This window comes from Ictidomys tridecemlineatus, unplaced genomic scaffold (assembly GCF_052094955.1).
Source record: "Ictidomys tridecemlineatus isolate mIctTri1 unplaced genomic scaffold, mIctTri1.hap1 Scaffold_719, whole genome shotgun sequence".
In the NCBI taxonomy this organism is placed as follows: Eukaryota; Metazoa; Chordata; class Mammalia; order Rodentia; family Sciuridae; genus Ictidomys; species Ictidomys tridecemlineatus.
In genome coordinates, this window is record NW_027525163.1 from 57,395 (window position 1) to 129,483 (window position 72,089).

Below are 72,089 nucleotides of genomic sequence, written 5' to 3' on the forward strand. Positions count from 1 at the left end.
AGGTAGAAGCAAAAGAAGAAGGTTTTTTATATATATATATATATATATATATATATATATATATATATTTATATTATTTATATATATAATGCTAACTACTATAACATTATATTTTAAAACATTAAAGTCAGCAGCCTCAGCAACTTAGTGAAGCTGTAAGAAAATCAACAAAACCCTTTTTCTTTATAGAATATTTTATTAAAGACTGAGAGTGTTTCTTAGCAAAAAAGCATATCTGATTTCAATTTGTAATATGAGAGAGATCTTACAAAAATAAAAAAAATAATCAGTGACACTCTTAGTGTCAAGTATGTAAATAATTTAAAAGTAATAGTGAGCTAGTTGGAAAACACATCTAGGTTGTTAACTGATGCTTTGGAAAGATAGTCTGTTCTCCAACATATAAAAGTGAGAGAGAAATTCTTTATTAGGGTGTGTATAAGAAAAAAGGGGAGTTTTGACACAGCTTTTAGTTGACCCATACTGGGTCAACTTTAGTGGGTCATTAGGGTTCTGCCAAGATGATAAATTCTTGATTTATTTGAAATATTGTGATTTTATCTAGTATTCATAAACAAAAATTGAGATCTAATATAAATCAGGCTTGGCTAAGAAAAAAACATTTTAATGAAAAGTAAATGTATGAATAAACACATAAAACAATATTTAACAAAAAGTTAACATTCAGAATATTTATGCAATTATGTAATGACGAGTAATGTAAGAACAATGACAACTAAAGAAAAAGTGAATAAAAAAACAAATAAATAATGTAATGGATTAATTAATTAATTAATAACAAGTACAAAGATGTAATGTGACTGGAATTGTCAAAGTCAGCTCGTAGCCATGAAAAAGTGTAAAGGTACATAGAAATAGTGTTTTACTACTTACTGAGACATACCCTATGAACTATAAATTCCACTCCTAGGTGGGAAGAGTTGAACACAGAACCCATTCACCTGGCTCTCTCACTTGGGAACTGTGCAAAAAAATTACTGTTTTCTTTCCCCTCAAATTTTATTGCTGCTTCCAAGAACATTACCCTCTATATTCACGCTATCATTGTAGACTTGTAGCATCTGAATCCCTCTACTGTTCAAGTTTTTCTTCTCTTTTTTCATTGCTCTTTTTCTCCCTACCCCCATATCATCCACCAATACTTCTTTTGTATAGCAAAATCTACATACTCAGCAATCACCAGTCTTATGTCTTACTATATCCATTTCCTACCTTGTGTATAACCACTTTGAGATCCCCTCCATCAAAACATCAATAGTCCATATTTTATATTTTTATTTATAAAAAGTGTTTATGGGTTCTGTAGTCTTTTTTTTTTCACAGTCTTTTTTTTCTTGAATATTTTTTGTTGTAGATGGACACAATACCATTAGTAGTTTTTTTGTTGGTTGGCTTTTTAATGTGATGCTGGGTGTTCAACCCAGTACCTCACGCATGGTAGGGAAGCACTCTACCACAGATCCATAACCCTAGTCCCCAAAGTTCTTAATTTATTTTTTTGGAGGGAGTGTGTGCTTGTAGTGCAGGGGATTGAATCCATGGCCTTATACAAGCAAAGCAAGCACTCTACTGACTAAGCTATATCCTCAGCCCTGATCTTGAGTCTTTAAAAAAAATTTAAAAAGCGAGAGAGAATTTCTGCAGACATAGAACCTTTGCTTGTATGTGGTTGTGAGGATTGAACCTGGGCCGCACTCATGCCAGGCGAGCAAGATACCCCTTGAGCCACACCCCCAGCCCCAGATGTGTAGTCTTTATACAGTGACAATGGAGCAGCCTGTCATTCAGACTTTGATTGTGTGCCCACTTGGCTCAGGTTGGAGGCAGGGCCTGAAGCCTTGACCAATCAATCACTTAGGTGAGAACTGTCCAATCCTCACGCAGCCGGTGATGAGGGGGCGGGCTTCCACAATCTTCCTTTCCCTTTGCGTATGGAGCCCGCCATTTTTTCAATCTTTTTGTAGGCTTCTGTCCTGGATCCGGAGCCCAGGTGTCTGTGCTGTGCAGAATCTGAAAACAAACCACAGGGAGAATGCTGAGAACCCTGAGAGCCAGGAAATGGTAAGTGCCTTGTTATATTGAGACTGTGTAGGAAGGTGGCTTAAGGCTGACAGGAGTAGCAATAGTGGAAACTGGGAGTCATGGCTAGGGACTCCTCCTGGTCCTCTCCAGAATCTTGTGGCCAGAGGGTCTCTCTGTGGTAGCTTAGCCTTCACCTCCCTCTGACTAGTCTAGTGAGGCTTAGATCAGCAGTTGAAAACCTGGGCATTTTGTTACATAACTGTATGGTGTTTTCAGCTTCTTTCTAAAGCCCTTTGTGGGCTTCCATGTGCCATGAGTCCAGCATGTCTCCAGATTGCATAGTGAAGACTGAGATAATTACCAGGAGAGAACTACAAATCCATTTATTGTATTCATGCATGAGAGAGGCTGCTGATTTTAGGGCTTGTTACTCATGAGGGTTTTGTTTGTTTATTTATTTATTTTGTGTGTGTCAGTGTGTGTCTCTCTCTGTGTGTGTGTGTGTGTGTGTGTGTGTGTTGTTTTCTTCTTGGTACCAGAAATTCAACCCAGAGGTGTTCATCCACTGATTGACATTCCCACCCCCTTTTTTAGAAATATTTTTATTTAGAGACAGGGTCCTTTTGAATTTGATGATTCTGGCTTTTAACTCATTCTCTTCATGAGTCCTGAGATTTTTTAAATGTAGCAGAAGCAGTATGTCAAATCCAGAACAAAAGTCTGAAATCCAGAACTTCAGCTCAGCTCTCCATAGGTCTCAGAATAAACCCCTAGTTTTCTAGCTCTCTGTTCACATATCCAAAACTAGGGTTCTCTGTTCACAGAGAATGAGTATAAAATAGAATTGATGATATAATGACCACGTAATTGGAATAATGGGCCTCATTCAAACACACCTGGTGGCTAACTGAAAGATATGTTAATGAGCACCATTAAGGCCTATTTGAAATGTAAAAGACCTTGAAGCCCACTTGTGGGAACACCTTCTACAAAGTCCTTAGTCCCTGTGGTGATTCCTGATTGAATTTGAAAAAAAAAAAGATGGGTCACAGAAAGAATAAAAGTGAACCCATATGGTAGTCAGGATGCCTTTTCCAAAGCCTATTCTAAATGCATTATGCTCCTTGTTCTGCCCAAAACCATCAGTAAACTTCTAAGATGGCACACAAAAATAATTTTTTTTCTGGTATCATTCCTCATACCACATGGTAGTCATTCTATTTCTTCTTGCTTAAATAGATTTTTTTCTTCAAAATTTATGAGACAAGCACACAGATTCAATTGGCAAACTGAGAAATTTTGGTTCATCTCAAAACTGCACTTTCAGCATTATTAATCATTATTTTCCCATGTTTTATTTCAAATGTATGCATCATTTACAATGTTTTTCTTCAAGAACTGGAGGGCATTTTTAAAAGATTTTAATTTATCATCTGAGATTTTCACATGAGAAAAAAGCAGAATAAAATTAGGTGACATTAAAAAAGAATGAATCCTAAATGAGGTTTATGTGTCCCATTTAAGGATTTTTAAAAATGTAATGGGTCATCAATTGAGGATTTATTCATTTATTAATTAATTTGTTTATTTACTTATTTATGGTCAGATCATTTCATTAAAATAACCCACAGAAGGGGCTGAGGTTGTGGCTCAGTGACAGAGCACTCACCTAGCATGTGCAAGGTCCTGGGTTCGATCCTCAGCATCACATAAAAATAAGTAAATAATAAATAAGTTAATAAATAACCAACAGAAACGTTCCAAACATTTCAGGAAATTCTTTTATTCTGGTGTGGCAGGAAAAAATAAAAGTGGGACTAACTTGAATTTAAATTACATGCAAGTTAAATCAATCTCTCTCTCTCTCTCTCTCTCTCTCTCTCTCTCTCTCTCTCTCTCTCTCTCTCTCTCTCAGTACTGGGGATTGACCCCAGGGCCTCATGCTTAGAAAGCAAGCACTCTACAAGCTGAGCTATTTACTCAGCCCCTTTTATTTTTTGGGGGGGAGACCACAGATTGAATTCAGGGGCACTCTACCATTGAGCCATATCCCTACCCCTATTTTGTATTTTACTTAGAGACAGGGTTTCACTGAGTTGCTTAGTGCCTCACCATTGATGAGACTGGTTTTGAATTCATGATCCTTAATGTCTCAGTCTTGTAAACAGCTGATATTACAAGCATGCACCACCATGCCTGGCCAACTTTAATCTTAAGGGCTAAAGTACATAGCAAATTAGATCAAAGTCCATGTCAATATCTTAGTACTATATATAAAAGTTGTTGATAGACCTTATATTTCATTTACTTATATGTGGAGCTGAGAATTGATTCCAGTGCCTCACATGTGCCAGACAATTGAGCTCCACTGAGCTCCAGCCCTAGCCCCCTGGTACTTTTTTTATGGGGAATATTGGAGATTGAACTCACAAACACTTGACTACTAAGACAAATCCCCAGGATTTTTTTTAACTTTATTTAGAGACAGGATCTCACTGAGTTTCTTAGCACCTCGCTTCTGCTAAGGCTGGCTTTGAACTTTTGATACTTCTTCCTCAGCCTCTTCAGCAACTGGGATTACAGGCTTGCACCAACACACCCAGCCCCTGGTATATTTAATACTGTTTTATGTAGATTTTAACCAGTAGCTTTAACTTTTTTCTAATATATATTTGATTTGAATCCATAACCCAGAAATCAGTGAAACAGAATCTATTTTTTATCTCCAACACTGCTTTTGGTTATGACAGTGTCTGAGTTCAGATTCCCCATTAAAGAGTTTACTGTGTGTTGTGTTCTCATTCTGACCCCCCATATGACCTAGTTCTGAGTTTTAGAATATCTGAAACAAGGTTCCCAGAGATTCCAAATTTTTTGGAGTATTTAGAAAACACCACTCTCTGAGTCTTGCCTTCTAGGGACCAGTTTGAATTTTAAGTGTGTAGCTTCTGAAGCGATAGAGTAATTAGATGCTTTGCAGTTGGAAGGCATTTTCTGATATACTTTCTATCTAAAAGGTACTTCATTTGTTTTCTTTAATTAGATACTGTGAATAAAGGTACAATAAAAATAGACGTGTGGCAATATTTAGCAAAAGGATTCCAAATTTTTTACATATATACCCAGAGTTATTATTACTGGATTGTATGGCATTTTTTAACCAAGAATTATTATTTATATCTTTTTATTTATTTAAATAACGGAAATTAACCCCATGGCACTTTACCAGTGTGCTACATACCCAGTCTCCAAAACTTTTATTTATTTATTTATTTTTGAGAGAAAGTTTTACTGAGTTTTTTAGGACCTTGCCAAGTTCTTGAGGCTTGTCTTTAATTTGAGAATAAACCTCTAGTTATCTACCTCTCATCCTCCTAAGCCACTGGGAGTACAGGCATGTACAACCTTGCACTGCTACCCCAAATTATTACTAGTGGATTATGTGGCATTTTTATTTCGGGCTTTTAAAGAACCTTAACCCTTTTATAAAATATATTTATTAAATTTATTTAAAATATATTTATTAAATTTATTTAAAAATGTCACCAACATTTTTACATATTTGTGTACCCTGGAATTCCTATTAATATGAGACATTTGCTTGGTTTTGTATGGTTTGGTGCTGAGTATTGAACCCAGGGGTGCATACCACTGAGATACATCCACATTCTTTTTTATGTTATATTTTGAGATAGGCTCTCATTAAGTTGTTTGTAGCTTTGTTATGTTAATGAGGCTGTCTTTGAACTAACAATTCTCCTGTGTCATTTTCCATAGCTTCTAGAATTTCAGGCATCTGCCACCATACATGACAATTTTATATTTTTATAATAGCTATTCCAACAGCACTGCATAGGCTGAAGAATATCTATTTGATTACTGCATTAAATCCTTGAGGCAGTTTATGTGAAGTAGCCAGTGTAGGAGTGTTGAGTAAAGATTAGCAAGGATTGTGGAATGTGATAGACATTATTATCTAAAGTACATGTATGGGGCCGGGGATGTGGCTCAAGTGGTAGTGTGCTCGCCTGGCATGCGTGCGGCTGGGGTTTGATCCTCAGCACCACACACAAACAAAGATGTTGTGTCCGCCGAACACTAAAAAATAAAAATATTAAAATTCTCTCTCTCTCTCTCTCTCTCTCTCTCTCTCTCTCTCTCTCTTTAAAAAAATAAAGTACATTTATGAAGACAGGAATTGATGTGAACATACTTTATATACAAACAGAGGTATGAAAAATTGTTCTATATGTGTAATAAGAATTGTGATGCATTCTGCTGTCATTTATTTAAAAAATAAAAAAATCTTTATATGTATTGCTGAGAATCAAACTCAGTGCTTTGCACATGCTAGCAAAGTAGTCTACCACTGAGACACAACTCTAGCTCATGTACCCAGCTTTTTATACTCTCTTTGTAGTAATCAGAAACAACTTTAAAAATTAAAATCGCATTTATATCACTTTTCCTAGTAGAGTAATGTATTACTATCTAAACTTATTCTTAGTATTTTTTTAAAATAATCTAATGGATGACTGTTATTTTTTCCAGAGATTATTTTATCACTTCTTTAGAGCTTGGTGAAGAGTCTTTTCTTTTTTTCAGAATTTAGATGTCTTCTATTATCAAATGTGCTAAGTGTGTTGAAAATAGTGATTCTAAAAGTTTGCACAATCCACACATTTTCAAGACTATAGGGGAAAGGAAAAGACAATATTCACAACCAAGAAACCATTTCCCATGGAAGCATAGTATCAGTGTCCAACCTGGAGTGTAATCTAGATCTTTCAGTGGTAAGGTTGTTTAAGAACCACAACCATAGGTTTTTGGGATCCTCTAAAGTACACTGAATGGCTAAAAATGACTTACTCTTCTTAAAAATAAAATTTCTGCTACCTACTTAAAAAATAAAGCACTATGAATGAGAAAGGTGAATGAGACTTAAGTTCTGTGGAGGTACTGAGGTTGACATTTAATTATAAGAAGGGACTTAGAGTTGTCTCATCTTTTCCAACGCATGATATGGAATACTTAGATGAACTGACATGAAATAATGAAAATGCATTTCAGGGAAATGATATCACAGAAATTTTCAGGGTAGAATCTTGGAAATGTATGAAAAATATATTCATATTCATATTCATTTCTATAGAAAAAAATAAGTGATAAGTACATGAGCAGGGTAAATTCAGTGTGCCTCATGTATTGTAGGTTGAAGGTAATGAGAAAGTAGAACTGAGGAGATCCAGAACTCTATAATTGTGGGAGACATTAATAGCAATTTAGAAAAAGAAAATATAGTTAAATTCCTTTAGATTTGCCTCTGTCCTCTGTTCCTCTTATGAATTTGATTTTGTCAAACGAAATTATATGGGTATGGTTCTCTCTGAATTTATGTTTTCTTTTGTTTTTAGGATTTTGTCAAGTATGTCATGTAAAGCCCTGTCTAAACTCACTTTGGGGGCTCTTTTACCTCCTGTTCTTGACTGCAGAGCAGAGACCCACCTCACTCATTCTGTGCAATGAATTGACTTTTGTCAATCTTTGCGAACAATGGTTGGAAGAACAAGCATATTTGAGGGTCTTTCATATCCTATAATATGGTTGTCAGACCCTGTGGGTTAAAGGGTAGTTACTTGCTATGCTAAAAACATCTTCCCTATGAGAAGGGCTTATATATATATATATTTGTTGTTTTGGAAGCCCCATAAACACAAAAGGAAAGCATTTATGCTCACAAACAAAGGAATGCCAGAAGCCATTAGATGTGAAAAAATACAAAAAATAAAATCTTCTCTTAGTGCTTTCAGAGGTAAAAAGTTTATTTCTGTTTTCTGTAAGAAAACTTAAATTTCTCTTTGGCCTGACAATATTTTGATGTTTTAAACTTGCTTGAAATTTCTACCTGTGTTTTGAATTCACCTATGCCTGGGTATCCCTTACCAGATAACAACCCTCTCTAAAACCTTACTGGTGCCTCATTAATCCTGGCTCCTGCTTACCAAATAACAAATCTCTAAATCTCAGTGGCAACTTATAAATTCTAATGTCTGGAGCTGAATTTATTCTTTCCCCTGAAATGTTAGCCATGTAGATCCTTAACCTGCTATCTGCCTTTGTATTATGATTGTCAAAATCTTGTTAGCTGTAAGTACCCTATACACCTACCTCCTTTGTAACTTTTTGTGCTTTAAAAACTTTTTCCTGAAGATCAGCAGGATGATCTCTAGCATGGAATCTTGTAAGAGACAGTCCTGGCCAGCTTTTGTGTACACAATACAATCTTGATTTAATTTGATTTAAAATTGGAGTTGGTGGTCTTTTCTTTGTGATTTGGTTTAAAATTAACCTTTTTTTAAACTTCAATGTAAATAAAACCAAAGAACACAACAAAACTCCTGTAAATGAGCCAGGTACATAAAAATAGTCATTATTTACTGAAAGCACAGTATTCATTATACAAATGATATAAGCTTAAAAATTAAAAGATAGCTCAAATATCAAGGTAGTTTAGGAGTTAGAATATTTTTCTTTCAGAATATAGGTAGTAAAATAGGACAAAAGAGAAAATGTGAAGCTATTATATTAAGTAATATGCAAAAAAATCACCAAAATATTTATTATAAAAAATCATCCACAGAAATGGTTCAAAAGAAGCAGTCTTTTTGTCAGGAATAAACATTTGGGCAGGAATGGAAGTTTTGGTTCTCTCTTTAAGTAGTTTTACTCATGGTGAATAATTTTACACTATTTCTGCATTTTACTGGTTGGGATTAAATGTAATTCATATATCTGCAAAGAAGGTACTAAATGCAGAAAATATTATCTCTATATTAGCAGCAACTGAGTTATAAAATTTGCTATGATAACTTGTCTCTTCATGTACTTAAAGACTATGAATTTGCTGCTTAGCACTGGTATAATTCTCTATGGTGTTCTCTAGTTATTTATGTCTCTATGTTTTATACCAAGCTCTTAGTATGTGCCTTAATTACTCTGTGTAGCAATGTAGGATTTATGTCTTATTTGTGACACTTTGTTCCCAGAACTGTTTCTAAAGGGAAATATTAACAAAATGATTATCTCTAATATTATATTTTATTTTATATTTATTTATATATTTATGTATACATATTTTATAATTTAGAAACACATTTTGGTCTGAAACTACAATGATACTAGTGTATTTTAGCTTGAATTGGTTGTGAGAAACAAACTAAAAAGACTTTTCTCTGTGTTGGTTGGTGATTTCTGCAACCTCAGGAACCTAGTGAATAATGGCAGAAATAAATAAGTAACTCTCTAGTGTGAGGCAGAACCACCAAACTAGATGATGTTTTGCTTCTACTTTCTATATTGATCATTAGAAACATACCTTTAAATTTACATGGAACACTTTTGGAATTCTATTCTGTTAGTTCTTCTAAAAAAATCAGTGAAAGTGAAAAATAATGCAGGAAAGATAAATAATTAATTTCAAACAATTCATTTCTTAAAATAAAAAATTTTTTCAAATCACCAAAAATTCTGAAAAGTTAGAAAAGTTGAAAGCTTTAGAAATAGCCTAAGGCAATTTCTCTTCTCTCAGGACAGTAGACTATGTCTCCAACTCATTCCTCTCTAGAATTGGACTGTGTGCAAATATGAAAAAAAAAGTGCTAAGATGCCCCACATGGCTTAGAAGTTTAAAATCCTGACAGGATCTCAAATCTGCCATTTTTCTGACTTTACAGAATACAAAATCTTAAATTTGTATACTTAACAAACATTTGCAGAAGTGTAATTCAAAATGACCCAAAAAAATGAAAAAATCATTGAAGGACTGACACTCTGAACATGAGGGACTTATAATATTGAATCTCTTATATTAAATGTCTTTTTATCATTGTCAAAATTTTCCATATTTATATTGTCAATATATTAATCAAAATTTTTATGCATTTAATAACAAATACCTAATTTCCTATTTAATTCAGTCTTTTAAAAAATTAGTAGTAATTAATATTAATAATTTAATTCTCATGCTTGTTAAAGTATAAAACATACACTTTAAAATCTATGGTTATAGCAAGTGAAAAATCCAGCCTAATTTCCTTTTAAGATTGGAAGCCATCTCATCACAAAGGCATGAAAACTTAATTTCTGCTTCATTATAAATTACTGTGATTTGTAACCTTGTTTGCAATGCCTTCCAGTGCCTTGAACTCACCCATGTGTGGTTTTCCCTGACCAAATGACAACTCACTCTGAAACTTTAGTGGTGCATCATAAATTCTGATGTTGTGATCTAAGTTTACTCCCTAAGTGCTGAACCATTTAGACCATTAACCTACTACCTGCCTTTGTATTATGCTTGTGAAAATCCTTATTCGTGTAAGTTCTCAAGACACCCCCCTTTTGCACCGTTTTGTGCTATAAAACTACAGTCCTAGAGAATTGGAGTGCTGTCTTCTTTTCCCATGGGTTTCAGGAGAGACTGTTATGCTCAAATGTGGGACCCCTGAAAGACCACCAGAGACCAAGATCGATGTAATCACCAAAGAGGTGATTATTGCAAGCTAGCTCAGTCCTCCACACACACAGCAACTGGTGGCTTAGAAGCCTTGAGCCCGGGGTTTTCAGCAGTTTTGTACACTCTTTGTGGAAGGCTGGTACCCCACATACATCATAGCATCTCTTAGCAAATCATCACACACCTTGGGAAAATCATAAACAACTCTAAAACATGATTAGCACATTCACTGGTGGGAACAAGTTGGGTAAGCATGATTGGTTAGTACAACATGGGAATTCATTTGAACAGATTGGCTTAGGCCATGAGGGGAATATATTCTGAACTATATGGTTTCCCAAAATGTTATCAACCACCATAAACTACTGAAAGGGTCATTTGAAATCCCAGGAATTTTCCCTGTCTCATGCTGATTGGTGGTTGCTAGGGGGTTGCTATGGATCCCTACCTAGCCTGACTGAGTCTGGGACACCAGGCTCAGCAGTTCTGTTATTTGTAGATAAACAACTCAGCAGGGTGGGTATGAGCCTAGGAGTGCTCTGTGTGTCTTTCCAAGGACAAGAGTCATGCCCCCTTCCTTGGACAGTCTTTGCTCTGAGGTAGAGGCTGGTTTCTCACCTTATACTTTGTTTTTTTTATGTATTTTTTTAGCTGTAGCTGGACACAATACCTTTATTTCACTTATTTATTTTTATGTGGTACTGAGGATTGAACCCAGGATCTTGCACATGGGAGGTGAGCACTGTACTGGTGAGCCACAATCCCAGCCCCTTATGTGTTGTTTTTTTGGGCATTTTTACTTCCCAGTTCAAAATTTAATCTGTCACCTAAAAAGAACAGAGATCAATAAATAAATAAATAAGTTTTGTTAATAATTGTCATTATTTTATATTAATTCCTGAATAATATACAAGCATATATAATCCATAAACTGAAATGATTTTATATGTAAGTTTAAATGAAAATGTTCTGCTGGTTGGGTTAGTTCCCACTTATGGGAAAACAACCTTGCCTTAAAATAACAGCAGCCTGAGACTCTGGGCTAAATTTCTCAGATTAAAAACAAACAAACAAACAAACAACAACAACAACAACAACAACAAAAAACAGCACTCAACGACCTGAGATTCTAGCTCTTATTCATGTCTGGATTGGATAATATTCCCTGTCACTCAAAAAAAGGGCTCACTTCTCTCAGATTCAATGTTCATGATCTGAAGCCCCTTCTAATCAAGAGTATTTTGTGGGAACCGTCCAATCATGTGTGTCATCAGGAAGTAGAAGGGTGGGCTTTCACTTCTTATCTCCCGAGTCCTCCATTTTTGCCATCTGTAGTCTCACACTTCAGAGTCACAGGTTGTTCTTCTGTGCAGGAACTGAGGATCCCAAGTAGCCCTACTCCTGAGAACCAGGCAATGGTGAGTGTGCATTGGCCTATCAAGGAGGCTGGGGGAGGAAGACTATTGGAACAACAAGACTGGCTGTGTTGAAAACAGGAGCTAGCAGATTCGGACTCTGGGCAGTCTCTGGAGTCTGCAGGCTTAAGTCCTCCACTGGGCCACTATGTACTAAGTTGCCAACTAGGTGGGGGACATGTCAGTGGCAGAGACTCTTTGCTGCCTTCCTTAAGCTCAAAGGGCATTCTCAGAATCTGCATAAAATACTACGTGGCAGGTGTGTTCCTGCAGCCCAGTGTCTTACCAGTGGCTGGAGATTAACAAGTGGAATAATTAATCAAAATCAAATCTCCAAGGTCCATTTACCTGCAGGAGAGGAGCTGTCATTTTGTCATTGTGGTACCTAATTTCCTTTTGAGCTAGCTAATTTTCATTTTGACATTCTTTTATTTTTACTTTCTTCATTATTTTTATTTTGCTAAAGTTAGGTGAACTCAGGGATACTGTACTACTTAGCCATATCCATGGTAATGAAGCCAGATTTACAGATAGGTAGGGATTACAGGTGTATGAGATCATGATATCAACACAATTCATCTTCATTTCAAGTCCACTTTCTTAAGGGGCTTTCATCCAAGGAAGCAAAAGAAAATGTTATAGACAGGCCATTGGGTCTAAGGCCATGTGGTAAAATAAGGAATATACCATTAATCAATTTAAATAATAGACTCAAATCTTTGGATCTGGAGAAAAACATATATATATATTACACACACACACACACACACACACACACACACACACACACACACACCATACACTTACTTTCTGGTTAAATCTTCTTGCCCTGGCTCAGGGCAGTTTCCCTCTAGTTTTTTATATGTCAGGAGAAATATTCTTAAAAAAGTAAATGTATCTTTCACCTGTAGCATAAAAAGAAGTGATCATGTCCTTCATCTTCCTGAACTCAGGACAAGCATAACTCTCAAGTATGGTTCTGTGAACTTAGATTTTCTGGAGTCTTGACATAGTTTTGAGGGTTCTGTTCCAAAAAAACATATACTTTATTAGTAATATTTTAAATACATAATGGTAATTTTCACATAGTGGAAATTAAGGGTTATACTATAAAATTTAATTTTACTATTTTTATATAAATTCTAAAAAAAATAATTATCTTTCCACCTCATATAATTTTAATGTTCAATCTGTTTCCATACAAGAGAAGTTAATTGAAATTTTACAGGATTGTCACTGTATTATTTCCATCCATAAATAATATATTAACATATATAATCTACAAATTCAAAATGCCTCATATACAAGTTTAAATGCAAATGTTTTTCTGGGTTGGCTGGATTTTACTTCTCCAAGGATACCTTGCCTTAATTTCGCTGCAGCCTGAGGATCTGGATTTCAATTCCTAGATCCTCAAAAGAAAATAAATAAATGTACAGACAAGACCCTACAATTGTGACATCATTTATTTTTGGATTTGAGGTTATCTCCTGACTCTCAAAAATCTCACTGAGGTTCAGATTGAGCATATGAAGACACAAGTTGTGTCCAATCAGGACCCCTCATATAAGCATTGTCCAATCTACACATATTCAGTAAAGAGAAGCAAGTTTTGACCATCTGGTGTGAAGTCTGCCCGAGTGGGTATCCACTTCTAGGCTTCCTCACTTATGTTCAGTGAACCTGATTTTTTTCTCCTGTATAGGTACTTTCTGATTTATAGAGAGGACACATGGTTCCTAAAAATAGAGTAAATGAGAATGCGCTCATATACATTCCACAAAAGGAAATCTGAGCATAAAGACACTCTGACAGGTTGTCTGCCTTTGGAAACACAAAGGAAGTATAGAAACACATGATTTTTCCAAGGTCATGTGATTCTTCTTTATTTTTCAATCATGTAAAATGCTCATAAACAACAACAACAAAAATTTTGCTTTTGATTTTTTCTATAGTATTGGGGATTTGAAACAGCAGCATGTTAATTCTGGGTTACACACCCAGCCATGTTTTAAAATTTTGAGACAGGTTTTTCTAATTGTCTAATTAGTCTACCTAAGTTCCTGATGTTTACCTTGAAATTGCAATCTTACTGACATAGCCACTTGAGTCTCTGGAATTAATATGCATGTATCATCGCACCCAGAGAGAAAAAACTACTTTAAAGTCTCATTCAGTTTTTGGTATAACAATTGAAAATATCATGTTTATTTGAAATATAATATGGGTAAAGTAACTGATAATACTGCAAAAATGTAACTGATAATACTGGGAAAGGGGGAAGTTGTCATTGAACAGGAAGCTAAAATTTTATATATAAATTTCAGCAACTCTCTGAAGATAAAAAAATAATAAAGTGCCAGGTAAGTAGCTAAGTGGAACAGTACCTCTGGCTCAATCCACAATACCACAATCTACAAAAAGAAGGAGAATGAATTCAGGAGGAAAGGAAAAACTGAGATACCTATAGAGTATCTCATCCCCCTCCTGGCGGAAAAAACACATGGAGTTGTGATTATGATGATCTCCTCACTCCAGAATCCACAACACAATCTGAGAAGATTCAGAAATATTGCCACAAATGTTCTCACATAGAATTTAAGGTAGGGGCTGAAAATATTCTATAGGATACTATAGGACTTTCAGTGTCTACTGTTAATATATGGTCCAGTTGACTGGCCAGTGGAAATTCATGGCTGACCTTTCTCAGAAGAAGACACAGGACTGCAGAAAACAAAGATTACACCAGGGATTCTAGCCCACCATTGCCAGTTCCCACCATAGTTAGTGCAGCCAGTTTCAACCAGACTCAGAATTTCACTGCACACCCCACTCTTGTATTTTCCTGGAACTGTGTTTCAGAACTATGTAATATGAGGATCCCACAACTGGCACATCTAATGCCTCTCATAAGTCCAGACAAGTACTTGGGGCTTTTCTTGTTCAAGAGCAGTATGAATGTAGAGAGCTTAGTTTCTCAAATAAATAACTGAGAGAACTCTCAGCTTCCATTTTTTTAAATGTCTTCACTAATTTTATAGTCAAGCACAGTGTTTCTTTCTTCCATATTCATATAATTGGAGTACTACTTACTATTCCACTTTTTGAGAGTAGCCATTCTAACAGCTGTGCTCATGCAGAAGATCTTATAGTTGGATGGTGCAATAAAATTCTGATGCAAGCTTTTCAGAATCCAGGGTGCCTTATGCTCACTGGAAAAAAAAAATGATGTGCACCTATTTTAGAAATGAAGAGGGATTTGTGATTGTAGCCATTTTTCTTCACTAATATTCGAGATTTTAGCTCATTACAATGTTTGCACACCAATGTGAAAACTCTCCTTTTTGTTCTAGGTAGATTTGCATGTGCACATTTACCAGTGCTTTCAATGCTTTGAAAAGATGTGTCAAATGTAGACCATTGAATGGAAAAAGTAAATATCAGGACAAATTACTTACAGAAAGAATTGGTTAGGTCTGGTGTTATTAGTAAAGTGATCTGGGTGAGAGAGCTCAGGAAGTGCTAAATTGCCACTTTGGCTTTCAGTGGTGGTCTGTATTTCCCTGTTAATTTTTTTGGTACTGTCTAGATAAAAGTTCAACTGTCAGCAACAGCTATTTGCATTTTTAGAGAATGTTGGCAAATCCCTCTAAGGGATTAAGGAGTTACCTTAAGATTTAACACCTCTTCCACTCTGGTCTAATGGAATAAAGCCCATGGATTTTGCATGGCCATATAAAACCACTTATTTTCCCACCTGGAGTAAATACTCATGTATATCTTATTCCTTCCTCTGTGTGTACAGATAAATTAGCATTTGAACTACAGGCAAATTAGAGTAAAATAATATATTTCAAACCCAAATCAATCTTCCTTTATTTATATTAACACTGGATTTGGGCATTTTGTTCCAGTAATTTTGCATATTGCTCAAATCAGGAAAATCTTCAAGTGCATTCTACTTATCTCTTGGTCAATATTTTTTTTTTCAGTTTTCCAATTTGTGTGCCTCTAATTCTTTACAGTTTTTAGAAGGACTCAAAACAGGATGATATATTTATTTGGTGTATCCATAAATGGAGGGAGGCTTATAATCTGCTTTTATTTATTTTTATTTTATTTTTTAAAATTATCTCTCTTTATATCTGCTGTTTGGTGGATGCTTGTGTATAATCCCAGTGTCACACACATTCTGCACACCAGTCGCTTTTGTAATCTATGTCTTTTATTCTAACATCTACCTTGAGGTTGTATTGTAGCATTAACTCACATTAAATATTTTATTGATATGTTTTGATTTATATACTTACAATAATTAACAATAAAAAGATATTTACATACATATGAATTGTCCTATGTAGTTTTCTGTATTGTGATTTCTTTATCTTAAAATTACTACCCTGTTGTAATATTATAACATGCATTAGTGTCAGGTAATAATCACTAGTATATTTGCTCTTATATATGAGAGAGTTCTTGTCTAATTTTATATACTTTCAACTTTCCAGGAAAATTTTAGTAGTTTTTGCTTTGATTTCTTCTTTAACAAAAAGTAAATAATGATAAAATTATGACCAGTTATTATTAAAGGGTACCTTGGGAAAAATGATCATTTTTATAATAGTTTTATTCTTTGTAATTATGTTGAATATTTGAGTCTTTTGTGTTCTTTTCTGTACTTTTATTTTTTTCAAATACTGCATATTCTTTTTGTAAACATACTTGCATATGAAATGCAAAATTCATCTGACATCAGCATAAAACATACATGGTATTTTATAGTATTTGTCAAACTGGATATGATACATTAACAAAAATTCTAGCTCCTAGAATTTACATTTTACAAAATTTAATAATTATTTCTTCCTCTTTAGCCATGCCCCTTGGTTTCAACTCTGGAAGAATGTGGCTGTATTCTCATGTACAGTTGCTGTAATTTTAGTCTCTGTTTCCTGTGTGGGTGTATCATATACATATGATTACAAAACAGTTTCTACAAATGGATAATAAAAGCTTAAATTATTATTTTCCTTTTTTTGTGAATGCATTTATTTCACATATTCATCAATACTATTTAATTCATCTATATGATGTGATTTTTTCAATGTTACCTAATTTCTAAAGATTTTGAGTTTTATGATTATTGAACACTTAGATATATCATTTTTAAAGTGACTCTTCAAATTTTTTTTTGTTTTTCTTTTGTAATATGTTGTATTTATTCTTCTTATAAGCATTTGATTATATGTGAGGAAAGTAGGGTTTTTTTTTACCTTGTCAGTTTTTCAGCGTTTAATGCAATAATTTGATGAATAGATTTTTTGTATTAATATTTTGTAATTCATAAGTTTAAGTCTACTATATTGTATAATTTTGAAAACAAAACCAAAAAAACTATTTTTTTTCTTTTGTGATATTAGCAATTCAACCAAAGTGTCTTAATGCTGAGCATATTCTCAGCTCTGTTTTAAATTTTATTTCCAGATGGGGTTTGCTCAATTTCTTTAGTTGGCCTTAAATTTTGAACTTCATGCCTTAGACTCCAGAATAGTGGATATTTTAGGTGTGCACCACCATATGAACCCTATCTTTTGTATGTAAACTTTTGATCTTTGTACTTTCTTATATATTTCAGTATTATTTATTAATAATTTATATTCAGCATTTAATGTGTCAAAATATGTTGTTATGTTTTATGAGTGAAGGGATAAAATAGCATTTTATTATCACACTCTTTTCCCAATATCCTAGCATGTTTTAAGTTTTGTTGTTGGTGTTTTCTGTAGTTCCACCATTTATTTTATTATGAGTTTTACCCTGATTGATTTTACTTCATAACATCAATCATGTGGCATCATGGTATTTTGGTCTACAGTAGACTTATGTACAACCATGGATCTAGCAAATATTGTAGCCATGTACTAGACTATACCGTCTAGATTCTGTCATTGCACTCAGAGAATTAGAAAATTACAGAAAATTTTTAGGATAAATTTTCCAGAGTGTATTTCCATAAAGTGAGAAATCATTATATATGCCTATATTTGCTATTACATACTGTATAATTGATATAATTTTTATTTGTTGAATTTTCAAATTTGCTAGTGCTTTTTCAATTGTATCTCCTTTTTTATTTGTACTGAAGATTGAACCTAGGGGTGCTTAACAATAAAGCCACATCCTCAGTCCTTTTTTTTGTATTTTATTTAGAGGCAGTGTATTGCTATGTTGCTAAATGCCTCACTAAGTTGCTCAATACAATATATATATAAGACAATATTATATATAATATAGTTTTAGAATTTATGATCCTTTTTTCTAATCCTCCTCAGTCACTGGAACTAGAGTTGTCGATCGCTAGAATGGGCTCATTTGCTTTTTAAAAGCACCAACATTGATACTGGTAACTCTGTGTTATGTTTATTCTTAATAGCTTCTAATTTTGCTCTTTTGCTTAAGACTTTCTTTACTTTTAGTTTTTAAATATTACTTTTTATTGGGATGGATAATTTGATAATAAATTCTAGTCATTTTATGGCTTACTAATTTTTTGTATGTTTTATTTTCACCTCAGGTATAGATGAATTCCAATTTTTCCAGCTATATGGAGGTCTAAGTGAAACATAATAACCTGTATAAATATTGTTAAAGAATTGGAACCACAATTTTACCCAGTTTTTGACTGCAGTGTATATGCCCAAACGACATAAAATCAGCATACTACATTGACACAGCCACATTAATATTTATAGCAGCACAATTCACAATAGCTAAGCTGTGAAACCAACCATTCAATGATGAATGGGTCCATTCAATGATGGCAGGATAAAAAACTGTTGCTTATGTACACAATAAACTATAAATCGAACATAAAGAAGAATGACTTTATGACATTTGCCAGGAAATGGATGAATCTGGAGATTTTATGCTAAGTAAAACAATCAATTTCTTTAAAACCAAAAGTTGAAAGTTATTGCTGATATGTAAAATCTAAAGCTCATAAAGTGGGGAAGGGTCAGAAAAGAGGATCAGTAGATTGCACAATGGTAAACATAAATAAATAAATGAATAAAGAAAGAAAGAAAAGGGACAAGGATAGAAATATAAAAGATAAATATTTGTAAGTGAATCCTACCATCGTAGCCACCAAAAGAACAGGATTTTAATTAGGATAAAATATATCCCATGCTTGCATAATACCATAAAAATCAATTTTACTGTCAGGTAGAACTAGAAAGAACAAATAAAATAAAATAAAAAACAAATTATATTTGTTTGAAGAGCTATATGTATATTCTATTATAAATATCATACAATATAAACATCAATCAAAGTTTGTATATATATATATGTATATATATATATATAATGTTAAAATTATAAAAAGGAAAATTCAAACAGGATTGTTGTTGCTATTTTTTATATTAATAACATACATAAAAACCATAAAATGTTTGAACTTAAATAAACTGTTAAATATTTCCTTTAAGTGGTCTGTCTACCTTGTTACATTTCAAAATTCCTCTTATACCATTGATGTTGGAATTACTAGAGATCTCACTACACATTCAGAATAGCCAGCTCTATCAGAGAAATAACAAATAAGATTCTACACATTAGTAAATCTCTGATTAGTGGTTGTACAATTAAAATTTGAGGATTCCCTTTCTTAATTACCATGATTTTCTCATCTGAAAGATATGTATAATTTAGATCAAGATATACAAAATTACAAAATATATTTTTTGTGATAATGCCTGAGTTTTATATTGTGTTTCATAAATGTGGAGTATGTATACTTTTTTGAACTTCAATCACTTTTTTCTGCAGAAGTAGATAATAGTATCACTGTGTTCCAAAACACTACCTACATGATAGTTTACTAACTCTCATTTCAACTTTAATTACATTACAGACTGTGTAAATGTTCATGTGGTCAATGTGTTATTCATTTACCTATTCTTATTTTAGGAACTGTTAACATTTATGGATATAGCCATTGATTTTACTGAAGAGGAGTGGGAATGCCTTCAGCCTGCTCAGAAAAATTTATATAGAGATGCGATGCTAGAGAATTATAGAAACTTTGCCTTTCTGGGTAAGTTTAATTTCCCTTTAAATTATTAAGTACTAATTATTATTTAATTTACTTTTGGTGCAGAGTATCTTCTGGGAACTTCTCTATAAGAATGAGTTTCAGATTTTTGTTTCAAAGAAAAAGGGCATTTTTAGTACAGATATTTCTCTTTCTCTCTCTCTCTCTCTCTCTCTCTCTCTCTCTCTCTCTCTCTCTCTATATATATATATATATATATATATATATATATATATAATTTTACTCTTTAATCTGTCTCTTGCTTTGTGTGGTACACATCCTTCACTTTAGATAAGTAGTACCTATTATAATTTAGTGATGTAAACTATTGTAGACTACACATAGACTACAAATAGCAGGGGACAGAGTTGAGTCATTAAAATGTCAAGGAGAAAACCAAACTGAAAAATGTTGAAAGAGTAGTTATCCAGGAGAAGAAATTTTCAGAAGCTTAGGTTTATTTATTTTGATTATAATTATTGAACACATATTGCCCTATATTTATCACATTTTCAAATTCCTTGTTTTTCTCTGTTTTCTTCTTTAGTGATGTCCAGATTAACCATCAAAACTTACCTTTTGTTGTGAGGGCCAGCATGATCTGTTTCAAATCTTCTTGTGAGGAAACCTTTAAAGAAGCAAACAGAAGACAGAGAGACACACACAGTGAAAAGGAAAAAAGAAAAAAAATAATTGGCCACCCCTCTTAACAGCTGCACATATAATACTCCAAAATTACATACCTTCTGATACCATGACTACAATCTAACCTAGTGTTTCTTTAACCCCAAGTGCTAGCTAACCAAGATTAGGTACAGTTAATACAAATAGAGAGCCCCTTTTCCCTAAGGACATTATCACAGAAACTAGATAGTGCACCTGTAGAGTTGTCTTAATAGCTTCAGGAAGAAACCCCAGGCATTACAATTTTGGGACTCGGGGTGCCAGTTACAATCACTCGCACACTTTCCTGTCAATTCCAAGGTCAGAATACCTAATACCTCCCCTCTTTTTAAAGGCCTTTTGAATAAATAATATTACTTATCTCCGTAATGCTTGTGTGGGCAGAAAATCGGGCAGGCATAGACAACAGCAAGTTCCAACATCAGTAAAGATCCACCTATGAATATTTTTTACGCAGATGAAATTGAGTAAATATGAAGTTAACCAATCCAACAAGTCCAAAATCCATCATCTTGTTCAACCTTATTAATAATATCTTTAAGGCAATCTAAGTCTTTTGAAATAAAATTATTATTATAACTTAAATTGAAGGAACACATGTTATTAAACTTCTGATATCCTTTATGATGTAATAATAACAGACAATCAATTGCAGCAAGTATGGCTTGACAATGGAGATTTTGTTCTTCATTAAACATATTTACGTTCATGGATGCATGACTAATACTGTTTATGATAGCTTAGGCAAGTTTCGTAGAAGTTTTATAAGCTTGTAAAGCTAGTCCAGGTAAACCCACTAAGGAGAATGTCAAAGCATTAAATTTTGCCTTAGAGAGAAGCTTCACTGAATCATCACAGTTTTTATCAAGAGGAATAGACCTTTTATGAATAAATTGCACAGGATGGTGACCTATTAAATACTATGTGGATGGTAAGGATACATTAATATGCTAAGACAACAATGAATACCATGAGACTTTTTTGCAGGTATATAACAATTTTATGCAAATGAGTCAAGATATTGTAATGGGTTCTAGAATTCCAGGATCTGACAGTACTGAATTTCCCAGAGCTGGTGTACAGAAACAGAGCAAAATTGTTATTAAGACCAAAGCATTTACAGAGTTTTGTGTGAGTTTAGCAATCAAAGCAGTAACAAAGTTATCTAGAGTACATTCTAACCCCATTTTAGCCAACAACTGTTTAGCTGAGGCTGTTAATGGTTTTATATCCCCCCCCCCAGTAACTAGAATTCATGTATCTTGGGGTCGTATTTTAATGATTCTCCTCTTTTGAGGAGAATGATTATTCTCTTGTTTGGATGAACTCTTATCTTCCAGGGTTAAATGAAACTTAGAAATCAGCTTGTGAAGTCCTTGATGTACATTTATAATTGCTATTTTTCATGCATGAAGCTAGAGTCCAAACAGGATATGTTGGCATAAGTGTAGCAGTCTACGCTTTTCCCCATGTGAGCAAAAGCATAGGATCTTGTCATGCTGGTCAGGTGGAACCTCATATATTACATTATTTTTTTGGTAATGGCTGTTTGATAATAAAATGTCTATTCAATGCAGAAGACCAATTATGAGTATTAACTTTATGTTGTATATTGAGCACAGTAACTGTAAATAAAACAATATATAATGCATATTAACATAAGAGAGGCTAGATCTTTTTTTGTTTCTGTTTTAAAAGGAACGTATTAGGATACAATTTGCTCACTCAACAAAAGCTCGTCCAAAAGAATTATGAGAAATTTTATGATTTAAGACTATATCTTATTGATTGAAAATTGTGCAAAAGGATAAGATGTAAAGGCAGGAGCATTATCCATCTTTAAACAAATAGGGCCTCTAGAAGCAGATCATGCTTGGTTTCTTTCCATGCTCTCTGCTGGAACTGACTTGACATTTTCCTTTTATAGATTCAATTCTGTTAGTAAATATTTTTCTTTCGTTTTGTGTTTTGCAATAATGCATTGGTAATCATAAATATTTTGAAGTGAATAAATCATTATATTTCTACTTTGTAATTTTTTATATTTTTTTAATTTTTTAAAATTTTGATTAGTGATTTAATTTCTGGATCATTGTTTTTTATTGTGGTATGCTTGGATTCTTTTCACACTATATATATATATATATATGAAATGTGAAAATATATATGGAGTCTTTGACTATAATATCAACCCTACACAAAACACTGTGTGTGTGTGTGTGTGTGTGTGTGTATCCCACTTCTCTTTATATATCCTATAGATTTTTAATTTTTACAATATTTTACAAGTTGCTTAGACTTGTCTTCAACTTGGTACTGCTTGATAAGCCTCTCCCATATTGGTAGAATTTCAGATTTGCACACTAGGAATGCCCCTCTCATTTTTTCTTAAAGAATTATTCACATAGGGGGCTGGGAATGTGGCTCAGGTGGTAGCGCGCTCACCTGGCATGCGTGCGGCCCAGGTTTGATCCTCAGCACCACATACCAACAAAGATGTTGTGTCCGTCGAGAACTAAGAAATAAATATTAAAAATTCCCTCTCTCTCTCTCTCTTTCTCTCCTCTCACTCTCTCTTAAAAAAAGAATTATTCACATAAACATTGTGCTCATTCATGTTAATATTTTTCAATTTCACTCTCTAAACTTTTTTAAAAATAGTTATTTAGTGTTCTTTGAGTAATTCATAACTCTCCGTATTCTTATGTTAAATTCTTAATGTTTTTTTTTTTCCTTTTTTTGTCACTTGGATTTAGCCATGCTTATCTTTGTTTACATTTTCTGTACTACTTTTTATTGGTTCATTAAAGGAGCCATCAGTAGATTATATAGTCCATTTTCAGGAAAAAAGTATAAAAACTTTAAATAAATAAAAATAGGCAAGAACAGTGCTGCATTCTTGTAATATTTGCTAATTGGGAGGCCATTAAAAAGTACTTCATTTGAGAGAAGTCACAGAAATTTACAAATAACATTGCTCAAACAATTTTAAAAAGACTTGTGTTGTAGTTGTTTATATAGAATTTTTGAGGTAATCTCAAGCATTATACATGAAACATTAAAATTGGATGACCTAAAGATTCAGAACTGCCAGTACTAAATATGTATCCATGAACAATTAAATCAGAAAATTGAAGAGATACTTCTGCTTTTGTGCTTAGTGCAAACATTTTTCTCAGTATTAAAGCTAGGGACTCAATGTGTGTGCCCATCAAAGTCAAATGTGTAAAAATATGTACTTATATACTATTATTATTTAGTTACAAAATATTTTGTCTCTTAAAGTTTTATTAGAAATATATGCAGGACTTTGAATTAAGTGAAATGTGGCAGGCAGATATTAAGTTGTAGGAGCATTTGATTTACATGTGGAAGTCAGAAATTTAGTGAGCAAAATTTTGCTCACCAGGCACTGTGTTTTGTGTAGGGTTGATATTATAGTCAAAGTCTCCATATTTTTATTTTATAGTTGGGTCAAGAGTTTTATTTTACCACATAGTGAGTGTATTATGTTCTTCATAAATACTAGTAGAAGGAATAGAATACCATCTAAGTTAAAAATTGATAATTATATGAAATAATGATTGTATTAATTCATTCTAATTAGCCCTTTTACCTTGAATATATAGTATAAAATACCATGATATATTTATAAATAAACAAAGTTGTATTTGAAAATAAAGGAGATTCTCATATCACATGAATGTAAAAATATAAAAATCAATTTATTATATTTGACTGTCATGTGTTGAATTCATCCAAGTATTATGGCCATAGGCTATGCATGGTTTTTATAGTCTTTTAAAAAATGTTTTTATGATAAATTTTATAGACATATATGTGTATATTACTTAGTAAATTTTTTGTTCATATTTCTTTTTTAAGAGTCCATTGCCTCTTTACACTTGGTGAATATTTATGGTGTTATCACGCAAAATCTACTAGTTATTTTCATGTCTCTATGTATTGTTAGACAAAAAACATTTTTTGGACACTCTTTGAAAAAGCCAGAAATGTTTGTATATGTTTTACATTTCTCTTATTCTACTGACAGTGCAGGTAGCTGGCAGATATTTCCTAAATACACAATACTATTTTATGAAGGACAAAAGGCTGTTAATGATACTTTTCTATACTTTATTATATTACTCTTCTTAATGATGTACTCCTCTGGGATACTGTGGTCTCTACAAGAATTTTGGTAATATTCTCAAAGTAATTTTGTCTGTACATTTTTATTCAACTAATATGTTTTTTGGATTTATGGTGACTTTGGACTTACTAATCTGCTACACTCCTGATGTACTTATTTTACCTTAATTTCATGTTATGTATGCAAAATATATTTATCCCAGTCTAATAGGTATTTTTTTGTTTGAATATTCTTGGGTATGTCCTAATCATACCCAAGAATATTCACCAGAAAAGGACCTAAAACATATATTTCATGAAGTGATAAGTGCAAAATATAGAAGTTGTGATCTTGACTATTTACCACAAAAGAAAATATGAAAAACTACAAGTGAGAGTGAACACCAGAAATCATATAAAAAATCAGGCCTTGTTCACCACCAGAGAATTTACACTGGAGAGAAGACCTACAAATATAAAGAATGTTGCAAAGCTTTTAGTAAAAAAGGGTCTTATTTACCACAGAGGAAAACACAGTGGAGAAAAGCCGTACAAATATAAAAAATGTGGAAAAGCTTTTGGTCAAAAATCAAACCTCATTCGCCACAGGAGAACTCACACTGGAGAGAAGCCCTACAAATGTAAAGATTGTGGCAAAGCTTTTGGTCGAAAATCAGACCTTATTTACCACAGCAGAACTCACACTGGAGAGAAGCCCTACAAACGTAAAGATTGTGGCAAAGCTTTTGGTGTCAAATCAAACCTTATTTACCACAGCAGAACTCACACTGGAGAGAAGCCCTACAAATGTAAAGATTGTGGCAAAGCTTTTGGTCGAAAATCAGACCTTATTTACCACAGCAGAACTCACACTGAAGAGAAGCCCTACAAAAGCAAATAATGTGGCAAAGATTTTGGTCTAAAATCAAACCTTATTTGCCACAGGAGACCTCACACTGGAGAGAAGCCCTACAAATGTAAAGAATGTGGCAAAGCTTTTACACAAAAACAGGCTTTATTTGTCACAGAAAACTCACACTATAGAGAAGCCTTACAAATGTAAAGAATGCAGAAAGCATTCAGTCAAAAATCACACCTTATTTCCCCCACAGAAGTCACACTGGAGAGAAGTCTCACAAATGCAAAGTATGTGACAAAGTTTTTACTCAAATATTACACCTTATTTGCAACAGAAGAATTTACACTGGAGAGAATCCTTACAAACATAAGGAATGTGCCAAAGCTTTTAGCAATAAAACAGGCCTTATTTGCCACAATAGAACTCACACTGGAGAAATAGCCCTACAAATGTGAATAATGTGGAAAAGCTTTTAATAAAAAATAAAATGTTATTCACCACAGGAGAAGACATTCTGGTGAATGTGAAATGTAAATAAAGTTATAATACTTTTAAAGAAAGACTAAACCTTGGGGCTGGGATTGTGGTTCAGTGATAGAGTGCTAGCCTCGTGTATGTGAGACCCTGGGTTTGATCCTCAGCACCACATAAAAATAAATAAGTGAAATAAAAGTATTGTGTCCAACTACAACTAAAAAATAAACATTAAAAAAGAAAGACTAAACCTTATTAACAACAAAATTTATACAGAAAAGAATCTGTACAAATTGAAACAATGTAGAAAGCTTTTAATAATTAATTAATTATTTTCACCACTAGGCTACTTATTCTGGAAAGAAGACATATAAATGTAGAGAATGTAGAAACATTTTAAATTATATATCATATATTACTAGACATCAGAGAAAACACACTGGAGAGAAGCTCTACAAATGAGACCATTGTACCATTATTCTAAGAAAGGGACAACATTTAATCCTCACCACAATAGCATAGTATTGAGAAAGTTTTGAAATGTGAAAATTGACAATGTGACAATGTCTCCAAAATTTATTCACCAATACTAAGAACCTGTGGATAAATACTGGTTAGAGAAAATACAAATGGAAAAAAAAAATTGTAGCTACATGTTTCTTAAACACTGCTTATTTTTGGAGAATTCATTGTGATCAGAAACTCTATTAAATAATATATCCAAAATGTATTTAAATTTTAAATTCATTGAACATCTGAAAACTTATACTAGTAGTGAAAATTGAATGGATTTTGTCCAAAATATATGCCTTATATAATAATGAAACATTTATAATAAATGTGAGAGTATAGTAAAGTTATTATCTATATATATTACAATTTGATGTATATGAGGATCAGTAAAATACAGAACTCATTTAAGTTTAAAAAGCAAGTAGTTGTCTTTAACTTTTGCTTAAATTTATTAAGCGTTATCAAGTTATTTTATAGAAATATCAGTCATAAATATCATACATGCATAGTGAAGAAACCTCATTTTTGAAATAATATAATTGTTTTTCTAAATCAAAAATTACTATTTTCACTTTTGAATACTGAGAAAAGAATTATATGAAATCTATTTTTGATGTTTAACATTGAAGTGTAATATTTTAAACTTTAAGGTTTTTTTTTTGTATTTCAGTTTATGTTAAGGTATTTTTATACACTGAGCCATATTCTTAAGCCCTCTCTCCACTTTTTCAAATTTTGAGACTGTCTTGCTAAGTTGCTTGAAACCACACTAAGTTGCTGAGGCTGAATTTAAACTTCTGAAACTACTCAGCTTCCCAATTTGCTTGGATTACAAGCATGGACCATCATGCCAGGTTTACAGTGCATTTTTTTACCTATATTTACCTTATGTATGCAAAATGTCTTTATAACTGAATATTTGTTTATATGTTAACACTCATGTATTGCATCCTGTTGTTAAATGACAGACATAAAAGTGTTCCACTTGACTAAATGTTCTATGTAACAGTAAAACATACTGTTGAGTAAATAATACTTTAGCATCTGTTAATACTTTTACACATTTTAATCAAACTTAATGTGGAATACAATTTGCATAAGTCAGATCATTATTTTTTTTTTCTGTTTGTATTTATGGTGAAATTAAGAGTTATAAGAAGGATATAGATATAGGAAAATAAGCCCCAGATTTTCATATGTTGATTTATAAATTTTAAAATTTTAACTTTTTAACATTTCCTAGTGATTTTAATAGCCTGAATTTCCATAAACTTAAAGGTAGCTCTTACAGGAGAGAAGAGCTTTATCTTTCTTGTGTGCATAATGGCCTTTCTAGACTTCATCCTCATTGGAGACATTTCACTTTTCTGTGAATGAGGTCAATGATCAATGTTTTCATGTACATTAGTAAATTCTGACATCCTTGTTATTCTATAGGTAGTGTTAATTCAGGGCAGAAATTAGAGAAATGGATGTAGAGTCAAGGTTGAGTGAGGCCTTATACTTATGACAAAATAATCAATGAGTATGTTTTATAGTCTCATTTTCTGAGGACCAAGTAGTAAGAGGTAAACTGAGAAGGTTGTATGTAAAGATTACGTTACTTATCATAAAATGTTGGCTTTTCAGCTACAATAGGGTAAAAGCTTCTTATACACAGAATCCATACAAAAATCATATTGAATATCATTCACAATTTTATTACATAGAATTCATGAAGAACTGAGTTTACAGCAACATATGCCTAAGAACAAGTCTGGGGACATTGTACACTTCCAATATAGACATATTTATACCAATTTAATTATACCTGAAACTACAATAAATGAGAAGAAAAATCAATTGAATAAACACAACAATATAGAAATAAAAACTTGTAAAGACTTAAGCAAGAGATCAATAGTGGATGAAGTGCAGTTTAGGGGGAAAATGGACATATAATCAGTTAACGGTAATTGAAGAAAGATAAGTTACTCACTTGGAGCTACAACAGCATTTGAAAGAAAAAGAGTCACAAAGTAAGCAAAGATTATTCACTTCCATTTTTATGCTTTGTAATATTTTCCCAAAGTTTTCTGCATATTTTATTGCAGTCAAATTGGGAAACAATCCAGAAAGTTTAAAAAGGAAAGTATTGCTCCTCTGGTTTTAAAAGCAAGAAAAGAAATAGAGATTTATTGAGCTAGAAAAATTTACTATTTAGAGTTTAAAAAAAAGAACTGAGATTGCCAGAGTCTAAGTATAATGTATTTCAGCCATCCCTGGCTTCACAGATCATTTTTGCTTAACAAAGAATTTGTTCACGTATGTATGCTTAAAGAACATTGCTGTTTTTAGTCAGTCTTTTTCATTAATAACAATGATGTACCTTTCCACAGTATCCAGCCACAAAAACACATAATTTCAGAAATCTTCTCATTCATCCTCATATTTTTCCACAATATTCACCAGGACAAGATAATATAAACCTTTTGGCAGCCCCATCAAGGCATTCACTTCTATTAATTTTAATGCCAAACATATACTGCTTAGAAAAGTATGATACATGGAACAACAAAATATTACTTAGTAAAAATAATTTTTTTCATAAAAAATATATCCCAACACTTTTTCTTGGGATTACATTATAAAAATATGAGGTAATGATACTGTGTATTATGACCTTAGGCTATGAACCTTAAAATTACCTTAAAATACAAAAGAATATTAATGTTTATTTTTAAATATAGTTTTTATATTTCAAATATTCAAATTCCACAGCAATCAATGATACAAAACATGAGAAAAACAACTGCAGTTTGATGTCTCATCATGGCATTTCAATACATGCTGTAGATTGCCTGTGGCTTCCACTTTTAATTTAAAAACAATAATGACTTTCCATACAATTTGGGTGAAGTGGAGGACAAAATCTCCTGCATTGTTTTCCTGGGCAAGCCATCATACTTGAAACAACTGAACCCCAAATCAAAATATGTTTACATCCTAATTATATCAGTTCTTAACTCATCTAGCATAAAACAAATCCACTTTCTTCTGGTTGAATATCTTGAGCTCAAAGATATGTTACCTTGGAGCTAAAATAAGTATGACATAAATAATTAGGTATTTTTTTTTTGCATAAGGAAAAATTTGATTTTTCTGCCTGTGAAGATCTACATTTCTTTTCCTACGACGGTATTATGGTTGATGGTGACTTGTGTGATTACAGGAAGCTTAAAATGTGTGTTTGAGTCCTTTCACTGGTAAAAAATACTATAATTTGTTCTCTAATAGGAGACTCAAAATGGTGCTATCATTATTAGTGATAGTTGCAATGCAGTGAAACTACCCTGATTAAATATGAAAAGAAACTCATAAAAAAGCCTAAAAAAGATGGACAGGAATCTAGTTCATGCTGTTGGGACTTGTGAGGTAGATGAAACTACAGAAGGCTCATGTATTCTGGTCCTTTTCCTCTGGCCATGTGTAATGAACCATAGGATTTTGTTGCATGCAACCCCTAAAGAGTTAGATTCTTGGAAAGTGGAAGTTTGCATTCAAAGGACATTTTTGGATTCATATTAAAATTCAGCTTTTTAAGCCAGGTGCAGTGGCCCATGTTTGACATCCCAGCTGCTTGGGAGGCTGACACAGGAGGATTGAGAGTTCAAAGCTAGCCTCAGTAACTTAGAGAGGCCCTAAGCAACACAACAAGACCCTGTCACTAAATAAAATACAAAAAATGTGCTGGGGATGTGGCTCAGTGTTTAAGCTTTAGGTTAAGCATAAGTTGTACATGAGTTCAATCCTTGTTACAAAACACACACACAAAAAAACCCCTGCTTTTTGAATTGATAACATGACTTTATACTATGACTGGCATTCAAGTTTCTTTCTTTTATTGTTTTTACTCTTTCTTAAGATTGGTGGAGTACTCTCCAATAAATATTTTTCATCTTTTAAAATAAACTTTAATAATGAAAAAACCCTTTAGTCTTAGTGCAAACCTGACTTTTTAAGTTCTTTTTAATACCTTATGACTAGCTGAGTGAAGATTTGAGCCACTGCATGCTTCTTAAGACATGCATTTCAAGGACAGGTATATGGTAGGTTCCTTGGAGTCTGCTGTGCTACTGTTGAATGGAGCAATGGGCCCCTCACTCATCTGAATCCACTCGGATGCTCCTGAGCTGGATGGAGTGGAGCTCACTGAAGTTGGCTTCACAGAATCTGTTGACTAAAGTGAGATATTTGATCTTATCTTATCTGCAGTGCTTATAGGGTGACCAAAGACATGGAAACATTGATGATTTTGAGAGTAGAGTGGATATCTACTCATATGCCAGAACTCCAGAGGCTTAAAGTGAGTCTCTCTCAATCACAGCAGGAAGGAGAGTCACCCTATGTACAGAGACAAAATGATCTGTAAGAACTACCATGCAGAACTCCAGGTGCTATTGACTTAGTCAGCTCTGATTAATAGGTGTTCATGCTCAAATGATACTCACAGGTAATCTCCGGACCTTATTTCAACCATCATTAGTGTTGTCTAATCTTTCACAGCGTTTTTAAACAATGTTATCTGTTTGCTCTCTTTTCTTCTCCATTTCCTGCTAGAAGGGAATCTGGGAAGCAGAGCTGACACAAAGGGGAGAGGGGAGAAGGCGGGAGAGCTTGGCCCAGACTTGTTACTGGTGGCACTTAGGTTGTGCTGCAGCCTCCAAACAATCCGGATTTTATTATACATTTACATTTCAATAAATAACAGCTTAAATCATATTTTAAGAAGGAAAACTCTGACTCCAATTACTTAAAAAAAAAAAATATATATATATATTTTGATGGTGTTTGGGATTAAACCCATGACGTTGTAAGTGCTAGGCAGCACTCTCCACCTCATTTACATCCTCAGCCCTTTTATTTTTTATTCTGAAACAGGCTTGCCTGGAACTTGTGATTCTTCCATCTAGCTGGGTTTATAGGCACATACTACTGCACCTGGCATATTCCTACTCCAGTATTTGCAGTTTCAAGATGAGCAACTAGAGGTCCTGAAAGTTTGAATTCTTTGTACAAGTTCTCTTTGTAGAGAGAGTGTAACTAAGATCCAGATCTCTGACATTCTGCTCCTTGCTAATAGATCTGACACAAAAATAAAGTTCAAGGGGATGACTTTAGACATCTTTCATCCTTGAAGAGAAACCATTTGTGTCACTGTCATCTTACATGAGACTATATAAGGTACAAATAGAAAACTGAAGGTTTTAAAAGCTGTTTTTGACTGTGACCTGCCATTTTATGGAAACTATAGTTACACATTTTCTGATAACCTCCAGAGAATGCAGATACACATACAGTTCTGATTTAGAAAACAACTTGGTTCATAACTTGTTTTTACAAGTGAAATTAGAATGTCCCAAACATAAGCAAATTTAATGTTTCTAAATATTTGTTGAGAGCATTTTCTAAGCAGTTTTGCAAGGCAGACTGTGGCAAATGTTCTGCTAAGTAATACGCTAAATATATTTCTACAAAGTAATACTTGTATTATTTTCTAAACATTTTCTTGAGCTTCAAATAGTATGTAGCAGTAGTTGATGCTATGTAAGGAATTATGAGCCTGTTTACCTTGCTTAGTTATAACTATAGTGTTCCTAAAAAGTTAGTCATCAGGAATGGTTTAATTGGATCAGTACACAACTGAATACCATGATTTACTCCATACTTATATATAATTATTATATGTTACTTAAAAAGATAACATATCAATTTTAAAAGGGGAGAGTGGTAATTTGGTTAATGAGCAGTAAATGTCATCATCAGTAAAGAATCTGGATTGCTTACATAAATTGTTCTTCTAGATTTAGTAATATCAAGATTAGTTATTGAGGTGACTATCTTACTTATTTAGTTTCTTGCTATAGGCATGCACTATTTTGTTTGCTGTTATCAATTTCTCAACCCAAGTGAGTAAAATCACGCTATGAGGATGAAACTGTTTTCAGACATTTAATGAGGCTGGAATTAACATCTAAAGAAAAAAAGAGCCATTTACTTTGTCCTTCTCTGTAGAGTAAGGTTTTTCATTGATATTATTTATTTTGACTCATGTTCTATGTAGAACTGTAATATTTGGGTGTACTCTTATTGGGGGGGAAGTAATGGGACAGAATAGAATATAAAGTCTGTAATTTAAAGGGCTTTTGAGAGCATCGAGTCAGCCACTAACCTGCATTGTAAATCTTTGATTGCCATTCAGCATTTCTCTGCTGGAAAACTTGCAGCTGTATGAAGCTGAGTTCTTGTTAAAGCACCTTTTGATTTTGTTAAAGATCTCCAACAGTTGGCTTATCTGATCTCTTCTAATGACTTTCTGATCCAGTCACCTAACAAGTGTTAGGTTTTGCAAATGAGTGCTCTGCTAGTGATGGGGAGCTGAGCCATGATCTGCCTTCTACTGGGTGCCATGGAAGGTAAAGACAGGAAATAACATGATGAGTACTCTAGACTGCATGGAGAGGAAGGTCTGTGGGCGAGTGAGGAGGGAGTTGGGAGACAGTCTTAACACTGGCTGATGTTTCTGCTGGTTTTGACTTAGAGTCAAGGTTAACGAAGAATTTGGAAGAGGAAGCACTCCTGTATCAGCTCTATTGTCATAGGATATGTAATAGGTCGAACCCAGAGCCACTCGTTTTAGAGACAGACCCAAGACAGACCCTCTACCTACCTCTGCTCATATAAAGATGTGACAGGGTCAAACAGAAACAGTGAAGTCTTTTAAATTTGAATGACATTTTTTATTCCCTATTCCCTTTCCCTCTGCTTGTGACGTTTTTATTTTTTTCCTTTGTACTCTTCCCCCATTAGTTCCAGGTACCTAGGATTTTACCTGTTTTCTAAATCTTTAACCTTAGCAAAAATCACCAGTAGTCTCATGCTGAGAACTATTTCATGCAAAGTTTGGAAGTTCCAAACCCTTTATATACCTTACCTTTTCACCAGCAATTAAGTTCATCTTTGTATTTTCTCAGAACTCAACACAGACCCAGTGTGCTGGTACAGACCCATCCCCCAATGCCAGCCACATGCCTGGTACGTATTGAATGAATGTGTCAGCATGTGAGGAGCAAAGAAAGCATTGCAGTGACTTGTTAACACAGTATTTTAATGTAAGGCATTAAGATGATTATCCCAAGGATTAAGAGAGTGAATATCAGAGGAAAGGAAATACCAGTCCTTGGTGTGTTGAGGTAGAAGCCTGTCAAGGGACTATTAATTTGCCCAGAGTTGGAGAATTGGGATCTTTTTCTTTTAAGGTTTGAATGTCAGAATATTTAATGGCACTGCTGATGTGAAAGATGACTTAATTTTCACATAATATTGTAAAAAATAGTCATGGTTAAAAATAAATCCCAGAAAACTCAGTCAAAGAAAAGAAAAATAGTATCATAAAACAAAACAAAAGAAAAGAAAAGGAAAAAAATGGTGTTTGTTATTTAAAATAATGTTCCTTTCAATCACATATGTGAATTGCTCACTGTTTAGGCCTAAAACCCATGTCACCTAGTAGATTTATATGTATCACACTTGCTAGATAAAAGTTATTTGATTAAAACAAAGAAATTTCTCATTTTTTTTCTTTTATGGTTTATTATGCATGGTGATGTGCATCTAATCCTTAAAAGGGTACAGAGATTTTTATTTTAGAGGTTGGATATATAACAGGACCCATGCAGACTCAATTTCTCATTCATTTGGAGCTTACAACTATCACTGTTGATAGGTCTTCCTCTGGAAAACTTTTATGTTTTGTGGAAATGTCAAAAACCCATGTGCAATTTTCTTCAAGTGAGGGTAACTGATCAGATGTGTTTTTCAAATTCTCTTTGACATGTGGATTAGGTATTAGGCTAACAAGTGTTCAGGCACTTGGTTTCTTGTGATTCCAAAACAAACAGAAATAGTAATGCAAAACCCTTCAGAATGTTTTTTTGTTGTTGTTGATAAAGAATAAACCCAGGTAATACCAAGTCTGCATAAATTTACCGTTATTTAAAACAGGCCACAAGGAAGTCACATGACTAAAGGACATAAATAAGGAGTAAAACCTTCTACATACAAAGGCCAGCTACAGCTCCAAATGGGCCAAAATCATCACAGAAAATCTGACGTGTGTGCTCATCACTGCCTATTTTCATATGTATTAGGAGCAAAATCCACCTGACTGTTCCTAATAATATAGTTTCTAATTGTTCTTTGCTGTTTTTGAATAAATATTTCAAAGAGGCTTTTGTATATTTGTGATGAACAGTCTTCCTAGAACTAACAGTAAAAATGCATTTACTTTAACTCTCTTTCTATGTATATCTGGTCCAGTAACAATGTCTCTTTTTGCTACAGGGCTAAGGCAGTTTATTTCTCTTACAGGAAAAAAAAAACCTCCTAAAAATCAGAATTTATTCCCCTTTGAGAGAGCTCTGTTAGAAAGCTATTTTCCTCTGCCTTTTTTGGCAAAAAGAAGTTTTCTTGGGATGTGAATTTGCTCCATTTGCATGTGTGGCCCAGAGGCCTCCTACAGTCTCAGCTGGATGGTCCCTTGGAAAGGGAAATAGCTAACATATCACATTTCATGATGAGGCTGCCAGATTGTTGTTCCCCTTTATATACCTCCTAGTTGTTCTGCACAAGGGACTCCCTAGGGTGAAGAGGAGAGACAAATGAGGTGTTGAGGGGTATAATAATTTTGCACAAGGTGAAAGGATAAAGGCCACAGGGATACGTCATATTAATTAGTATGTGTGTGACACAATTCCACCAGTGGAAATGAAATTTATAAAATTTATAAAATGGATACACCTCATAGATAAATATCACTCCAATGCTGCACTTCACAGCTTTTTCCACATTGTATGGAAATTACTTCATTTTTCATGACCTTATTAAAATACATTATGGAGATACAGTTGGATATGAATTTAACTACTTAATCTCAGTATGCTCTGTGTATTTAAAAATACAATGAAAGATCCATTTCTAATATTTCATATTTAGACATTTGCCATACAGTGACAAGTTATGAAAGGAAAGAGTCTTCTATGGTCCATTTAGTAAAATCCCTGAGTCAAGTCTAGTCTACAGTAATGCAAGAGGTAGTGTTGTACATTATCTAAAAAGTACAGACACACATTTGCTTCTAGAATATACACTTAAAGTTTTTCTTTTAAAGGCACCTGAGCCTTTTTTAAAGGAGAGAGAGAGAGAGAGAGAGAGAGAGAGAGAGAGAGAGAGAGAGAGAGAGAATCTTTTTTTTGTAGATGTAAACAACACAATGCCTTTATTTATATGTGGTGCTGAGAATCGAACCCGATTCCTGCCCATGCTAAGCGAGTGCTCTGACATTGAGCCACAATTCCAGCCCTACACTTAAGTTTTTCTGCATATTCACATTCTGAATTTTGCTTAAGATGATACAAAACAACATTTTTGTAAGAATGACACAATTAAAAGACAAGAAAGCCTTGTAAATGAAGAGTATGCAACTCTTTAGTATTAAATGCAAAACATAGTCTATAAATGAATGAGAAGAGTAAATAGAATATTAAAAATTTCTCCACTTTGTTAAAATTCCTTGACAAAAGTATGAATTAAATATAATTTAAGGCAAATGAAACAATATGAAAGTTTGCATTCTGAATACATGCAATCAAGTCATGGTTTTTGTTCTTTGATTTTGGCCTATATCTCAATTATTTTTATGGGCAAATAACAGTGCATGTGTTTTAGGATTTTCATAACTAGAATGTAGATAAATGTTCAAACTAAAGAGGCAAATTTTTCTTACTCTTTTATCTTTCTTACTAGCTTCCCACTAAACTATTCTTTAAAAAGCAACATAACATAATATTTTCAAACTTAACCATTTTTTAGCATACAGTTCATGATTATACGCCAATTTTTTTGTATTTTGAATTTCAATTAATTTTTTAAACTGATATGTAAAATAAAATTATATATATTAATGGGGTTCCCTGTAATGTTTTGATAAATATATATACATTGTGTAATCAAATTACAAAAATACTCAAAATCTTTTCTCCTAGCTATTGGAGATAAACAGTACACAATTGCTATCTGTACTTAAGGTGCTGTTCTATTAACTGCAACTTATTGCCCAGTGATTAACCTTCCAACTCTCCTGCCCTCCCCTGCTCTCTCCAGTATTCTCAGACAATTGCCATTTTATTCTCAATTTCTATGACACCAGTTTTTTTAGATTCCACCTGAGTGAGATCATACGGTACTGGATTTTCTGTGCCTGGCTTCTTTCACTTGTTTCATCTCCAATTCCACCCATGTTGTCACAATGACAAAATTTCATTCTTTTTATAGTTGCATAGTATTCCATTTTGTGTATGTTCCACATTTTCTTTACCCATTTATGAAGTGGTAAACACTTGGGTTGCTTCTATTTCTTGGCTCTTGGGAGTAGTACTGCGATAAATAAAGGAGTTCAAATGTCTCTTTGACATACTGATTTTATTTCATTTGGATTTCCAAAAGTGGGATTGTTGGATCATATGTCAATTCTGTTTTTTAATTTTTGAGACCATTCCATACTGTTTTACATAATGATGGTACTATGTTGAGAGCCACAGCCAAAGGGGCCCCAGCAAACTTCCAGCTGCCGGCTGATGATCCAGCTGCCAGCAAACTTCCAGTTTCCGGCTGATGATTGGCTGACAGTGGCCCCAGCAACATCTAGCTGATTGGCTCCTCTGCGGTGATGTTCATTGGGCTGTTTCCCTGCCCTTCAGACTGCCAGCTGATGATTGGCTCACAGCGGCCCCAGCAACATCTAGCTGATTGGCTCCTCCACGGAGCTTCTCATTGGGTGACTTCTTTGGCTCTGCCCACACAACCCAGGCAATCGGCCTCAAGAGCAGGAGGATTGTGGGAGGTTGAGAGGCTGGTGTGGGGGAGAGAGGCTTGTGGAAGCCAGTGGTGGCAGTTGGGCTCTGAGGGTTTTTCCCTGGAGCTGTTTTGTTTGGCGTTTGTAGTTCTAAAAATAAAGTTAGTTTCTTTTTGACAAGTGGCTCCTGATTTGTGCCAAGCCAGACTTCGGCAGTACTAATTTACATTTCCACCAACAATATGCAAGGTTCCCCTTGTCTGTATATGCTTGTCAGCACTTGTTGTACTTTGTCTTTTTTATAATAGTGATTCTTACTGGAATGAGTGATATTAAGAGTTTTATTTGCATTTCTCTGAAAGTTAATGAATTTGAATATTTTTTCATAATATACCTGATGACCATTTGTATGTCCTCTTATGGGAAATGTCTGTTTAGATCTATTACCCATTTTTAAAATGGGTTATTTGATGTTTTAGTATTCTGTTTTTTTTCAAGGTGCTTTCACAAATATCTGTTAGAAAGGTAGTAGGTCATGAACATCTAGAATCAAGTTCTAAATTGATTTGGTTTATGTTCATTTTTTCTAGAAATAACTGAGTATAAGAGTTTGCTGGAACCTCAATGCTCCTTTAAGAAATGCATCTTTGCTCTTAATATATTCCACTAAAACCTAGTATATAAAAAATTTTATCAATAAATGAGAGTTATATTTCTTTAAGATATACCTATATCAGCATTGTTTCTCTTGTATGATGAAAGGAGTAATCACTGCAGTATAATAATTATCTTTGTTTCCCAGGGAGTAATTAGGAATGCAACCTTGAATAAGTAATGGTGTGTAAATTACTGCTGTCATCCCAAGGATCCAGTAGCTCATGCATTCTTCTTTTAAAAGTTTTTTTCTTTGCTTATCATGCCTAGTTTATGCTATCAAATATAGGATTCATCTCTCTTTTATAGCTGATGCTGACTCTTTTGGAATAATTGAAGTTTATTTACTTCATGGGGGAGAAAGTAATTTAAAGAATTTAAAAAATATTCTCCCTGTAGAAAGACATTCAAGCTGTACATTAATATGAGAACTCATCAACATATATAACCCATGTGAATTTACAGAAGAACTTCCTCTAAGCTAGTAATTACAACTACAGCTGGGAAGAACAGTTTTAGGGGTTTTGTTAATTCACTTATTACATTTTAATAGATAATGCATACACATCATATTGTGTTCAAAAAAAAAACAAAGGAATATGAGGAAAAATATGTAGTAAACAATGAATATTTGCACTTCATCTCCTCTCCAAGACCACAGTGACTATTTCCTGTGTATCTATTTAGGGATGGTTTATTTTTGGACAACAATGGATAAGATTATATGAGTTTATATGTATATATCTATATTCATACTTATATCTGAATTTATGTCCTTATATGTCTTTTCTCACTAATGACAGTTTATTACACATGTAGGTGTGCCTTATCATTTCACTAGACATTGTATCAATACATATCATATGTTCTTATTCTTTTTTTTACTGTTGCATATTATTCCATACATATAATAAATATTTTAATAACCCAGTCACCTAACATGTTGAACATTTATGAGTTTTCTAACCTTTTTTCTATTATAATCTCTACAATAAGCAACCTCCTACATACCTCACAAATGGCCAATATTTCTTCAGAACATATTCCTGGATTTAGTATTGCTGAGTCAATTATAAAATATGATTGAAGTATCTAAGTCAATCTCTGTGGAAATGGCACTGTTTAACATAAGAGACAGCAACAGATAGATGTGTCTATCACTTCTTGAAGTTGCAAACATAATGAGAATACCATCTTTCTCCAAATACTTGCTGCATTAACTGTGGCTATGAATAATGCTTAGCATTCTATAAAAACACTTTTTTTGTCATTGACAATATCAAATATCCTGTATTGGAGTCACACTAGGATTTGGAAAAAACAATCAAGCAAGCAAAGCATGCAATTAAAACTAGCTGAAGAACCATGTGAGAGATTTCAAACACCCTGCCTTCTCTGTAATAAAACAGTTTAATGGAAGAGAACATTATCATAATTGCTAATAACAAACATCTGTTGAGCACTAACAATACATGAAGCACCACAGAGTAAACAAAGAATTAGATATGTTCTGAGTGCTTTTAAGCCACAATTTAAATTTAGGTAGAGAGAATATGCACAGATACATGGCTTGAATTTTTGTTAACTTCCTCAGAGCAGAGTCCACACTGCCCTTCTTCCACATTTCCATATTATTTTCCCTTGAACTGTAGACTGTGTTTATCCACTGGCTTCTCAGAAACCCCTCTGGACTCAGAGACTTCAGGTCAGAAAGATGAGTTCTGGTATAACTTCAGTATTTTGCATAACACTTGCCCTCACAGTAGGTGTTTAATTATTGTTTATTTTATGAATAACTTTCATAAACTATTTCAGTTTGCTTATGATGCTGAGCAACATTTCTTCTTGGTGCCATAATAAACCTAGGAGGCAAATAATATCATTGTTCCTCCCTGGTAGATGAATGAATTGGCATACATAAAAGCACTTTCCAGTTCACACAACTTGCTAGTTCCAGAGACAGGATTCAGGGCCGTGGACTTTCTGACATCAAAAGCAAGCATCCAGAGGAAAGACAAGGAAAATACGGGGATTCTTGGAGAATGAATGAACCACTGAAGGCATTTCAGGCACGGTCTGAATCACTGAGAGATCCTTCATCCAAGTCCTGAAGAGTCAGTGAGATCTGTTTCTAGATCATTTTATGATAAAACTGTCACTGTTTCACTGTCCCTGGGGATTTTACTCCATGGTGAAGGATAGTAGAGAGGGTCAGTTCCTCTTGGTTTTTTGCTATTACCAAAGAATCTATCCTCTGCACACTAAAGTTTGCCTACTAATAGCTAAGAGAAAGCATACAGGAGCAAAACTGATAACAAAATGAGAACACTGCAGAGGTTCAAAGCAGTTTATAAGTTGCTTAACTTTTATTGAGGTCCTTCTTGTCTCTAGCAGAAAGAATTCAAATTAGAGCTGGATGTCAGTAGTTGTGAAGTGGTGAGCCTTTCAAACACCAACTTTGAGTGCAGTTCAATAAACTCCATAGAGACAGTTAATTTCCATTTACTTCAATTGCTCTAACTAAGACCATTTGTAGAATATTGTTATAGCTCTCCAAGTCCTTCTTCCAGGACTACATGAGGAGAGCTTTTGATTAGTTCTTTTATATCAGAGTATCTATATTATGATTTAATGATGAGTCCTTACATTGTTTTATTTTAAAAAGGTTGTTGATTTCTGGGGAATGTGGATAGCTAGAGCAGGACCTCTTTTTGTCTCCACCTCTCAGCTCTATATTCTATTCTGTTCAATTAGACCGCTCTATCTGGGATGCATATAGAGATGAATATTTTTTTTACCGCATATACATGTATACAAAAGTTTTGCTTTGTTTTACAGGCATGCCTAAGTGCAGGAATGTTAGCAATGGCAGTTAGGTTTTTTTTTGTTTTTGTTTTGTTTTAATTGAATGAAAAGAAAAGGAGTGTGGTAAAAATATTTTTCTTTCTTCCTAAAATAACTGTTTTGCTCCTTAATACTTTTTTTCTTCTTGAAGAGTGTGAGAAAATCTTCATTGTACATAATAAAGGCACAATTAAGTATCTATGATTCCAAAATTGAATAATACAGATAATAATCATTGTAAGTTCGAATGAATGAGTTTGTAAAGTGGAGGTTTTTTAAAAGCAAGACAGAAGAGGAATGTTTTTCGTGGGAATGTACTGGGTAATGAACTCAGGAATATTTGACCCCTGAGTCACATCCCCAGCCCTATTTTGTATTTTATTTAGAGACAGGGTCTCACTGAATTGCTTAGCACCTCACTGTTGCTGAGGCTGGCTTTGAACTCATGATCTTCCTGCCTTGGCCTCCCAAGCCACTGGAATTACAGGCATGCAAGTAGACTGTAAGAAGACAAGTGAGAAAATATAATGCAGAAACACATTCCACAGAGTGGTGAAGGAAAAGGAAGAATCCTGAAAGAAACAGACAAGGCATACCTTATGGGGCCAGCAGTTAGCAGCTGAGAGTAATTTAGATGACACAAAAATGAAGAGAACACTGCAACTCAATTAATTAATTCCTGGCAGACTTAGGGAGTAAACCTCAAAATAAAGGAGAGTTTTCCAACAACACCTAATTAATTTCTGGCAGAAGTAGGGACTGAGCCTCAAAATAAGACTTACATTCTCAGTTATAATCAAGTTTTTTTTTTCCTCAAGAAGGAGGAACAGGGCTACTTACAAGTTCTATGTCAATGGAGTACACTAATGGCTTTTGGTTGATTTTAAATTTCAAATTTGATATCTCCCTAAGTTTTTTAAATTAGCAAATACCCATGTAGATTAGCAGGCCTCAATAATTAGACTTCCAAGAGCACTGCATATACAGTCTAGTGCAGCAGCCCCCAAACACAACATAGCCATGTACTCTAACTGGAATAGCATTTCTTACAAATGGCTCCTATGCTTCCTATAATCTTATTAATATCTCTTACAAAGTCACTATACACTGTGTTGTAATTCCTCAAAAGTCAAATTTTATCAGAAGACCTGATATTAATGTAAGAATTTATAAGCCATCTTAATTAATTAGGTGTTCTTAGAAAAGTCTTCCAATAATTCTAGGCTCAATTTCCTCAACATTTAAATCAGAGATAAGGATTAGTCTGACTTTTGGATCTTTTCTTTCTGTGTCAATCAATCTATGAATCTACTTGTCTTTATAATTTGTTATGCAAAAACCTCATTAATGTGTTATTTAATTCTTTCAGAGTACTATTCTCATCCTTCCTACCAGCCACAGAGAACTGAGTTCAAGGGCACTCAGGGAAGCCAGGCAGCCTGGGGCCAATCTAGGGAAAGCCAACTCTGTGGCTTACAGGTTAATATGACATTTAACTTTAGGCAAATTATGATTGTAGGTCTCTGAATTCAGATATAGTCAGTTTATATGGACAAAACTCTTCACAAGGGTCAGGCTGTGAATAGAAAAACTTACATGATCCTGGAAGAAAAGTTGAAGACCTAGTGGTGTAGGTATTACTTTAGGATGATTCAGGTAAAGTAAATACTCCCAAGCCAATATCATTTCAGTGAACTCTGTATCATTTAGGTTAACTGAAAATGCTGTATATCTGAGAAATGGATCTGAATGTTTAACAAAGAAAAGAAGATTTACAATTGCCTTTCCATAAGTTCAAACAAATGTGAGTAAATAAAATCGGGAAGGGGGGATAGATTCAAAAACTAAAGTGAGGCTTATATTTTGGTTAGCAGAAAATGCATTTTTAAAATTCTCTCTAAAGGAATATGATTTTTACCAAAGCAATATTGAATCTCTTTGTTGAGATGAAAAAACACAATTATTTCACAATTTATTTCATTTCATTCACTCCCCACTGGCATGATAATCTGTATATTACCTGACAGTTTACTTTAGATAGCTTCTTCATTTAGAAAGTAATCTTTACACTTTATTTTGTTCTTATTTTTCTCAATAAAATGGAAGCCATGTGGCCATCCAGATAATCTGAGGGTGAGAAAGTCTTCACTGCATGCTGCCTTACTCAGAATCAACAAAGAGGGTGATGAGGTGTGAACACACAAAACAAATGAGAGTCTGGACAGAAAATAAATTAGCATAAATGAAACTGGAAGACAGGATCTACTTTTAAATGAGTCACAATCCACAAATGTAGACTCTGTTTCTTATGAAGAAGTCTGAGAGTATGATTACATCTCAAAGTGAAGAAAAATCTGAGCCACTGGGACAAGAGTAAAGAAGCAGCTCTTGGTGAGGAGGGAAAGGAAGCAGGAGGATGAGGGGCCATAGAGAGCAAGGATTGCGAGTGCCATAGAAAGGTTTCTGTGAGGTGAGCACTTTTCAGAGGTGTCCTCGTGGCTCATTCTGAAACACAGCCTCACTTATTGGGCTGTGTTAAATGGTTCACATATGGTTTTGTGGAAAAAACCTTGGGACAGATTGTCATTGTGTAATCTCTGGAATACAAAATAATTCCAGCACACTTCAGTTCAATTTCCTAGGGCCACATTTTTGCCCTTCTAAAGGACAGAGATTTTGCGGTAAAGGTTTGCACGAAAGATAACAGAATAACATCCTGGACCAGATCCTTAGAGAGGGGTATCTGTGTTCTCACATTCCTAAATGTGAGGGCTTCCAATTCTTGCTAAATAAAAGGAAAATAGAACTTGTAAGTGTCCAGGGTTCGTACCTTGAGCCAAAGGAAGTTAAGGGATCTTGTCATTTGGACACATAACTGTGTATTAGCATGCCATTTACCATGTGGCCAGGACAGGCAGGCTTCTAGAGAAATAGGGCCTAGGGCCACAGTTCTGTTCAATTTCCTCATTTTGTTCTTAGGACTAGAACTACTTCTGGACTTATATCTGTTTTACTAAACCAATTTCCTGAGTCATTTAACAATGTACGTTCTCTGAATGCAGATCATTGCAGTAGGCAGAGAGAGACTTTAAAGGCAGACATAGGAAACATAAAACATTTACAGAGAGCAAGAAGAGAAAAACTGCATGTGGGGAGGAGGAGACTAGCAACACACGAAGTAGAGTAACTGTCAATCCATTCCATAAATATTAACTGTGTGCCATAGGCCAGATACTGTTAACAGCTGTGGCTACAAATTAGCTAAAATGCAATCTGATTTTAGCCTGTACATTTAGACAGGACCAAACTCTGTGCTGTAGCAGGGTTTGGAAGAATTATTAACAATAGGTTTTTCCAGTGCAGGATTTAAGAGGGGATAAATATTAGGTCTACAAACAACTTTTGAACACCTTGATCTTAAGTAAAAATATTCTTTCTTTTCTTTTCTTTTTTGTAGGGATTGAATTTGGGGTTTCTCTACCTCTCAGCTACATTTCCAGACCTTTTGTAACTTAAATTTTGAGACAAAATCTCCATGAATTGCTGAGACTGACCTCAACTTTCAACCCTTCTGTGTTAGCCTCCCAAAATGCTGAGATTATAGTTCTGCACCATGAAACCTGGCCTAAATAAAAATATTCTTATTTAAGCACCTGGCTTCTGATAGTAATGAATCTTTACAAGGAAACAAAACTAAAACAATCATGAAACTATGAATTAAAATTTTGTGATGTGTACAACCCAATTTTTGTGGGAAAGACAAAAATATTCTGCCCATAAGGAACATTTAATCTAGCTGAAGCAACACAACTGGATGCAAAAGCAAATTCTTTGCTAATGGCTACTTTGTTATATTTTATGGTGGCATGATTTAGTTGTATAGAGATTAAATATGGACATTTTCTGGTACTTTATTCTTTTCCAGGGACTTAGAAATTGATTTTTTTTTGCCATTTATCTTAGCAGTTTCCTTGGTAAAGTGAACAGGTCTATTTATTGCTTTTACCTTTCTAGATTTTATTTGTTAGTATAGTCTGACTGGGATATCTGGGCCTCAGAAATGGAACTGAGTTCTAGTGTGTCACTGTATTTTCCAGTAGAGTGAAAATAGGGATGTCCCTGAAATGAACAGTTCTCCAGGCATAATGGTCATTTGACCCACTTTTCATAATCTTTTCCCTTCTCTGTAACATCCTGAAATTCCTGTCCTAGCCTGTACCTCAAACCTAGTAGGTTATGTCCTTATAAATATTTCATTCAGTTCTCAAAATTGAGATATAAGTTAACTACACTTTAAATATGTCTTACTTAAAAAATATGTGTGTATATACTTTTTTAAAGTTCATGTTGAGATGATTTTTGATAAGGAAGCATGAGGAAATAAACCTAGATTAGATTTTTTCTATTAATTACCCTGAAAATAACTAGAAATAATGATATATAAAGCTATTATATAATAAGATAATTATTTTATTATGGCTATTCCTTGAATTCACATAATTAAAAATAAATACACCATACAAATATTTTCTAGATAGCAATTATTGTTCTGTTTTACTCATGGTTAATATACTTTAAATTCTTCCAAAAGGATTCTTATACTTTAGTTCATGTTGAGATGGGTTACATTTTTATGTAACTAAAGTATAAGAATTATTTTGTAACATGCTCAGTGCATATATCATAGAATAGGGATTGTATTTCAAATCCCTTTTTTATAAAAAGTCATCATGATCATTATTTATCATCTCACAAGAATTGATGGGCCCCTAAAAGGACTTTGAGACTTTTTTTTTTTTTTTAATTTTTTTTATTTTTTTATTTTTTTAATTTTATTTTTTTATTGTTGGTCGTTCAAAACCTTACACAGTTCTTAATACATCATATTTCACAGTTTGATTCAAGCGGGTTATGAACTCCCAACTTTACCCCGTATACAGATTGCTGTATCACATCAGTTACCCTTCCATTGATTGACATATTGCCTTTCTAGTGTCTGATGTATTCTGCTGTCAGTCCTATTTTCTACTATCCCCCCTCCCCTCCCCTCCCCTCCCCTTTTCTCTCTACCCCTTCTACTGTAAATCATTTCTTCCATTTGTATTATCTTGTCTTACCCCTCCATTACATATTTCTTGATATATCATATTTCACATTTTGATTCAAGTGGGTTATGCACTCCCATATTGCCCCTTATACAGATTGCAGATTCACATCAGTTTCACTTCCATTGCTTTACATATTGCCATCCTAGTGTCTGTTGTATTGAGACTTAATATGTTGAAATTATTTCCTTCAAGTCTGAAATACTATGACACATATTTGCCTAAAATCTTCATAGACATTCACAATGAAGTACTATATAATCTAGCATAAATAATTTTTGCTTTGATCAAATCATATACCTGTGTGAAAAGAGCTTGCTTTTGCATTGAGAGTGTTATATTTCTAGTTTAATTGTTCTGAGTATATGGAAGTTTTCTATACTGTATGATATAGTTAACTTCACAAGTTAGAATTCTTTTTATCCTGTTTTCTGCTCAGAAATTACAGCCTATCATATGCAGACTGCTAATTATATTTCATTTTTGTTATGCCCTAATGCTAGTCATGAGATTAAAACTGAATTCTCCAAGGCTAATAATCTTGGTTCCTTACTTAGGCACAAAGAAATACTTATATGTGGAATACTGAATGGCTTTAGAGAATAGCATCTCATTTTATAAAATATTCCAATATGCACTGCTCTGAAATTGTCATTTATTTCACTAGCAAACATGTTTCCACACTTACCATGTACAAAGCTTAGTGCTATTGTACTAGGAAGGGGTTTTTTGATAATCCTAAGTGCTATACAATGACAGTTGTCAAAGAATTGAAATTTTTATTATTGAAATTATGATACATGCTCTGAAAAAATTCATATGATTTTGATATCAAAACACATGGTTAAGTCCTGGTTGTTTTTTTTTCTAGCTGTAAATCTTCACAAAGCCCTTAAGTTGTTTTAGATCCAATTTTTCAATCTGTATTATCTGATCCATAGAAAAAGTAAGATGTAAATGAGATAATGTGTATGGAAATGCTTTTCAAACCTTCAGATAGTATATAAATGTTTGACATTATTATAAAACATGGTTTCTGCCTTCAGGACGTATAACATCTAACAGAAGAGAAAAACAGCAACAAAAACAAAAAAATCATTTATACTGTGACATCTTCCTTTTTCTTTAATGCATTTAATTTTATCCATATAGAATATTTTACATGATAAAAATTAAGTCTACATGTCAATTGTAATAAAAAGACAGATCTAGATTCAGATTTGTCTTTTGAGAGCAAGATCCATATTTTTGACTCTGGGATGTATTTGTAATATAAATAGCAAGTAGTAAAAAGAACTGGCAATAGTCTGCTTTCATAATGTAACAGAGATAAGGAAGCCTTGAAATAGCAGCTTCTTGAGAGCAAACATCAGAAAGATTTTAATTAGATTCTTATTCAATAAAGTATTTTTGTTACATGAACTTAACTAGGCAGCAAAATCCCAGCAACCGAAAGGATAAGGAAGTCTGAGGAGCTCTAACTTTCTTGTCAGAGAATGCAATGACAATGGCTGGGTTTGCAGGCTACATGTTCGGAGGTGGACAAGAAACTGCTGTGCTTTTATTTCATTCCTTCTTTCTTCTTTTCTGTTTTCATTATCTTTTATGCTTCATAATGCAGAACTCTAGTTAGGCTTTCCAGGAAATTTTTTTTTATAATTGGGTTTTAAGGTATCAATATGCAACACACACACACACGCACACATACACACAGACACACACACAGACACACACACACACACACACACACACAGACACACACACTGCTTAGAAAAGTTAATGATTCCCACTTAAAAAGGAATATCTAATATTAAAACATTCTCAATTTAATGATGTAATACTGTCATTAAGAGTGTCTATATTTTGTTTCATGCCATTGAATGGATAGTAACCAGAGAAACTTTGAAGTTTTATCTATCAGCCATTGCAACTAGGGGGCATTTTCTCCTGGGGTGATTCTCCAAGCCCAAGGAGAAGCCCAATTAAAGTCAGTGGGAGTTAGAAACCCAGAGGGAAAGAAATGTAGGAACTTGGAGAAAACGTCCATTATCAATGTGATTTACACAAGGTCACAGAATCTTTTGGTCTCTAAAAGCATGCCCGTGGGCTTGGAAGCCTTGGCTGGAAATCTTCTTGGCTACCTCCTTCCAGGGACTCCAGAGGTAAAGGGTCTTTTGGAATATCCATTCTAAGAAGATCATCTTGTTTCTTTTTCTCCATATGTTCTTGAGTTCAACAGTACAGAAGGAGCTAAGGGCTGCCAAAATGACAGCCCCTGAATTAGTGGATGCCTACCTACAGTCTGGCTAGTTGGATCTTCCAGGTTAACTAAGCAGCTGGCCTCAATGTAGCCCTGAGGACTTCAATCAGAGTCTGTTTTAATTCTCCAGATAATTAGGTAGACCATGCTGGTTGTGGAGATAGCAGTCCTCAGCCAGCTCTCCTTCCCTGCCTCTGTCCATAATCCTCCGATAAGGAGAATTTGTAGCAAAACCTCCAGATCATATCACCAACATGGTCCCAGTTGGATCTCTCCATTGCTGGATGGAATCTTACAGAACAAGAAGGCAAGTGAAAAAGTTACACCGTGAACTATCAGAAGCAACCAAAGTTGCAAAACCACTAACATAAAATTATTCCTCTTTTCAGATATTTTTGAAGAATTTGTGTTAGAACTTTAGCTCATTCTCTATGGAAATACACATTTATGCAAATATAAATCATTTAAATATATGGAGCTATGTAATGTTGATGAACAAGATTTACAAGGCCTTTTATGTTTATGATGTATTTTCATGCAACACAACCATTTAATGAAAGGGCTCAAGAAGCCTATTGACATTTACCTTTCTGGGTACAATATATTTATTAAGCATGAATATAACATTCACGTTAATATCAAACACACATAAAATATGAAATTGCTAGATAGGAATGATGACATATTTTAGTACTTTGATGGTAGTGCCAACATTTCATTTAGGATATTTATATGTGTCATCTAAAAAGGACAATAAATTTCAGGGAAGGCTCACTATATTACAAGACTTTTCATCAACACACTCCACAGGGTAGGCTAAAACCACAGAGGGAAGGAAGAAATACTGCTGAATAATCAATCTTTGAAAGCATTCGATGTTATTTTTAAAAAGCTACATTTAAAATATCCATAAGTCTGAAAAATGAATGTGTCAGAAATGGCGTGATGCATATGTGTAGGCATAAGAGTTATAAGGACATTTATAATAGGTAAGCAAACACTTAAAAAAATAGCTAAGGCTTTGACACAAACTCCACCTCTGGAAGGTAGAAGACCCTTTTAGGTGGCACTGTTGTCAGTTTCTAGCCATTGTATGTGCTGGCATAGGACAGCTGTTCTCACTGCTCATACATATAGAAAAGCATGCGGTCTTTTCAGCTTTAAAGAGGGGTGGGTTGAATTAACCAAGTTTATTACTCCCATATCCTTCTGAACATTGGAATGAAGCTTGCTTAAATCTCTTCTATCCTTAGTTTGGACTTAATTTATGCATGCAGTAGTTCGTCCTGATAGACAAGTATTGACATGAACCTATCAGAAACCACTATGCCCAGGCTATGTTAAGTGAGCAACAGTGATGCAAAGAAGGAGAGACTTGAAGCATTTTTAAAGGGGTGTAGTTGCACTGCTATCTGCTACAACTGGGAGCACCAAATTTTAAATTGAAGGGACAGAGATCGATGGTTGTGAGTCTCATATCCATCAGAAGGAATCATTTGATTCACTGTGAAAGATCAGCTATACTTCGTCTCCATCTTTGTTCTCTGTACTTAAAAACATATCATATTGAACAGGAAAATTCCCTAATATTCTTTTGTAAAAGAGGACCTTATGGATCTATGCTTTTCCAGAGTGATTCCCTTTCACTTCCATTTGCCAAGTGAATCAATGCCATCAAAGTTTTTGTAGAATATCTTTCTATAGGTTTTATTCAGGAGTGCCAAGGTGTATTGCATGATGATTTTTGAAGTTCTTTCCAATACATACAATGCACCAACTGAAAACCATTTTTCTAAAAAAAAATCATTTTTGGAAAGTGAGGCTTTAAAATTAACACCCTTAGTGGACTATCACTAAAGAGGAATTGACCACGTGACAATCTGTATATTTTTGGTTTTTACTTCCACAAATCTCTCCCCCTCTCCCTCTCTCTCCTTCTCTCTCTCTCTCTCTCTCTCTCTCTCTCTCTCTCTATCTCACACACACACACACACACACACACACACACAATCTCCCACAAGCCCTCTCCCAAAGATAGGTATGGGTTTGAATAACCTACATATCTTTAATATTCTTCATGGTCTTTCATTGCCATACAAGCCCAAAGCAGTTATGAAGCACATGTCAGATGAAAGTACTCTTCTGATTTCCAGACAGAACTTTTCATCTTGGAGCACAGAGGGAAGTCTGTAAGTCTGCTCAGTTTGTAACACTGTTTACAAATGGGCCCCATTTTTTCTCAAAATTGTAAGGAGAAACTATTTATCATAAAGCAGGAAGAATATATATAAATATATATATATAGTCTCATTGTCTCAGCCCCTCTCCTGAGAGGTTATATAATATTCTGTTCAAAGGACTATTTAGGCTGCAAGTGAAATTTAACCTTTGAGAGAATAACCTTGAACACTGGCAAAACAATATTCTACTTACTAGTAGGCAGAGCATGAAATCCCATGCCCCCATGATGGGGAAAGTCCTCTTTTCCACAAATTAATTTTTTTACTACATCTGTAACAAACCTGGCCACAACCCTGGAGGTATACCTGTAGATTATGTTAAATTTATGTCACTAACTACATCTGTCCCTCATTCATTTTGTTTTGGTCTGTCTCATAGATACCTAATTAATGGAAACTCAGATAGTGTGCTACTCACCCCATGTCCATACTGGAGACATTTTAAACTCTCCACTACTTTGTTTTAGATTACACATGGACTGTGGACAGAAAAGATAAAAATGGCTCATGAGCAGGCAAGGAAGAGCTTCTTTACACAGCAAGCTTGGAGGAAATCCTTGAGGAAAATCCTAATCCTAAATTTATTGGCCAAACTTACTTTTACTCTGACCTTGACTTCACTTCAGTCACTTAATTTCTTTTTATCATTTAAGCCAATATAACCTAAGACCTCAATCTTAATGCATCTTTTCTGATTTGTCTTCACTCTTTCCAGTCTCAGTTGTATTGATGTTTTTGCAGAATGGTTATCTGTGGTGAGCCGTTCCTGCGGACTGTGGTCGCCATTACATGATGGTGCTGGCTCCGCTGTGGTCAGTGAAGGACAACTCCATATCAAAGAGAGTTGGCGTGTTCCCAGCTCTTTATCAGAGAAAGTTGGCGTGTCGTTTTCTAGCACCCTGTGAGAAGGGTACACGTGGCAGCTTCGCATTGGGGTTCACGGTGCTTTATTAAGGCTGGGAGGGGCATCTGAAGTTTAGTAGAAGAATTATTAGAAGAATATCAAGGGCCTGAATAAACTGCTGAAAGAAGATTCCTGAGTCGCGTCTTCCTTGCGGGCAAGGGGGGTCACGACAAGTGGTGCCGAAACCCAGGAGAAAAGAAGAAAAAAGAAAACACCAGGAACCAGAACTTTCAGCAGTCAGGGAGGCGCGCCAGTAAGTCCCAGGATCGCACGGAGCCGCTGTGGATCCCTGAACGCCTGACAAGAAGAGTCTCGAGATCTACTAACCAGCAGCAGGAGGTGCCACAACAGTCCCATGATGAGGAGCTTCATTCTGATGAGTGCTCTGGCTCTGATGCTGGTGCCAACGGTACAGATGGCACCAATGCAGTGGTGGGCAGTGGCACGGGCATGGCCAATGCCAATGCCAGTTCATAGTAATTCTAGTGTCCTCCCCACTCTTTTTTCTACCTCATGTGAGATGTCTGCTCCTTGTACCTCTCCTAGAGGGGACATGGAAAATATTTTTAATCAGTCTCAAGTTAATCTCACAGGAGTTTTTTGTTTCAGTCTTCGGAACACTAATTGTATTAGCCTTAAGACCAAAAATTTGACTAACTGGGAGGACCCATTGAGGTCCAGTCGAGTCTCAGGGAGCATTCTCAGTGCTGTATTGAGCCAAGTAGTTTCAGGGAAGCAATCAGGCTCAGGGACCCCCGCAACTAGCTCTGTTTTAAACATAACTACTTTAGCTATTATCTCCGAGGTATTAATCCCAATGCCTCCTTCTTCTAATAGTACTTGCAATGCCACTCATTTCAAGGCCTCTCCTTACTGTACCCCTAATTTTGGTTTTCCCCCAACATCTACACCTTGTCAGGATCATTCTTGGGAGAAACATCAAGTTGCTAAAGGTTTCTCCTTTCCCCCCCCTCTTAAGAGATATGTTTACAACTTTAACAACAATGCCAACTCCTCTACAGGAACAGGTTGGTCCTGGTTTCAGTGGCTCATTTCCAATGAGAAGGGGGCTTCAGCCAATATTTCTGCATTGGCTCAATTACTAGGAGCCAAAAGTTGGCTGGCTAATGTTTCTGGCACTACTAAGGAGAGTGAACGAGGTAATAGGCTTACGTCTGTTTCGTTCAACTCTCTGTTATATTATGCCACATTGCCTCCTGCAATGGTCTGTATCCAATCCCCGTTCCTGTTCCTTTTAGCTAATAACACCTCATCGGGGATGCTGGATTGTTCTAATATTACCTGTTTCTTATCTGAGTGTTGGAATGGTTCTTGGACTGTAGCAGTGATTATGAAAATTCCAACTTTTGTCCCAATCCCAGTCACTGCGGATCCAGATAACTTTCCTATTGTAGAGCTACTTAGAGTCCACAGAGATTTTGGAATCACAGCAGCTATAGTGACAGCCATGGCGGCATCTGCTGCTGCAGCAGTTACGGCCGGAGTAGCCATGGCCAGTCAAGTACAAACTGCTGCCACCATTAATCAAGTTGTTCAACAAACGTCCACTATACTTGAATCGCAAAATGCGATTAATCAACATATTTTGTCAGGGATTTTAGCCGCCAACCAAAGAATAGATTTTCTTCAAGCTCAGGTAGAGGAATTGGCTGACCTAATACTTTTAGGCTGCATTGACCAACGTGCACATTTATGTATAACCTCTGTCAGATTTAATGATTCCAGGAATGCTTCCCACATCATTGGTGGATATCTGGCTGGGAATTGGTCCATGGAAGCGGAAGACATGATCCAGTCTCAACTAACCCAGATAGCTGTCTTGAATAGTACCCGTGTCGATCCCGTGACTCTGGGTCAATTCACCAATTGGATATCTTCTGCCTTTTCCTTTTTTAAGGAGTGGGTGGGAGTAGGCATTTTTGGTGCACTGTGTTGTTTTGGTATGTTCCTCTGTTTGTGGTTTCTCTGTCGCCTAAAAGCTCGTAGTGCTCAAGATAAGGCTATGATCATACAAGCTCTTGCAGCTTTAGAACATGGTAACTCACCTCAAGTCTGGCTTGCGCATCTTAAACAGTAAATCTTTGACATGGTCATTGCACCCCAAGTTATTATAACATTGCACTGGGATTGACATGTCTTTCCTCGTTATTCTCTTAGTGTCAAAAAGCCCTTGCACTCTGCCGGTCTTGCTACCATTGCACGCAGATGGGTTTCTACACTAGTGCCTTTGACATGGTCGTTGCACCCCAAGTTATTATAACATTGCACTGGGTTCGACATGTCCTTCTTTTGTCTTTCTTTTAGTGCTGGAAAGCCCTTGCACTCTGCAGGTCTTGTTGCCATTGCACGCAGAAGGGTTTCCACACTGGTCTTTATCTGTCACTTTAAAGTCCGTGCCTTTCTTTCAGGGTGCTGCAAACTTGTTTGTAGTTGTACTTCTAGACAGCCACAGTTCAACCTCAGCTATTCCCTCTTACTCACCATCGTCACAATACAGGATGCGAGGCAAGGCACTGCACTTGAGTGATCCATTGAGAAGAGGGACCTCAAGGGGAGCATGTCCTATTGCATGCGGGTTTGACGTGTCTCCGCCCCGCCCCACGAAAAAAGGCGTTGGCTGATATGGTGTCAGATCTGGGGAAGGCGCCCCCTGGGGCTGGCCCATACTATGCAGCCACTTCTGCACAGTGGGATAGGACCTCTACTCTCGCCTGTATTGTCTTAGTGAAACAAAAAGGGGGAGCTGTGGTGAGCCATTCCTGCGGACTGTGGGTCGCCATTACATGATGGCGCTGGCTCCGTTGTGGTCAGTGAAGGACAACTCCATATCAAAGAGAGTTGGTATGTTCCCAGTTCCTTATCAGAGAAAGTTGGCGTGTCGTTTTCTAGCACCCTGTGAGAAGGGTACACGTGGCAGCTTCGCATTGGGGTTCGCGGTGCTTTATTAAGGCTGGGAGGGGCATCCGAAGTTTAGTAGAAGAATTATTAGAAGAATATCAAGGGCCTGAATAAACTGCTGAAAGAAGATTCCTGAGTCGCGTCTTCCTTGCGGGCAAGGGGTGTCGCGACAGTGTTGGTGTATTTATATTGTATTTTAACTGGAAGGTAGGCGTTTCCTGGGTCTTCATTTTCAAACTTTCAGCAAAGGCCACCCGGAAGCTAATCTCCTCCAACTAGATTCTGGAACTGTATGATGGTTATCGTACTTTCCAGACTACTGATATGGATAAAGACACTTCAAGAACTTGTATCATAAGAAAATTGCAGAGTATATACCTCAAATCTGTCTTAGTGAAAATCCACCATAGATAGATTTCTTTTTGTACCTAGATGGTGCCTGAATCAAGGTAATCTACTTATCCATGTTCAAAATAGACACTGGAATGGTTAGTGAAATTGTGGCCTCAGATTAATGTTTATGTTAGAAATGGACAGAAATAAAATCTCTCCTGTGCTCATATAGGATTGTGGAAATTAATGAAAGAATTCCACAAGAGTCCTTTCTTTAACTTAAATGAGTGATTCCTAGCAATAGCTGGAAAATGAAACTGTTTAAAATCCAAAATTAGAGCAAGAATACTATTTTTCAAATTCATCATCAAAAGTCTGGTTTCAATCCTGTTCTTTGGCTGGACCAAATTATTATCATTCATACTTTCAGATTCAAAGAAATTCTGAAATTTTTTTAAAGCGTTGCCCAGCTAACAAGAAGCTGCTAGCTTGAGTTCTTCCTAGCAAATTTTGCAATGCTCTTACACACCATAACCTGATCTTTAGATGTCATGCCTGTAGGCTTTTCATGAACTGCACCAAATTTCTTACTTAATTCTACTGTTATTTAAAAGGTCATTAAAAGAACAAAAAAATAATATCCAGATTATTGAGTTTCAATTATAGAGCTTTTGAGGCTCATCTAAATTTAGCAACATTTTTTTTTCGTAAAATGACGTGTCTTCATATGTGACTTAATGATGAATCAAATCTGGTTTCTTATTGAGGGTAGACAGTATGGTCCTCAAGGGTAAAGACACCACTGCTTACTAATCTTTGGCTCTGAGAGGAGAGTGAAGTGCTGTCACAGAGCAGGAGGAAAATGCATGTTTGTTGAAAATAACTACACATGGACCTTGAGTCATAATGCATTATTTTCTTTCTTCAGTTTGTCTACATGATGGAGCCACAAAGCTGCAATTTGTAGGGGCCAGTTTTCCTGTTCATAACTCTACAAGTTCCCAATCATAAAGTATGTAGTTGTCAGAAAATGTACAGACACAGTATAAAACAGTTGAAGAGTGATGGTGTTACTTGGGATATATAAAGTTGTCCTGAAAAATGCTGAACACTTGATTTTTTTCCTGTTTAACCTCAATGACTTTCTTAGAAGTTTAGTTCACAGATCTTCATAGAGAACTCTGCTGTACGTATTTTCATGTTGTCAAGACATTTCGCTAAGACTTATCAAGTTGCATTATTATGTAGGCAAAGCTTCAAATACGTAGGAGCCTGATCCTTTCATAGTGAAAAGAGTACAGCTTATTTGGTAATAAGGAGAATTATTGGCAAACACAGCAAAAAATCTAGTTAATCACAAATTTTAACCACTATCTAGTTGACATGTGCCTGCTGTGCTAATTGCTTCATTACTTAATTATGCAAAAAATAATAACATCCACAGCAAACATCACCATGAAGCATTATTAAAATACAGAGAAACATGCTCTACACTCTTTAGTGCAAACATAAATATTTCATAATGAGGAAGAACACTTTGTATATAACTGTTTTGAGAATTTTGCTGCTAGCTTGAGTTCTTCCTAGCAAATTTTGCAATGCTCTTACACACCATAACCTATATTGTCTGTGATTATAATAGACTTTGCCCTGCTACCTACCCCAAAATGGGTTGTTTTTAATTTTTTAGAGCATTGTTGTATGCCCCTTCTGTAATGCATAATTCATTAAATAAAAGAATGAATGAATAACAGGATGCAGGAGCAAACAAGTAAACCTGAAATCTAGGGTACAGATATGAAATTAGAGGGAAAACCCAGAAACTACTTTACTCAGACACAGGATGGTAGCTTCTGGAGTAGGAAGGCCACCGCTGTGTTTCCAATATTTAGCAACAGGGCCAATGGACTAGAGATTTCTATGTGAAACATCCATAGTCCTAGGCAAACAAATGGATGTTGTCATTTGAAATCTTCCTAATTCCATTGCTCTAAATGTTTTAGAAATTCTTAAAGAATTGTTATCATAGAATTTAAGACTTTTCCAAGAATTTCAGTTTTATTCTTTTCTCCCCCAAACTAACAAAATGCTTTTTGTCCTTGCAACTATTTTCACTGTACATATTGTTCTTAAATTTGGGTGTTTTAAAAATTCAAAAGGACATTTGAAAGTGAAATAATTGCAAAGTTGAAGACATTCCAAGGAAAATTTTTATGACTTTGAATACAATTTAAAATAAAGATCAAAAGTCTTACTTACATGGAAGCCTCACTGGAATAAATGTATCCTTCAGGGAATTGTTTCTGAATCAGGTAACTTGAATCTGACCACACTATCTCTGTTATTGTCAATCTTTCACATTTGAACACACAGTCTCATTCTTTCCCTTATGTCTGTCAACATATGTGTAGTTCTTATATATGTTCTCAGTATTTTGTTGCATCTCAATTTATAGAAAAGGAAATATTGTGCTGTTCAGCACTCAGTATTTACATGAAACACCAACATAACTGATGATGGGGGGTATCATGCATAGCCAACGCTTAGGTCTCCCATTGGGTTTTGAGACAAAATGATATAGTGGTGGTATCCTAGCCAACCAAGTATTTAGAATTGATATTTCCTTCCTTTATTTATTTGTTACATGAGTCAGTTTTTGAATATCAATATATTTATGACTATCAGGCACCATATTGGCTACCAGAGCTATAGACGTAAAAATGATGGGCAAGCATATAAAACAAGAAACACAAGTTTCATGACCATTTTCAGGATGAGAGTAAAAGGAAAATAGAAGGCAAAGGTTGTTTGGTGTTGATGTTAGTTAGTATAAATTGTGTTTGAGATATTCAGGTTGAGATGACAAGCTACTGGTCAGAGACCTTGGGATTGTTAAGTAATGCTATCTAATCCTTATATATAATTTTCATGTGTTCACAGCATGTTTTCTCAAACCAACAAAAATTTTTGGTGTAGGAAGGGATCATAAGTATTTTATTCAATAAAATTTTGTTGCTTGTGAACATGTTTTAGCAACTAAAGCTCAAGAAATTGAATTTTTTCTTGCCCAAGGTTAAAATGTGCACTGTCCAAATTTTACACTGTGTCAATTAGATCAGTTTTGCACTGTCTAAAATGACCTGCACCTTAAATATGATGCTGGTTTCCAGGATATATAAAGAAACTTAACACACACACACACACAACAACAACAACAACAACAACAACCTAGTCATATACAGGTGAAGAAATTGAGCAGACACTTCTCAGAAGAAAAAGTATGAATAGTTAACAAATATATGAAAAAATGTTCAACATCCCTAGCAATTAGAGAACTGCAAATCAACTACACTGAGTTTTTATCTTGCTTCAGTCAGAATGGCAATTATCAAGAATATAAGTAATGATAATTTTTGGTGAGGATTTGGGTAAAAAGGTACACGTTGCTGGTTGGGTTACAAATTGATTCAAGCACTCTGGAAAGCAGTGTGGAGATTCCTCAAAAAACTAGAAATGGAACCACCATTTAACCCAGCTATCCCACTCCTCGGTATATATCCAAAGGATTAGAAATCAGCATACTACAGTGATGCAGCCACATCAGTGTTTTAAGAAGCACAATTCACAATAGCTAAGATGTGGAGCCAACCTAGGTGACCCTCATTGGATAAATGGATAAAGAAAATGTGGTATCTATACACAATGGAGTATTACTCAGCCATTAAGAAGAATGACTTTATGTCTGTTTGCCAGTAAATGGATGGACCTGGAGACTATCATGTCAACTGAAATAAATCAATCCCCAAAAGGCAAACATTGAGATATATGGAGGCTAACCCACAATAAAGGGAGGCGGATAATAGAAATTAAGTAGATTAGACAAAGGTGAATGAAAGGAGGGAGTGGGTAGAGGAAAGGTAAAGAGAGTGGAATGAATCTGACATAATTTTTCTATGCACAGATATGAATTCACTACAGTGAACCCTACCATCATGTATATCCACAAGAATGGGGTCCAAATTAGAATAAGATATATTACATGCTTGTATAATTATATCAAAAGGGATTGTACTGTCATGTATAACTAAAAAGAAACAACAAAAATTAAAAAATAAAATAAGAAGATCCTGAAAATGCAGAGCACAGTGGTTAATATTTAGAACAACTGACATTACCTTCATGACCTTGGCTTTCATGTATATGATAGAATTCATTTTTTCTCACCCTTGAGTAACTTCAAATGTATTTTGCCTCTCAGATACTAAATCTTTGGTATCCTAACCAATTCAAAACTTGATAGATTCTCTATAGAACACAAATTTCTGATTCTTTTTCAGGCTTATAAGTCTACTTAGTCAAAATACAATAGTTGCCAAATTTTAAGAGGCAAGGCCTTACTGCTGAAGTTTCTTGTTTGTGGGCTGCATGATGAACTCAAAATAGCAAAATGGTTGAGAACGTGGGCTACAGATTAGAATTCTGTGTTCCAATTTTGGCTTCACAGTTTAAAAATAATTTTGATAAAGCATCTAAACTTCCTCAACTTCTGTTTCTTCATTTGGAAAGTAGGAAATTAATAGTCATGCGATTTATGGGAGAATAAAATATTATAATTCTGATAAACATGTGCATAAACCTGGATTTTATTTCTTTAAGGAGAGTCACTATTAATCGTACTTCATTTGGAAAGTAGGAAATTAATAGTCATGCGATTTATGGGAGAATAAATTATTATAATTCTGATAAATATGTGCATAAACCTGGCTTTTATTTCTTTAAGGAGAGTCACTATGAATCATACTTTATTGTGTAGGAAACAGCGTGTGTCATTCTGAATGTGTTTTGCTCCTTGTTGACCATCCATTTTATACTGCCACATAGTTGGTTCCCCTTTCACGATCACACTGTGGTTCCATGATGTACCTTGATGCTCTGACCCATGCTTGAAATGTGATTTTACTGACAAAGATTCATAGTTTCCAAAATGAACTAATCTCTTCTGTTTTCCTTGCCAACTTTGCCTAAACAGAAGCTTTACAACCAACAGCACTGTTCTCCTTTGAACAGTTCAAGTGAAAGGGCAACTAGTTGTAAGAACAGTAGGAAATAATAGGATATCAGTGCAGTTGAAAAAACAGGCATGGTTAGCCCTACCTCCATTCAGTTCTTACTTCCTCTTAGAAGGAAAAAAAGACATTTCTCTCCATACTTGAAATTGCAATAATTCAAGTTTTTATGTGTGTGATTTATAATGGGTAATCAAGCCTGTAACTGTGCTGTTAGCAGTGGAATAATTTATCCTGTAGCTTGACTAACAGTAAGGACTGCAACAGGATTCAGAGCTCTCCTTATGTGATTGGAGGTTTGCCTTCATTTAGTGAGTGAAAGTGAGCCCTGGCCACTTATGGGGTTTCTTTATGTCTCTTTGAAGACTCTAGACAAACAATGAGGAAGGTATTGGCTGGTCTAACATAAAGTCCTTCTAAGGTCAAAGGCTGCCTCGAATGATAGTGGAGCAACATTTTAACCTTAGTTCTTTATTGTGGGATTTGGGACAGGCTACCCAACTTCTTCTTGCTATATTCCTCATCTGTAAAATAATACATAATACCTTATGATGTTGTAAGTGTTTAGCAGGTTAATTTGTGAATTGTATTAAACATATGTAGAGCAATAAATAAATCTTGGTTTTCACTGTAGTGGTCACCACATGCTTACAGGTGTAGTTATTCTTGGAGAAATACAATTCAAAAATGTCAATATTTGTCTTGACTTTTTAAAGAGACATAATATTCACATAACATTTATTATGTTTATTTTTATTATTATTATGTTTTATTTTCAGTTATTTCTTTTAATTTTTAGTGTGCCTAAATTAAAAATTAAACCTTATCATAGATAGGTTTATATAGGAAAAAAATTTTAGTGTATGTGGTTTCAGGAATCCATTGGGTGTCTTGGAACAAAACACCTATGGATAGTGAATACTATTGTATTTAGTAAAAGAGTCAAAGAAAAAAAAGACACAATTTAGAAAATTTAGGCCAATTGCAATTTTTTCACTATTTTTTTTTCTGGAAAGAAAAATCACTATGTGTAAGTCATAAAAGATATATTCAGAATACCCCCTCTCACTCTCCATACCCCTCTCACTCTCCATATTACTCCAGAGAGAGCAATTTTCTTACTTTATGCAGTGTGTATATACTTCATATTGCTAAACAGAGTGGTAACTATATTTTACAGGTAGTTGTCTCTGATTTTCAACATTCATTTCTTTTAAGTACTTTCAATTTCTTAGATGTAAGGTATACACAAATGCACGACAGAATTATTTATTTTCTGCCAGTATACCCTTCTTTTCTACTGTTCAGCATGTCTGTATGTATACTGCTGAAATTATATCATAATGATAGCAAATTGCAAAATTATGAGATATTCTTTTTTGTTGAAATAGAAATTGGGAGACTTTAATAGCAGATGCTGCATTATGAATACAATTTACTGGAATTGCTCTTCTCTGATCATATAGAAACCATGTTACATCCTAGGGAGGTTATAAAAATATACAGAAATCCATTCATTCTCTGAGGAAATTGAGGTCTTAGTTAGAATAATGACAAGGACTTGAAATCCAGTTGGGAGACCTGACATCATGGATTGAGACACTATACTATCAATTTCATTCTTTGAAGCCATAACATACTGAATACATGAATAAAATAAGAACAATGATTACCACATAGGGTGTCTATATATAAAATAATTTCTTCACATTTCCTGTTTACAGATAAAAAGTCAACCTATTCAATAGAATATGCAGTTAAAACAATAGTCATTTCTTTTCTATATCATCCAGAATGCAAACTTCATATAATAGTTAAATATTCTGTTTTACAAAACATTGCATCAAATAGAATATACAATTTTATTTCTTGCCAGAAGAAAACTCTCTGTGTATCCTCCTAAAAAATGAAAAATGTTTCTATAACAGCTTGCATTTTTAAAGTCGTCTTTCACATTTGCATTATTTTAAGCCTTTACAAAGTAATGAGTTTCAATAACTTTAGACTCCGGTTTTTATTTTTAACATCACTGTGATTCAAACTGCAATTCTGTGACTTTCTGAATGCTGGGCTTCCTCATATAATATATTTTAATTCTGTATAAATTCTGGATAATTCTGGCATCTCAGAAAATATTTCAAAAGATAATGACTCCATAGAAAAGATTTTAAGCATTATTATTTAAACTTGCAAAAACACTATTTTATGATACCCTACAATTAATATAATGCCACCTGAGTTAAAAAAATCAAAATATTCGTTTAATAAAATTTGCAGACATTTCTCAAGATAATGGGCATTCATTTCCTTTGCTATCAACAGCTTTGGAAGCAGTTGTTAGAAATACATTTAATCTCTTTTAAACTGCAGCTCCATAAGGCTGATGTGATCACTAAACCAAAGATTTTCTACTTTACAGATTTAGTTAGCAGATGCAGTTAGCACTATTCTCATAACATTAACAGGCACATATACCTAATTTCAATTTCTTTCTTAAAAGATTGTAACAGAATGCTTCTGGCAAGAATAATTTTCACATTAACACAACAACAAACAAAAATGAAAAATTTTAACTTAAAGGTTTTAAAACTCCTATGAAACCAGATGGAGAAAAGTCTATGAACGAGTAGACATTAAGCCAGACACCACAAATCTCTCATTCTTTCAACAGGTTGGGAATTCCCTAATGACATAGGCAATATGAATACATTAGTATAATATGAATATTTATTTACTATGTTTTCCATTATCAAATATTAAAAACAAGTTGTTATGAAATAGAACTGTCAAAAGTTTTTTTGCTATAATATTTTACCTACACTCCATGTTTTAAGGGATGGATTTTGATCAATCATAGGTGGATATTCCTATAACTAAAGCAATGGATATTCACATCTAAAATTTTGGATAGTTTAGGGGGAAAAAGGACTTTTATTTAATCAAAGAAATGCCACAGTACCTTGACTCTTAATCGGATTATTGCCTATGCAGTAAGATTCTGTCTCACACTTCCTCCTTTAGAATTCTACAATATGTTGGTTAATTCCAAAATGTTAATGAATTTGTACCTGCAAAAGAATAACTGTCTCTGTATACTGGGGTTAACACAGTTTGGGTCTCACCCATCAATGTGAAAGTGACTTGCAAACTATCTATCTGCAAATGATTCAGTGCTGAGCATTACAAGATGACTGGCTTACTGTCTTTTGAGACCTTATCTCTTAACAAGAGAAACACCAAGATTGTATGCTCACCTTATTTATCTTCCCTAAATTCCAGTTGGGGGACCTTTTCTCTTGTTACAATCATTTCTTAGGTCTTTAATTATGATCTTAATGCTGATGATGCCAAAATTATAACTTCAAGCTCAAATCCTTCCTTGTACTCTAGACCTACATATCCAAATGCCTGCCTACCAACTCCATTTAGATACTCAAATGGCATCTAAAAACCATGCTCTTAATTCCCACCCTTCTGTTTCAGTATGGCTCTAGTATTCCAGTTGTTTAAGACTAAAAATTCAAAATCATTGCCTAATTCTCACTCTCCAAACATTTCACACCCATCTAACAGCCTTCAATGTGTCCATGATCTAGTCAGGATTCATTGCCCCAAGGAACACTGTCAGCGATGGACAGTACAACTCTCACCAGCACTATTACAATCACTTTCTAACTAACATGCAAGTTCTACCTTAACCCAGTCAGTACACTATCTTCATTATTCAATGGGCAGAGGGATTAATTTAAAATCTTTCACTAATTTCTACTTTGTGCAAATCAGATCAAATGCTCCTCACAAGATCTGTGTCATTTGTATTGTGTCCCCACCCATCCTCAGTTCATCCTGTTCTCCTGACTTACCCTGCTCAACCACCTACACCTTCTTTCTGATACTTATATGAGCTGTTTCTTAATGCTCTTCAATTCATTTCTCCTGTTTTGGAAATTCTTCCCTCAGATTTGTACATTCTTCTTTCTTTGAGCAATTCCTGAAGAGACACCTTATCAGAGAGTTGTTACAAGAGTCCCAGTATTACCTGAACCCCCTGTCCATTTTTCTTAATAACCTGCATTATGTTATTCATTATTTATTACTTGTCTTCAACCCCTGACCAAAATATAAGTCCCCCAGGTCTGGGCCTTGGATTTTTACTGGGATTTTACTGGCACAGAAGAATAGCTCCTAAACAATGTATGAACACAATAAAAATTTATTGAATTAATTCAGAAAAGCCACATGAAGGGATGGTGTAGGGAATGTGGTAAATATGAGTTTAATTATAGAAGTTTCCTAGGGTGATATCCATTTATGTGGTGGCTAGAAATGTACTCTTAAGCTCAAGGAGCATGCTCTTTCCTGTCTTTAGAATTCCCAGGAATGGAGGGGAAGAATGTCTCCCCTCCAGGTCTTGCTTTCATCATTTTTTAAAAAAAATATGACAGATATGCATGAAGAGAAACAGTATTGCTAGTGCATTCAATTACATATTGAATCTCCCCTCAAATCCTGACTTAGATGAAAAAGCCATCATTTAAAATTTAAGATTACCTCAGAGAGTTCCTGAAGGACAGTTACAGTTGATTTGGCAATGCTGGAACTCACTTTTCCTCTGTGCCTTGTAATGTACATATTCCCTTGATCCTTGGACTATGGAATGTCTATGCTGATTTGCCACTGTATATTTGATGAACTAGCTCTAAGAGGAACTGGATCTTACCCAAAACTTAACTGAAAACAGCTTGGATTTGGTTTGTAGGTTTGATTGATTTTTACACTTTTAGTTTTCTGCACATTGTCTTCAACTCCACAAGAGGTGGCTGAATCAAAATCTTTGTCTTAATTATTCTGAGTCTTTTGTTTATTTCTTTATAATGCACCAGTGGCTTATAATCTTATTTCTTTTCTTTCAATATCTTTGTAAGTTTGTTGCCATTAGTGTTTCTTAGATTATAAAGAAATGCTGCTATAGTTTCTCAGAGTAAAACGTTTTTAAAGCCAGAATGTGCATTTCTTCTATTAATCTCTCTGGCTGAACCATTTTTCCCCTTAATTTCTCAATTACTATTTATTATAGAATAATTGATGGCTTAACTTTGGATTTCTATAAGGCTCCCCAGAAAATGTGATGACAACTATAATTATTAAGTATCTGTAAAAAAATGGATTCCTTATTGCCTTACAATGAATTAATAAATGGGTTAAATATTATGCATAGGGCTGGGGATGTGGCTCAAGTGGTAGCGCGCTCGCCTGGCATGCGTGCGGCCCGGGTTCGATCCTCAGCACCACATACAAAGATGTTGTGCCCGCCTAAAACTAAAAAATAAATAAATATTTAAAAAAATATTATGCATAATTAGTTATACATGTCATCTGTTTATTATATTTTATATAACTTAGTTATATTAAATCCATTATAAATTCTATATGCATTTCTATAAACATGAAAATCTTGATTAAACTTTTTGGGTCATTGCCATAATCTTTCAATCTTAAACTGCAGTATAGACCAAAACATATCACTTTAAATTCAATAGAAGTGGTTAGCTCAATGGGAAGCCCATAAATTTGACTGCCAGAAAGACATTGACTAGTGAATTAAATTAAAAATCTATTCCTTTAGAACTTAAATAAACTATATTTATACTTTAACTAAAGTTCAATAGGAACTTTATTCTTCAAAATAGCATTTATTTGAAAAATTGGCATAAATCAATAATTGGAATGGAATCATACTACTAGTTGTAACTTCTTTTTATGAATCGTATGGTAACTCCTAAAATCAAATAAAATCAAACTGTTAAAATGAGTAAACATTTCTCACTTATGTCATTTATCCACTTTGGAGTAATAATATTTAAAATACCTCATTATATGCTCATTTGCTCTTCTCTTCAACTAGATGAAAAGCTCTTGAAGAGCAGACTCTTCTCTGTATTCCTGTGACAAGCACAATGTTGGGCATAGGACAGATGTTTAAGGGTTTGTGGAAATGGTGAATTCAATTTCCAGTTCCATCTAGGTTTCTGCTGTACAAAATACTTATTTGAAGTTATATTGAAATAATAGCCTTGTGGTATTTGATAAAAATTGTACTGTGCACAAATCAGAGTAGATATTGACCAATTCTAGATAAAATATTAGACAAATTCTGAGAAAGAGACTGGAGTACACATCATAGCACTGGGAGGGAACTTAAGATCATGAGAACACAAGCCTGAGGTTTTCATTAGAAATTTCTTCATAGAGATGTATTTCTTTAAGACAGTGTACTTTTCAAAGCACCTTTTCTTAAGGTTCATTTGAACCTCCAAACAACATTATGTGTTGCATAGGGCAGAAATATATAATTTACCTCTTAATAATAGGAAGAAAATCTTACAAAGAGAAAGGCAACAATTCAACCAGTGTCACACAGTGAATCAAATTTCACTCTTAAGGGCTGGGGATGTGGCTCAAGCTGTAGCGCACTCGCCTGGCATGCGTGTGGCTCGGGGTTCGATCCTCAGCACCACATACAAAGATGTTGTGTCCACCGATAACTAAAAAATAAATATAATATTAAAATTTTCTCTCTCTCTCTCTCTCTCTCTCTCTCTCTCTCTCTCTCTCTCTCCTCTCTCTAAAAAAATTCACTCTTAAATATAATTGCATCATACTGTGCAATGCAGAATAGTGTAACATTTATTTTCAAATAAAGCCCAAAATTCTAGAAAAGACTGGCACAATTAACAAGGATACAAGCAGGAGGTGTGGAGGTGCCCTATTTCATTACTACTCATAGAACTGGATGGTGTTGATCAACTGTGGCACTTATACTACACACTCACCCCTATATAATATAGAGGTCTTACTAAGTTGATAAGGACCTGGGTAAGTTGCCTAGGCTGGCTCTGAACTTGCAGTCCTCCTGCTCAGCCTCCAGAGTTGCTAGGGATTATAGGTGTGTGCCACTCACCATGTAACTACAACCACTCTTTTAATCTACTTTTCATTAGAAACAGTATGTACACGAATATATGCAATAATTGGACTTACTTTTTTTTTAAATCAATCATTGCTACAACTAAAAAGATTGTATGGTATTTGAAAAAAGAGGCTGTGCTTCTCTTTTATGTATCCCCTATTATAATGCTTAATGATAAAGTACATTTTCACAAATATTTTCATTATATATCTAGAACATTAACTTCCTCTTTGTAAGGTCAAGTTTTCTATGTGGAAACAACAAATTAACTAGACAAATTTACAAGTTATTTATTTATGAAGCAATAAAACAGAAGTACAAGAAAATTCAATGATTAAAAATTAATGCAGAACACACATTCTAAATAGTGTTCTTAAGTTTAAAACAAAAAAATGTTGTAAGAATAAACACTGTGAGAAAAGTTGAAAATAGAATCTGTGTTCAATTAGAAAATATCACAGAATTTACTGCATATGATTGTCTTTTCATATATCCTGACCTATCTAATTACAATTACATGATTCCAAAGAAATTTTACACAAGTAGTTTAAAACTTCCACTTTTCAGTTTTTGAACTGAAGAAAAATGTCCAAGATTTATCTTAATCAGTGATAATAAACTATAAAACCCACATAATGAATGAATTTCAGATTTTTGGAGTTTCTTATTTTTAGTTTGATTTTATCTGTCATACTCATAACTTCCTGAGCCTTCTCAAAGGAAAGTTATTCTCATGAATTTTTAAATCAGATCTCACAGGTCAAAAAACTGAGATCTTTTTCTAAAAGGCCTTATAACAATTATCTTTTGAATTCTCTGTTATTTCTATTGAGTTTTCCACCTATAAAATAATCCTTTCTACCACATACATAGTATGAATTAATGGATGCTTACCTTCAGACATTTATATGTAAATGAATTACTATATCTCAGATTAGAAAAGGAGGGGCAGGAAAGCAACTGTATTAATTGATACTGCACATGGGCATATGGAACACTGTAACTTAAGTGTGAAACCTGGAATAAAGATCTAAACAGTATTAAACAGTATTCTTATTTTACACTTGAATTCAAGTTAAATTATGTCATAGAAAAAAACATTATTGCAAATCTGGCAAATAAATCCAGAGTTGTGAAAATTAGAGTGGAGACGGCATACAATGTCTATAATAAGGTCATTACTTTCTGTTGTTGTTGTTGTTAATGGTAGTTGCCTTGCTTTGCCATTTCACTATTTTTTTAAAAACTTTTTCTGCCAATTGCTTACTCTGCTTCATTGGTTCTAAGCAATGCAGTACACTAAATCACTTGATCTTAGACATCAATAGTGAGAGTTACTCTTCTATTATTTTATGCCAGCTATATCCTATAGTTAGATGTTACTACTAAATAATATGGGACAAGTCTCATTTTATTTCCCCCTAGAAATGAATCACATAATAGGAAAAACTGAAATTAGATACACTGAAATATACATTAGTGAGTTTTTTTTCAGCTGTAAACTTTAAGAATTTATGGTCAAAAATTGTAAATTATTTTACAATACAATCAAAACTGCTTTCCACAAACATGACTGTTAGCTCTGTTATTAAATATAGTAGGCAATGCTACATTATATTTTTTTCACTTTTTTATGGAAGGTAAGCAATTGGCTTACTTTTCACACCCCATCCATGGGTTGTGAATAGTTTCATGCTTTAAGCGTTTCATTGAAATTTTATTATATATGAAAAAATAACAGTGATATTTGCTAAATATGAGTCTCCCAATAGAATGCAGTGAGGAAAGTTGTAAGAGACCTCAAAAATTTGGAGATGCTTGAAATCAGGAAAAATGCATCATATTAATATATTAATTGGCAGAAGGAACCATAAACAAGTTTATTTTGAGGGTAAAATATACAAATACTCTTGTTTAATTGTCTTAGGGTTAGCATGAGATTTAACATAGCAATAGAAAGCATTTGCAAGGATATCTTACATTTAAATTCTGGCAATCTCACTGAACATACAGATAGAAGCTGAAGCTAAGACCTCATTGAAGCACCTGTCTTCCACATTTCTCTTTACTCTCAACTACCTTATATGGTTGTAAGGAATAGCTGTCCTAAAAATATCATGATCATTTCACAGACTCTACTTAAAAACTTTGTATGTTTGTTCATTTTCAGATAAACATTTATATCAACTAATATTTTTGAACTTATTTTTAATCTAATCTAAAGCTTATGTTTCAAAAAATCATGCAGGCTGCACTAATGCATGAACATTCTTTCCATTCTGCTCCATCCATAATTTGGCTCAAAGTCTTCTACAAGTCTAAATTTGTTTTCTTTCTATCCTGACCATCTTCATTTTTATAATTTTTAGAACTTGAGAAAACTCTCTTCCTATAAAGTTTTCTGTAGTTTCTCCCTCTGAACATCTTTGAAAAATGGTTGTTTCAATCATTAAGTTTACAATTTAAATCATGTGTTTTATGTTGTCATTTTAATTCAAGAAATATAGACTATCTTGCAATGTGGTAAGTTCGGTAGCACCTTTGTACTCTAAGCATGATGAGAGGAACCAGAATCATCATTAAAGGGCAAAACCTTGGAACTCTGTCCAGAACTATTGAGAGTATTTACATGTAGCTGAGTGCAATGGCACACACCTGTAATCCCCGCTGCTCAGAAGGCTGAGGCAGGAGGATCCTAAGTTCAAGACCAGCCTCAAAAAGTTAGTGAGACTGTCTCAAAAAAAATGGTGGAGGGAATAGATGGTAGCAATGTAGCTCAGTGTTAGTGTGCCTCTGGGATTCAATCCCCAGTATGTTAAGTAGATAAATAAGTAAGTTATATTTACATATACAGAAACATTACATGATAGCCTCCAAAATCTGTGGAATTTTCATGTTTTTATGTATCAGTTAAATAAATTTAATAAAAATAAAACAGAATAAAATCATGGTAACCAGATTGTAGTTGGAGAGACCTTGCTTCATAGGATGCACACATCAGCTCATCATAATACTTGGCCCCACATAGTTCAACAGCTAGTAGCAGAATATTAATAATCATACAGGTGAAAGGATCATGAGAAAAGTGTATAGTAAGCTTCACTGTGAGGGGGGTGCTGGGGAAGAAGATCACAACCAAGTATGATTATAACTATTAATGTCATCAAATACAATTAACAATAATGAACATTTATTTGCTAATTCTAATAAATATTCTTGTTCCAGAGCTAGTCATTTAACATGTCTGATCATCTCCACAATGACCAGGGAGGTAGTTACTATTATCCTTATTTAACATATGAGTAACTTTGAAAAGAAAAATCTAAATACTAGGCTCCAGCTCAGAGTTTAAATGTCTATTTTCTCCATTGTTACAACTTTTTCCAAATTCCCTTGCCTAAGTGTATCATTTTCATTATTACATATATGTTATCTTTCCTATTCAGGATGCAGTGTTTCTTCCAAACTTGTTTGCAGCCTTTTAAATCTTCAAGACTACTTTATACTCATTTGATTCTCCTATAGAATTGATTGGAGGCAGTAAATAAATTTTTTCAATGATATACAAAAATTAACAATTCCCCAAAGGAGAGTTTTTAAAATTTTATTTAGTCATATAGGGCACATAGTGGTTTGTTTCAGCTATAAATGTCTAAATGTAAAGCAAAAGGGTTAAAGTCTATGCATGTGTGTGTATTTATGTGAGTGTATGAACCTGTTGTGTGTGTATATGTGTGTGAATGTATGTGTAAATGTGTAAGGAAAATTGTTATTTTAAAGCTGAGAGAATATGGTAATGACATTAGCTCAAAGGTATCATGATTCTGCTATAGTCCCTAAATACCCTGGTCATTTGGGGTATGTTTTATGTATTTTTATTTGATTATTTACTTACCAAGAGAAATTATGGAAATTTATACTTAATACTTTTACATGATAAATTAATTTAATTACATAATAATCCTACAGTAAATAATCCTGGGGTAAAAACTTCAATTCACCACTTTCATAGGAAACCTGGCTTATCTATTATGAAGAAGTATCAGGCTCCCTCTCTTAAAAAGACTTCTATGAAAGTAAATATATTAGTTTTCAGGCATCTCTGAACTTTGAAGTAGATATCTTAATAATTAAATCATATTTGTAGAAAAGTTTAACATATGTTTAGCTCTTTTAAAACGAATTCAGGCATTTCAGTTATTGTTTAAAATTCAATATAACCTGGTAATAATAATTTGCTTAAGTAGAGTGAGTTTATTTTGGAGTAAGTGTTGTTTTGCTTTTTTCTTGTATTTGTGCACAACTTATACAATAAATTGTAAGATTTTCCATCATAACTCGGTCAGGTCCAAATAAATTAATGAAAAAGAAAAACCCTTTGAGAAGCAAGGTCATTTTCATTCTTTAAAAATAAAGACATCCTTTCATTTTTTTCTTTTTTTTCCCTTTGGTATAGTTGAATGCCATTTTTCACAGAAGTATCAAGGGTAGCTGGATTCTTTCAAAGGATGAATAAAAGAGGAAGAAACCCCATTCATAGTACTCCTAGACTCTCTGTCTTCATCAATCAATGGCAGTTGTAAATAGAGACACTGAAATTTGTTCCTTTAATCTAATGTTTTCTTCTTGCACTTGCAATGTTTTCTATTTTCTTCTTTTTAATGCAATCTCAGAATTTGTTTCTGTTACCAATTGTCTAAAGTTTAAAATTATTTGAGCTTGGAATCAGCAAAATTTACTATTCAATAATATTCTATTTAAAAACTTCTGTTTAAAATGAGATTTTAAAATTGAAAAAATACTTTAATAGAAAGCTCATTTCACTGTCAATATTGTTTAATTTTGCAAACATTTATCACAGACTTCAAAATGTGTCAACCCAAATTTGGGCACCCCTGGGCTAAATAGTATAGGCAGGTGCATCATCTCCAGAGTGTTCTGCAAAACTTGGCCATCCTACCCCATAGCCTTTCATTTGTGCTTCTATTAATTAAAAAGTACAAGTAAACAGAAGATAGGCCATGAGTGATAAGACATCTTCTGAGTACATGAAAAATAACTGTTCTGTTTGTCTGAGTGTGGGTTTTCTCAAGACCTGCACTCTTTTGCATGTTAGGACCTTTACTTGCCTGGTGTCATCCAACATTTTTGGATCAAGACCCTATAACTTACTGTAT

General features: G+C 34.3%; 1 protein-coding gene and 1 pseudogene across 1 annotated transcript; both read left to right on the top strand.

Annotated features, from left to right (window-relative positions):
- Positions 1–1,911: 1,911 nt before the first annotated feature.
- LOC144374486 (zinc finger protein 713-like) lies at positions 1,912–35,056 on the top strand. Its single transcript, XM_078037292.1, has 4 exons — positions 1,912–2,082; positions 19,942–20,068; positions 33,740–33,800; positions 34,770–35,056. The coding sequence occupies exons 1-4, from the start codon at positions 1,912–1,914 to the stop codon at positions 34,804–34,806; spliced, it is 396 nt and encodes a 131-aa protein (XP_077893418.1). The 3' UTR covers positions 34,807–35,056.
- On the top strand, positions 25,262–26,297 carry LOC144374487 (uncharacterized; annotated as a pseudogene).
- Positions 35,057–72,089: the final 37,033 nt, after the last annotated feature.

What these genes read in the sequence shown, in the direction of transcription:
- LOC144374486 (XM_078037292.1), top strand. Translation starts at nt 1,912, where the DNA reads ATGAGGGGGCGGGCTTCCACAATCTTCCTTTCCCTTTGCGTATGGAGC. An exon ending in TAGAAACTTTGCCTTTCTGG is followed by an intron (nt 20,069 to 33,739) that starts GTAAGTTTAATT and finishes GTATTTTCTCAG; the next exon opens with AACTCAACACAGACCCAGTG. An exon ending in CAATGCCAGCCACATGCCTG is followed by an intron (nt 33,801 to 34,769) that starts GTACGTATTGAA and finishes TATTTAAAACAG; the next exon opens with GCCACAAGGAAGTCACATGA.